This window comes from Erpetoichthys calabaricus, chromosome 4 (genome assembly GCF_900747795.2).
Source record: "Erpetoichthys calabaricus chromosome 4, fErpCal1.3, whole genome shotgun sequence".
NCBI classification, from domain to species: domain Eukaryota; kingdom Metazoa; phylum Chordata; class Cladistia; order Polypteriformes; family Polypteridae; genus Erpetoichthys; species Erpetoichthys calabaricus.
In genome coordinates this window covers 277,766,019-277,838,107 of record NC_041397.2, presented here as the reverse complement: position 1 = coordinate 277,838,107, position 72,089 = coordinate 277,766,019, and the positions used below count along the sequence as shown (strand labels likewise).

At 39.6% G+C, this 72,089-nt stretch overlaps 1 long non-coding RNA gene across 1 annotated transcript; it reads left to right on the top strand.

The window, feature by feature from the left end:
* Nucleotides 1–43,576: 43,576 nt before the first annotated feature.
* On the top strand, nt 43,577–71,195 carry LOC127527700 (uncharacterized). Its single transcript, XR_007934863.1, has 2 exons — nt 43,577–43,745; nt 71,140–71,195. It is a non-coding gene; the product is annotated as an uncharacterized LOC127527700 (long non-coding RNA).
* Nucleotides 71,196–72,089: the final 894 nt, after the last annotated feature.

Here is a 72,089-nt window from a genome sequence, read left to right as displayed (position 1 = left end):
CAGTTAGCAAAGTTCACTATTTGGTCATAGAAATTTTGCTTCTGAACTTTTGTTAACATTTTGTAGTATTAGGTTAAGGTAGTACATTGTTACAGATGATAGTTTTGACATAGATTTCATATTCTTGCCAAGTGAAACAGCGGTTATTGGCGTAAAAGAGAAGCAAAAAAGAGAAATTGCATTGATCTCTATCCCAACCCCCAACCCACTCCCCCATTCCCAATTGTGCCCAAGCGGATGAGGCAAACTACACTTCGCGAAGTCCCAGTCCTCTAACACGCCAAGAGACACAGTATATCTAGAGTGAATTGAACTCCCCAGCAGCAGTGTAGAGAAGGTGGAAAACTGAGATATCTTGTGAAGATATAATCCAAATATACTAAACTGTGTATATGAACCTGCACTGGAACATTTTGTACTGTTTTTGTGTTTTGTTGTATGATACATCTGCCATCCAGACAACTGGCTCACAAAGATCCACAAGTCGGGCCTTCCTAGCAGATTTAAACCCTGAACATACAAAGCATGACATCATCAACAACAACAACATTTTTTTTCTTGTTTAGTCCTCAGTGGGCTTTAACTGGCCCTGCTTTTTGAAATCTCCCCCAGCCTTGACTGTCTAAGAAGACAAGAACAAACTTAAAAAACCTTGTAGGAACAAAATTGGAAGAATTCTTGGGAAAGGCAATTCAGACGGGTCAAAAAATCAGGTAAATACAACACACAAAACAGAATACAAGTAATCCTCTTCACAGAGCTAGATGGTCAAGCTATCATTGCCTCAGATTTTCTGACCTCTTTTGGTTCATGATATGCCAATTACAAACATTAAAGTTTTGGAGTAGAAGATTAACCTCTTCAACCTCTGTGGCAAACCTAACCACCTGTGGAGGAACATTGCAGACCTGTATGGGAAGAGTAACATACTGTAGTTCCCACTCAGTAGCATCTCTGATGGGTGTGAAATTTATCATACTAGAGGAGCACTGCAGCAAAAAGAACCCAGAAACCCTAAGGTTTCAAAAACAGGCATAGAAGTTCGGAACGGCAGGAAGTAGAAAGTCCACAACAAGCTGGAGTTGGTTGGAAGAAAAATAAGTCACAATATTAATTAATAAAATGGGGGGCTTTATTAACATTGATAGACCCAGAATTCTTCTTGAATTCTGAATGCTTTCCTGCCTTCAGCTTAAAATATTTAAAGATTTTACAACTTACCTATATCCATCCCCCTAATGTCATACATGGCTATAGGCCAGCAGAAAATCACAGAACATGAAATAATAAACAAAAGTAGGATATAAATTATAAATCTTTATAACTCCACAGATAAATGATTAATTAGTTAGTCCTTGTCTGTCTTTCACAGTCCCATACCCTGAATCAGTGTTGGTGTAAACAGGATGTTAGCCTGCCTCCTACAGATATATTTTTGATATGGTTAACATTTCCAATAGATGTTCAGCAATGTGGATAAACAAACTAACCCACTTAATAAAAATATAAAACACAGCTTAATATTAGTAGACATAGAGGGGGCTTTGAGAAATTCATAGGTAGGTAAGGCACATAAATTTCTAATCATAAAAAGTAGTACTAGGGTGTTGTACTGTGTTAGCCATTATGAATGTAGAGAAAAGTCGAGCAAAATGACACCTTTTATTGGCCAACTAAAAAGATTACAATATGCAAGCTTTCAAGGCAACTCAGGCCCCATCTTCAGGGGCTTGCATATTGTAATCTTTTTAGTTAGCCAATAAATCATAGAAAGATTACACATAAAGATACAGACTTGTAAAACAGACAGGAAAACAAGGTGGTTTGAAATATAAATGATGCCTGGAAATATTTATCAATTAATTCATTATTATACTATGGCCAATTGACAGCAGAGTTCTTTTTTACAGAGTTAAGCTTTAAAGCCAGCAGAGAAAAATATTGAATGGATGCATTTAATTATAAAGATCGACACGGATTGTTTTACACCATTTATATCTTTAATATTTCATTTAGAGAACCTATGGTTCCAACCCTATTCCAAAGGAAACAATTATCCACAAGAAAACAAAAATGGACTGTCTGAATGATTACACCTTCCCATGGGCTCACCACCTATGGGAGGGGCCAAGGAGGTCGGGTGCAGTGTGAGTTGGGTGGTGGCCGAAGGCAGGGACCTTGGCGGTCCGATCCTCGGCTACAGAAGCTGGCTCTTGGGACGTGGAATGTCACCTCTCTGAAGGGTAAGGAGCCTGAGCTAGTGCGCGAAGTTGAGAGGTTCCGGCTAGATATAGTCGGACTCACCTCGACGCACAGCTTGGACTCTGGAACCAATCTCCTTGAGAGGGGCTGGACTCTGTACCACTCTGGAGTTGCCTCCTGTGAGAGGCGCTGAGCGGGTGTGGGTATACTTATTGCCCCCCGACTTGGAGCCTGTACATTGGGGTTTACCCCGGTGGACGAGAGGGTAGCCTCCCTTCGCCTTCGGGTGGGGGGACGGGTCCTAACTGTTGTTTGTGCGTATGCACCGAACAGCAGTTCGGAGTACCCACCCTTTTTGGAGTCCCTGGAGGGGGTGCTGGAGGGCATACCTTCTGGGGACTCCCTCGTTTTGCTGGGAGACTTCAATGCTCACGTGGGCAATGACAGTGAGACCTGGAAGGGCGTGATTGGGAGGAATGGCCTCCCCGATCTGAACCCGAGCGGTGTTTTGTTATTGGACTTTTGTGCTCGTCACGGATTGTCCATAACGATCACCATGTTCAAGCATAGGGGTGTTCATATGTGCACTTGGCACCAGGACACCCTAGGCCTCAGTTCGATGATCGACTTTGTGGTCGTGTCGTCGAAATTGTGGCCACATGTCTTGGACACTCGGATGAAGAGAGGGGCGGAGCTGTCAACTGATCACCACCTGGTGGTGAGTTGGCTTCGATGGTAGGGGAGGATGCCGGTCAGGCGTGGTAGGCCCAAACGTGTTGTGAGGGTCTGCTGGGAACGTCTGGCAGAGCCCCCTGTCAGAAGTAGCTTCAACTCCCACCTCCGGCAGAACTTCGACCACATCCCGAGGGAGGTGGGGGACATTGAGTCCGAATGGGCCATGTTCCGTGCCTCCATTGTTGAGGCAGCTGACCAGAGCTGTGGCCGTAAGGTGGTCGGTGCCTGTCGTGGCGGCAATCCCCGAACCCGTTGGTGGACACCGCCGGTGAAGGATGCCGTCAAGCTGAAGAAGGAGTCCTACAGGACCCTTTTGTCCTGTGGGACCCTGGAAGCAGCTGATAGGTACCGGCAGGCCAAGCGGAATGCGGCTTTGGTGGTTGCTGAGGCAAAAACTCGGGCGTGGGAGGAGTTTGGGGAGGCCATAGAGAACGACTTTCGGACGGCTTCGAGGAGATTCTGGTCCACCATCCGGCGTCTCAGGAAGGGGAAGCAGTGCAGTGTCAACACTGTATATGGTGGGGATGGTGCGCTGCTGACCTCGACTCGGGACGTTGTGGGTCGGTGGGGGGAGTACTTCGAAGACCTCCTCAATCCCATTAACATGCCTTCCAATGAGGAAGCAGAGCCTGGGGACTCAGGGGTGGGCTCCCCCATCTCTGGGACTGAGGTCACCGAGGTGGTCAAAAAACTCCTTGGTGGCAGGGCCCCGGGGGTGGATGAGTTACGCCCGGAGTTCCTCAAGGCTCTGGATGTTGTAGGACTGTCTTGGTTGACACGCCTCTGCAACATCACATGGACATCAGGGACAGTGCCTCTGGATTGGCAGACCGGGGTGGTGGTCCCCCTCTTTAAGAAGGGAGATCGGAGGGTGTGTTCCAGCTACAGAGGGATCACACTCCTCAGCCTCCCTGGAAAAGTCTATTCAGGGGTCCTGGAGAGGAGGGTCCGTCGGATAGTCGAGCCTCGGATTCAGGAGGAACAGTGTGGTTTTTGTCCTGGTTGCGGAACAGTGGACCAGCTCTGTACCCTTAGCAGGGTCCTGGAGGGTGCATGGGAGTTTGCCCAACCAGTCTACATGTGTTTTGTGGACTTGGAAAAGGCATTCGACCGTGTCCCTCGGGGAATCCTGTGGGGGGTACTCCGAGAGTATGGGGTACCGGCCCCCCTGATAAGGGCTGTTCGGTCCCTGTACGATCAGTGCCAGAGCTTGGTCCGCATTGCCGGCAGTAAGTCGAACCCGTTTCCAGTGAGAGTTGGACTCCGCCAGGGCTGCCCTTTGTCACCGATTCTGTTCATAACTTTTATGGACAGAATTTCTAGGTGCAGCCAGGGCGTTGAGGGGGGTCCGGTTTGGTGGGCTCAGGATTGGGTCACTGCTTTTTGCAGATGATGTTGTCCTGTTTGCTTCATCAGGCCGTGATCTTCAGCTCTCTCTGGATCGGTTCGCAGCTGAGTGTGAAGCGGCTGGGATGAGAATCAGCACCTCCAAATCCGAGACCATGGTCCTCAGCCGGAAAGGGTGGAGTGCCCTCTCAGGGTTGGTAGCGAGATCCTGCCCCAAGTGGAGGAGTTCAAGTATCTCGGGGTCTTGTTCACGAGTGAGGGAAGAATGGAGCGTGAGATTGACAGGCGGATCGGTGCGGCATCCGCAGTAATGCGGGCGCTGCATCGTTCTGTCGTGGTGAAAAAGGAGCTGAGCCGCAAGGCGAAGCTCTCAATTTACCAGTCGATCTATGTTCCTACCCTCACCTATGGTCATGAGCTATGGGTAGTGACCGAAAGAACGAGATCGCGAATACAAGCGGCTGAAATGAGTTTCCTCCGCAGGGTGTCTGGGCTTTCCCTTAAAGATAGGGTGAGAAGCTCAGTCATCCGGGAGGGGCTCAGAGTAGAGCCGCTGCTCCTCCGCATCGAGAGGAGTCAGATGAGGTGGCTCGGGCATCTGATCAGGATGCCTCCTGGACGCCTCCCTGGTGAGGTGTTCCGGGCACGTCTAACCGGGAGGAGGCCCCGGGGAAGACCCAGGACACACTGGAGGGACTATGTCTCTCGACTGGCCTGGGAACGCCTTGGGATTCTCCCGGAAGAGCTAGAAGAAGTGGCCGGGGAGAGGGAAGTCTGGGCATCTCTGCTCAAGCTGCTGCCCCCGCGACCCGACCTCGGATAAGCGGGAGACAATGGATGGATGGATGGATGAATGATTACAGACGAGTGGCATTCCCTCACCAGTGGAATGGCTAAAAGGGAATAGCACTAGAAACGTGGTGATGTGTTTATCATGTTAGCCATAACAGGAAGTATAAAATTAAGGACATTGTTTCATAGATATAAGAACATAAGCCAAGAAACAAACATAATATCCATTCTTTAAATCAGGACACACACGTAGAGTACCTGCAGAAATGAATGCTCAACACTTTCTCTGTACTTAAAATGTACAGCCCATCAGAGGCCCAGTGGCCACTGAAATTCAAAACACTTACAGACTGAGAATAAAACAGTATTTAAATGTACTTGTAAAATGCTGTGAGATAATGACTAAAAATAAAGCATGCCCATTAATCATAGCATATTTAAAAACCACCTAAGGTAGTGATTGAATCCATTATTTAGCACAGAAGGCAAATGCTTGTGTTTTGCACCAAGGAAAATGGTGAAATTATTAGGTGGTTTGTGTGACCTTTCATAATAAGTTCCACTGCCTGGCTTTTTATATGGTGCAGATTGATCAATTTCCTCTGTCAGGTTACTGTATCCCTTCAGTTTGTAGTTGCGTCATCACCATATCTCAGCTCCAATACAGTGTGAACCCTTTTTTCAAAGACAGCAGGTGCTTAATCTCACATTTACTGATTTTCTCCTGTAGCAATATCTAGAATGAAAAAATAATACAAGCTAGCTATCAGGAAAGCTAATAAACAAATAATTATAAGGCACTTGGAAACATCAAAAAATGTGAAATGTTGGTTTCTTCCTGCCATCCTACAAAGTAAAGAAATTACATGCGGGCTGCTGACGTACTTCAGACTAATCTTGAAACGAACAGTTCCTGAAACTCTTCAGCACTGCTGTTATATTGCAATGTCACCACATGTGAACATAACAGGTAATATCTCTTTGTTTTTCTGCTTCAGATCTTTTTTCCAGTAGGAAATTTACTTCTGGTTTGCTTTTACATCAAGTTGGTCCTTCTAGTAAAGTGTTGAGTACTGTCTCTTTTCTGCTAAAAACAAAATGACCATCATAAAAATACATATCACAGGTATTCAAAAGAATGGTCCATATCATTTCTAATTTTATAAAGCAACATAAATACTGTCAGTGCTACAATGGTTAGCACTATTGCCTCCCAGGTCTGTTCTGGTTTACTTCTCACATGTTGCCAGGATGAGCCACGGGCCCTCATGACTGTAAATTGGATGAAGAATGTTTGAACTTAATATCTAAGAATGAGTTTAAAAAGAAATGGAAGAACAGATAGATTCCTATTTTCTGCTAGAAGATGAAAAACAAAGATTCACTGAATTTATACTGTATTGCTTACATTTAAGATTATTTTACCAGTCAGGGAGTGAGGAAGATAGAGAAGTGTATAGGCAGGCAAACGAGGAAGCAAAGAGGGCAGTAGCAAGATCCAAGGCAATAGCTTTAGAGGGGGTGTATGAAACATTGGAGACAAAAGGGGGAGAGAGAAGGATTTTTAGAACAGTGAAGACTATGAATGAGGCTGGGAAGGATTGTAATCAGATAAAGCAGATAGATAGATAGATAGATAGATAGATAGATAGATAGATAGATAGATAGATAGATAGATAGATAGATAGATAGATAGATAGATAGATAGATAGATAGATAGATAGATAGATACTTTATTAATCCCAATGGGAAATTCACATTCTTTAGCAGCAGCATACTGATACAATAAATAATATTAAATTAAAGATTGATAATAATGCAGGTAAAAAACAGACAATAACTTTGTATAATGTTAAATGTTAACGTTTACCTCCAGTCTAATTTATCATCCAGCTGCACTCCCAGATATTTATAGGTCTGCACCATCTGCACACAGTCACCTTTGATGATCACGGGGTCCATGAGGGGTCTGGGCCTCCTAAAATCCACCACCAGCTCTTTGGTTTTGTTGGTGTTCAGTTGTAGGTGGTTTGAGTCGCACCATTTAACAAAGTCATTGATTAGGTCCTTATACTCTTCCTCCAGCCCACTCCTGATGCAACCCACGATAGCAGTGTCATCAGCGAACTTTTGCACGCGGCAGGACTCCGAGTTGTATTGGAAGTCTGATGTATATAGGCTGAACAGGACCGGAGAAAGTACAGTCCCCTGTGGCGCTCCTGTGTTGCTGACCACAATGTCAGACGTGCAGTTCCCAAGACGCACATACTGAGGTCTGTCTTTAAGATAGTCCACGATCCATGCCACTAGGTATGAATCAACTCCCATCTCTGTCAGCTTGTCCCTAAGGAGCAGAGGTTGGATTGTGTTGAAGGCGCTAGAGAAGTCTAGAAACATAATTCTTACAGCACCACTGCCTCTGTCCAAGTGGGAGAGGGATTGGTGTAGCATATAGATGATGGCATCCTCCGCTCCCACCTTCTCCTGATATGCAAACTGCAGAGGGTTAAGGGCGTGTTGAACCTGAGGCCTAAGGTGGTGAAGCAGCAGCCTCTCCATGGTCTTCATCACATGTGATGTCAGAGCAACAGGCCGGAAGTCATTCAGCTCACTAGGATGAAACATGAGCAAGGTTTGACCTTAAGTGAGCATGATATGATCAAGAATAAAGGAGAATAAAGAATTAAGCAGACACTGAAAAGAATGAAGAATGGGAAGGAAACATGACCAGATGAAATACCAGTGGAAGTATGACAGATTTTAGGTGAAGAGGGGGTAGGTGTATTATGGAATCTAATGCAGAAGATCAATGAAAAGGAGATAATACCAGAGGAGTGCAGGAACAATGTAATTGCACCCATTTATGTGGAGATATCCAGGATTATGGAAACAACAGATGGATAAAGCTGATGCCACACTCAATGAAAATCTGGGAAACAGTTATAGGAAGAAGGTCTAGGGAAGAAACCACCTTAGGGGAGCTGCAGTTTTTTTTTTTATACCAAGGAGATGAACAACTGGTGCAGTCTTTGTGTTGAGACAGCTCAAAGAAAAGCATTAAGAAAAACAGAAAAGTTTGCATTGATTTGGAGAAGGTTTATGATAGCATTCTATATGCAAAGATCTGGAGGTGCATGAGAGAAAAGGGGCACCAGCGAAATATATAAAGATTGTCCACAATTGGTACAAGAGAGTGAGGACTCAATGTTGGGGTAACAGACAAGATCCCCTTTAAAGTAGGTCTGCCACAAGGAATTTTGTTTAAATCCTTACCTCATTGATCTGGTTATGAATATGTTGACCCATTAGATAAAATTCCAATCTGCCAGTGCATGTTTTTTGCTGATGACCTTGTGTTGTGTAGCAACAACAACAATAACATTTATTTATAGAGCACATTTTCATACAAAAAAGTAGCTCAAAATGCTTTACATAATGAAGAAAAGAAAAATAAAAGACAGAGTAAGAAATTAAAATAAGACATTAGTTAACATAGAAAAAGAGTAAGGTCCAATGGCCAGGGGGGACAGAAAAAACAAAAAAAATACTCCAGACGGCTGGAGAAAAAAATAAAATCTGCAGGGGTTCCAGGCCACGAGACCGCCCAGTCCCCTCTGGGCATTCTACCTAACATAAATAAAATAGTCCTCTGTGTATTTAGGGTTCTCACGGAAGGACTTGATGATGAAAGGAGAAAGTTCAGAAGAAGTTTAAAGAATGGAGAAGGGCTTTGACAGATAAAATGATTGATAATAAATAGGAAGAAGACAGAATATTTGACTTTTAATGATGATCAGGATTCAAAGGTTAGCCTGCAGGGAGAGCTACTGAAAAGAGTGGATACATTTAAATATCCAGGATCGGTGCTCGCCCAAGATGGAATATTAGATGCTGAGATAGACCTTAGAGTGCTGTGTGAATAGAACAACTTAAAGAAGGTATCAGGAGAATTGTATTGGAAAGGTAGGTAAAGGTAGGGGTAAGGTTAAGGTATGATTTTTAAGACCACCAATGATGTATGGAGATGAGGCATGGGCAGTAAAGGGAATGCAGAAGAAGTTGGATGTGGCAGAAATTAGAATGTTGACATAGATGTGTAGAGTTACAAAAAAGGACAGAATGAGAAATGAGACAATCAGAGGTACAACAAAAGTGGGAGAGAGAGCTAAGAAAGCACAGGGAAGTATGTTGAAGTGGTATGGACATGTGATGAGGAGAGACAATGAATATGTGGGCAAAAGAGTGATGGGAATGGAAGTACAGGGGAATAGAAAGTAAGATGGATGGAAAAAGTAAAAGAAGATTTAAAGTAAAAGTGTCTGATTGGGGAGGAGGTGCAGGACCAAGCTGTGTGGGAAAGGTTGATCGGGCACATCAACACTACATGGAAGAGGGAGGAGATGAAAAGGAAGATGAAGAACAACAACTGAAAATGTGAAAGCTCTTCACAGATTGAGAAAACTGCAAAAAAAACCTAACACATAAAAACTCAAAATAATTTCAAGTATAAAGCTACCCTTTCGAGTTCCTATCCCTGCATAAGCCAGTTAATAAATGGCATATGAATATCAAGATGTGAAAATCCCTTTATTGTCACTGTACGATACAATGAAATATCATTTGGAGCAAGCCTATAGATGCCTTAGATAAAATTACATAAGAGTCGACAATAAACTAAGTAAGTATAACAAGTAAACTAAGTATAAACTATTTATCAATTACAATGTGAAAATGTTAAATTGTTAACAGCATCTGCCACCAGTTAAATGAAGTTCTGACCAACTCCAAATATGATTTGCTATTTGGGAGAGCAGAGAGCAAACTATTTCTGATCTATCCTTTTCATCCCAACAATTGTAAGTGCCAACACAACAATAGGCTTCATAGCCATAATTCCTTGCAATATTGGTAATTAAGATTAAAACTACCATATGTAACAATGTACAACCATAATTTAACATTATAGAATGACAACAAAAGTTCAGAAGCAATGTCTCTATGACCAAATAGTAAATTTTCTGAGCTGGACTGTCAAAGGCCTCACTCAAGAACTAAAGAGTAAGAAAGTATTGTCTCACCTAACAGGTCTAAATGCCAAGATAGTGTTTTTACAGGAGACCCACTTATTAAGCAAGGATCAGTTTCGGTTGCATAGAGACTGGACTGGCCAAATATTCCACTCCAGCTATACAAAGAAAACTAGAGGTGTGGGAATCTTAATTCACAGAACAATTTCATTTGTAGTATCAGATCCTGAAGGGCGATTTGTGATGGTTATGGGTAATTTATTTAATTGTAAAATGATTTTGATAAATATCTATGCACCCAGTGTGGATGATAGATATTTCATCCAAAACATATTTGCAACTTGAACACTCATAAAATTATAATGGCCGTAGACTTTGTGTTTTAAATCAGACCTGGATAGGTCTCCAAGGGTGACAACATCTACAACTGCAAAAATAATTACACAGTTTTTAATTGATAGGTTATCAGACCTATGGAGATTTCTAAATTCGTACTTAAGAGCATATTCCTTCTGCTCACCAGTACATCATTGTTACTCAAGAATTTCTATATAGATGATAATTTCTTGTCCATGATCAAATCTCGCAATTACAATGTTATCGTTATCTCCAACCATGCCCCTCTGATCATGGAGCTCACATCACTATGCTCCACATACCCATTTCACAGCTGGCATCTTAACCTCCTATCATTAACTGTATAGAACTGTATGGAATTTATATCCAAGCAAACTGATTTTTTTAGAGACAAATGCATTCTCTGAGGTTTCTGCAGGAATACTCTGGGAAACTCTGAAGGTTTTTTTAAGAGGATAAATTATCTCATATCTTTCTCACACAAATAAATCAGAAACCAAGAAGGTATCAGAATTAATCAGTGAAATTACCAGAATAGATCAAGAACATGATAGGTCTCCAAATGAGGCACTTTTTAGGAAAAGACAGGCTTTACAATCAGAACTCAACTTCATGACAACAAAAGAAACAGAACAACTCATTTTTAAATTTTGACATCATTACTATGAATATGGAGAGAAGGTTAACATGATCTTAGTGCAACAAAACCATAAGCAGGAAGTTTGCAATGCAATATCAGTAATCACCAACACAGACAGAGGTAGAATCATTGTCCATGAAAATATAATGCACACATTTAGAGACTACTATAAGTCCTTATATTCTACTCAGTTTAAAGAACACAAGACACAATCTAATGCACTTTTTGATACATTACGGATACCACAGCTAGATACTCAAGTGCAGAGGAACTGGATACATCTCTGACATTATCAGAATTACTAGATGCTTATAAACTCATTTCAGAGTGGGAAAGCATCAGGTCTCATTTAAGTTAGCTCCCCTCTTATTAGCAACATTTATAGAAGCCAGAGACAATAAAGTCTATCCATCCATCCATTATCCAACCCACTATATGCTAACTACAGGGTCACAGGGTCTGCTGGAGCCAATCCCAGCCAACACAGGATGCAAGGCAGGAAACAAACCCCGGGCAGGGGGCCAGCCCACCACAGGGCACACACACACACCAAGCACACACTAGGGACATTTTTAGGATTGCCAATGCACCTAACCTGCATGTCTTTGGACTGTGGGAGGAAACCGGAGTACCCGGAGGAAACCCACGCAGACACGGGGAGAACATGCAAACTCCACACAGGGAGGACTCCTTACTGCGAGGCAGCAGCGCTACCCACTGCTCCACCGTGCCGCCCAATAAAGTCTATCTCAAACTTTTCACCAAGCATTACTTACTGTTTTTCCTAAGAAAAATAAGGACGTACTGTATTACAATGTGCCTCATTCAGATGAATCTCACTTCTGAATAATATTAAGATACTCTCGAAAGCCTTAGATAGAAGTATTGAGAAAGTGCTTCCTTCAGTAATATCACAAGACCAAACCAGATTTATTAAAGGTAGACATTTGGCTTCCAATCTTCGATGACTATTTAATGCAAGGGTGGGCAAAGTCATTCCTGGAGGGCCGCAGTGGCCGCGGGTTTTTATTCCAACCCAGTTGCTTAATTAGAAAACAATCATTGCCAATGATTACATTTCATGGCTTGTTAGTGCTTTAACTCTGCTATGTCAAGTCATTCTCATATCCTAGATTTTTTTGTCCATTCTAAGGATATCATCCAAATACTTTGAAGTGTAAAACGGATGGGTAATTCTCAATCCTTCACTTTTTTCTCTTCTTTTTCCTTCCAAGTATTTAATTAAACCAAATAGTGCACGATAAATACACACAGGTATAAAGGGTAACAAGTAAAATGGATAACTGTTGGTTTCTTTTGTCATTTGCATCTTATTGCTAATAAGGAGCAATTAAAAACCAAGAATGCAGCTGTTTAAGACTTAAATAAGCAATAAGGGTTCATAATCTTAATGAGGGAGATAACTAAAATGAAGCAGAAGTGTTTCTAGAGCAATAAGTGTTTCTTATTAAGCAATTGGGTTGGAACAAAAACCTTCAGCCACTGTGGCCCTCCAGGAATGACTTTGCCCACCCTTGATTTAATGTAATATATTCACCCATGAAGTCTAACACTCTAGAGATCATATTAAATTTGGATGCAGAAAAAGCATTTGAATAGGAATACCTGTTCTCCACTGTATAAATTTGGGTTTGGCCTGAACTTTTGTGGATGGATCAAACTACTGTATACCAGTCCAGAAGCTTCAGTATGTATTAACAACATTCCTTCAAACTAGAACAAATATGATTTGCTGTTTACACATTTGCAAAAATAAGCGTTATCTTGACTTGATATTTTGTTTAAGTAGAATGTTTGTGGCAAAGCAGTGAGCACTGTTATCTCAACGTCTGAGGCTCCTGGATTAAAATCACATCCTGGATATTCTCTTACTGGAGTTTACACTCTGGCCCATGATCATTTGGGATTTCTAAATGTATTTGTTTTTTTCCATTTTAATAAATATTTCCTTTTTTTGTTTTTACAGATTAAAGTGATGTCAAATGCAGTGTTCCTTGAGGATCAATTTATATAAATGATCTAAATAAAATACGCTGGTGCAGTTGCTGATGACTTTAAATTAGAAGGGACTGGCAGATACCGGAGGGCTTTTCCTCCCTGGAAAAGTCTATTCAGGGGTCCTGGAGAGGAGGGTCCGTCAGATAGTCGAGCCTCGGATTCAGGAGGAACAGTGTGGTTTTCGTCCTGGTCACGGAACAGTGGACCAGCTCTACACCCTTAGCAGGGTCCTAGAGGGTGCATGGGAGTTTGCCCAACCAGTCTACATGTGTTTTGTGGACTTGGAAAAGGCATTCGACCATGTCTCTCGGGGAATCCTGTGGGGGGGTACTCCGAGAGTATGGGGTACCGGACCCCCTGATAAGGGCTGTTCGGTCCCTGTACGATCGGTGCCAGAGCTTGGTTCGCATTGCCGGCAGTAAGTCGAACCCGTTTCCAGTGAGAGTTGGACTCCGCCAGGGCTGCCCTTTGTCACAGATTCTGTTCATAACTTTTATGGACAGAATTTCTAGGCGCAGCCACGGCATTGAGGGGGTCCGGTTTGGTGGACTCAGGATTGGGTCACTGCTTTTTGCAGATAATGTTGTCCTTTTTGCTTCATCAGGCCATGATCTTCAGCTCTCTCTGGATCAGTTCGCAGCCGAGTGTGAAGCGGCTGGGATGGGAATCAGCACCTCCAAATCCGAGACCATGGTCCTCAGCCGGAAAAGGGTGGCGTGCCCTCTCAGGGTTGGTAGCGAGATCCTGCCCCAAGTGGAGGAGTTCAAGTATCTCGGGGTCTTGTTCACGAGTGAGGGAAGAATGGAGCGTGAGATCGACAGGCGGATCGATGCGGCATCCTCAGTAATGCGGGCTCTGCATCGGTCTGTCGTGGTGAAAAAGGAGCTGAGCCGTAAGGCAAAGCTCTCAATTTACCAGTCGATCTATGTTCCTACCCTCACCTATGGTCATGAGCTATGGGTAGTGACCGAAAGAACGAGATCGCGAATACAAGCGGCTGAAATGAGTTTCCTCCACAGGGTGTCTGGGCTTTCCCTTAAAGTTAGGGTGAGAAGCTCAGTCATCCGGGAGGGGCTCAGAGTAGAGCCGCTGCTCCTCCGCATTGAGAGGAGTCAGATTAGGTGGCTCGGGCATCTGATCAGGATGCCTCCTGGACGCCTCCCTGGTGAGGTGTTCCGGGCACGTCTAACCGGGAGGAGGCCCCGGGGAAGACCCAGGACATGCTGGAGGGACTACGTCTCTTGGTTGGCCTGGGAACGCCTTGGGATTCTCCCAGAAGAGCTAGAAGAAGTGGCCGGGGAGAGGGAAGTCTGGGCATCTCTGCTCAAGCTGCTGCCCCCGCGACCCGACCTCGGATAAGCGGAAGAGGATGGATGGATGGATGGATGGCAGATACACTTAGTGCCCTCAGCCAGGAAGTTCAATAAGAGATGGACCAGGATATAATTCAGAGTTGGTAAGATATGAGAAGCATGTGGAAGTAGGATATAAAATAACAGATAAAAATGCACAAAAATACAATCAATGAAAAAGACTTAGGAAACTCATCACTGTCCACAACCAGAGAGCATAGAACGCTAACAGGATGTTTGTTTACATAGCATGTTGTTTTACGTAAAAGGTGAAGTAAAGCTGTACAATGCATTACTTACTCAATTAATCTAGAACACTGTTTCTTAAACTTTTTTTGAGGTGACCCAACATTGCCCTTTTAATTGTCTTAAGGTCCCATTCGTGTCCCCCTTAGAGAATCGTGGACGAGTGTCGGGGGCGGGAAATCGACGACGATTGTCTGAGCAATGTTGTTTGCTTAATCAACCACCAGCAACCCACTGTGACCCACTTTGCAAACCACCCATATCCCATTCACATTAAATGCAACAGTAACTCGTGACCCAATGGTGGCAACATATGTTTTAACTAACCTTGATCTAGAATATTACAGTATGTGCAACTTTAGTCTCCATATTACAGTAACTAGACTTCTTATTGAAATATAGGCTACAATCTATAAGGAAAGTGTGAAGGAGCTGAAACTTTGCATTTTAAGCAAACAATGATTAAGAAGTGGCATGATAAACCATTACAACATGACTCCAAGGGATTAGGTTGATCCTGAAGGACAGGGAAGAACTGATTAAGTGGATGTGTATTATGTTCAAGTCAGCTAAGTTCAGGTGCAGAGTATGGAGGAGAGGAAAGGTCACCAGTAAGTTCTGCATTATTCTTGACAGCAGTTTGATTCCATTCACCATGGAGAAACTAGTTAAGAGCTTGGGTAAGGTGTTTGACTGCAGACTGAGGGGAACAGCATTTATCTGGACAACCAGTCATGAGTTAGAGGCCTATTCAGCAGCAGTGGATAAATCAGGCTTGCCAGGCAAATTCATGGCAAGGATTTACCAGCATTCGAACCTGCTATGGACCCTTCTAACCTATAAGGTTCCGATTTCTACAGTTGAGAGTCAGTAGATAGATAGATAGATAGATAGATAGATAGATAGATAGATAGATAGATAGATAGATAGATAGATAGATAGATAGATAGATAGATAGATAGATAGATAGATAGATAGATAGATAGATAGATAGATAGATAGATAGATAGATAGATACTTTATTAATCCCAAGGGGAAATTCACATACTCCAGCAGCAGCATACTGATACAAAAAAACAATATTAAAGAGTAATAAAAATGTAGGTAAAAACAGACAATAACTTTGAATAATGTTAACGTTTATACCGACCCCCAATGGGGTGGAAATGAAGAGTTGCATAGTGTGAGGGAGGAACGATCTCCTCAGTCTGTCAGTGGAGCAGGACATTGACAGCAGTCTGTCGCTGAAGCTGCTCCTCTGTCTGAAGATGACACTGTTTAGTGGATGCAGTGGATTCTCCATAATTGATAGGAGCCTGCTGAGCACCTGTCGCTCTGCCACGGATGTCAAACTGTCCAGCTCCATGCCTACAATAGAGCCTGCCTTCCTCATCAGTTTGTCCAGACGTGAGGCGTCCTTCTTCTTTATGCTGCCTCCCCAGCACACCACTGCGTAGAAGAGGGCGCTCGCCACAACCATCTGATAGAACATCTGCAGCATCTTATTGCAGATGTTGAAGGACGCCAGTCTTCTAAGATAAGATGTAGGTTCCTCCTGGCAAGGAGTTGTCCAAGCAGGAGAGGGGTCACTTCCATCTACTGGGCATGCTGCATCTGGCCTGCTTATAAGTGTCTGTAACAACATTGCTGAGGCCAGATATGTCCACCAGCACCAGGCAGGTTATTTTCTTGCAACTGACCAAACCCGGTGAAGATTGAAGGGCCAAATATCTAGATCTGGTGGAGAAATGTTGTAGGAAAGGGTGGCAAGCAAGGTATGAGCTCATTGAATTGAGGCGCAGAGGGTTCATTGGCCTGTCTGTCTGCAGGGTTTACTGCATGCTGGGCATCACAGGGGGCCAGCAGGAGAAGGGCCATTAGAGAAGTAAAAGAGGCAGGTGAAGTTGTGGATCAGGAGGTGGAGGATAAGGCTACCTGGACACAAGCTTGATTAACCCCGCCTGGATTGGCTGGGTGATGGCATCTGATGTTGACCTTGTTAAACCCCTGGAAACTTTGCTGATGATGTGTGCAGGTACCTTGTAAGATGTTTGTTTAAACAGAGGCCAGAGCAGAGGCCAGGTAATGCTGGTATTACAGATAGAGGATGATTAAGAGTGACAAAACATTAGAAAATCTGGCAACATACATGAGTGTCTATCATTACAATTTACTTACACTGTAATTACTCAATACTTACCAGCATAATTACAACGTAAAATGGCATTATTACTGTGTACTGTACTGTATATATAATAAAGTATCTATTTATCTCTATCTATCTACTGCAAAATGAGTTAAAACGGCAAAACAAATTTAAATCAATGACTGGTTGAGTTTATTGGAACAATACAATATGAACCTCAAATAAGAAATACAGGGTTAATGCGTTTATTTTGAAATGTCATTAACGGCTTATATGCAACATGTCATGCATATATTGTGCATGCTTATCATTGTTTGTGATTATTATTCTATAAAAAGTTGAAGCTGTAATTGTGACATCATCCTGTCACAAGATAGACCCAACTGTGATTTTGTTGTCTGGCAGAAGTTGTCATTTTAGCATCTTATTATGACACTTCAAACACTGGAGGTTTATTTGCACAAATATCTAACATTAGAAACTGTTGAAGGAAATGTGTATATTGCAGAACAATTAACAAACATTTTTAGGAACCTTGTAAACAAGACTGACTACATTTCTTACCACTTTGTGCAATATGTTAATGTAACTGCAGACTTAAAAATTACTTTTTAAAATCGTACAGGGGATAGAATGGAAAGTGGGGTCACAACCATACAGAGACCACCTAAACCTAGTATTGTTGGATAAAGTTTTTGTTTGAAGACCTCTTTAGTTTTCAAAGTGCCCTTTCATATTCATCATGTTACTTAAAGAGTACCTTCTGAGGAAATCACTGTTAACATCCTTCTATAATTTATTTCATTAATTGCTTTCACATTTTGCTAAACATACCCAGTTTGGCAGTTCAGCAGAGACATGCCTGCTCTCATGGTCCTCCATTAGGACTCACTGAATGACTAAAGATTTCCCAGTAGCTGTGTTCCATTTTCATTCTTTTAGTATGTGCAGGTTAAACCGTCAGATAAGAAGCTCAAAACAAACTAAATAACAATTTTTAAGACAGATATTAAAGGCTTCATTTTTTAAAACACAAAAGAATACTCTAAAAACAACAATTGCAGGCTTGTATAAAGCCTGTTCATTATAGAAAATAAAGTTTTTTGTTTGTTAGGCAAGCTAGTAAGTCTAAATTGGAAATGTTAGTACAAAAATGACCCTGCAGAACTGATTCATCCATTTGTGTACTGGAAAACCAAATTACTGAATACTGTTGCACTTTTCACAGCCCCCAAAGAACATCACTGCGCAATAGTGATATATAAGATGTGTTATAGTGTCATTTCTTATTTAATTTTTACTAACCTTCTAAATGGATATTTTTTGAATTTCGCCCAGGTTTTTGACCATGGAGATTATGTTTTCTGTATTTTTTTTTACTTTTCAGTTATTGAATATGTTTATAATTCATTTGCACCATTGCATTGTAATTCATGGGTGTCACCTTTTGCTTATTTGTTGCTCTGGATAAGACCCAGAATTCCATGGCATATGGTGTCATTGGAGTGACAGGATATAAGTTTGCCTCTGATGAACTTTTGTTATTGAAGTTTCAGATATTGAAACCTTCTTGTGCTTCTTGAAAGAATCTTTAACTTAGTTTTGATCTCTTAATCTATTAAATTGTGTGTTCTTCTTTTCTGACAAGCCTGCTATACTCTGACATTTTCAAAATGAACAAGTTCAGTATAACCAATCTGAATCCAAAGGGGGTGTTGTAGTTTTGACTCGTTTAAAGGTTTTGATGCTCAATTGCATCTTTTCTCCCAATCCCCTCGTCTCACACTAGTAGTTTTTTTTTTCCCTAGCAACAGAAGGTGAAGGATAAAGAAATACAAAACTATTAATTTTCAGTTATTGAATGTTCATCAGGCATGTCAAAAAATAAAGAATGTGCGATTTAAACCCTGTGTAGGCCACTTTGAACTAAGGATTGCAAGTTGAAAATGTTTAGGTAAAGTATAGGTAATCAGTTCTGCCAAATTTGAATTTCAAACTATAAAAAAATACAATAATAATATGTTTGTTGTAATTGAACATCTCTGTTGTATTGTAGTTGATCCATCATGTCAGACAATTGGATTAATAGGTAAAACTAGACTTTAAGCTACAAGCATTTGACTTAGTGTGTGGTCATGAGTATTTAATTTAATTTGTGTTTCCGCTAATTACACAAAAATGTTCATGTAAACATTTGTCATAACATCCATATATTGTATTGCAGCATATAGTGGCATGAAATAACAATCCCCAGGACCACAGTGCAGCATATACATAAAAACAGGACAAGTGGAAAATGGATAGAGAACTATACTATAAATAAATAAATAAATAATATTTAAGTGAAGATAGCATTAACTGGGACCCGAGTGCTGCCATGTAGTAGGTGACACCTCAGCCCCACACCAGTTCCGATCCCCAGCCAACCTGACCCCACTGGCTTTCCGACGGTTTTGACTCTTGTAGGGATCCCAAGGGCTTTCCCCCCATCCCCTTCATAATGCTAGCAGCCTTAATGTGGAGGGCTGCAGCATAGCTACAGCCCGCAGACATCAGAAAGGAGTCTTGTCTGCCATTTCAGAGCTGTGTGAAGTTTTTACGGTGGCTGGAGTGCCAATCCTCCCACCAACCCCCAAGTTTTCCCTACAAGTTGAAGTACCACTTGCAGGGCTGGATGCAGTTTAACATCATACCCAGGACAAAAGTACTGAGCGAGGAGTCTGAGTGTCTGGACTTGTGAGTGTTCTGGATAAAAACCAAGATCCAGGCCTTTAATGACCTCTTGGGCACAACCATCAGCATTGTGTCTGTCTGCAGAGTGTCAACCTTGTCAAGAGGTTTACTTACTTTATTTTACTTACATTCATTTCTCTGGTGACTCTTCCTATTAAGTCAGTAGATGAATTGGGAGAGCTTGGTGGGTCATGAGGTCACTGGAAAGGGGTACGTGGTGCTTCTGATATCTCAGCAAAAGGAAAAAGGTCCAAGTCTTTAGAGACCTGGTGCTCCCTGTTTTCCTATATGGTTGGGAGACATGGACACTATTAAGTGACCTGAGACGAAGTCTGGAATCCTTCGGTGCTGTGTCTCAGAGAATTCTTGGGTACCGCTGGTTTGACTTTGTGTTGAATAAGCAGTTGCTCACAGAGTCCCAAATGAGGGCCATTACCTGCATTGTGAGGGAGTGTCAGTTACGGCACTACAGCCTTGCAGGTGATCCGGCTCACAGGATCTTCATTGTTGAGGACCCAGGCCAAGGGGACTCCTAGGTAACACCTGGCTATGGCAGACAGAAGGTCATTCCAGTGGGGTGGCTGGACTTGGACTGTGAGTCTGCCTTGGGGGTTGCCAACCTGTATCCCTAGCTGTTTCATCGTGTGGGGGGTTCAGCAATGCGCTTTACCAGTGCATGCACCCCAATCTGACTTGACCTGACAGGACTTTATAACATTAATTTGAAATACATAAATAAGTAATAACAACAACTAATAATAAAAATAACAGTAATAACAATACTAACAGATGTCCTGTATTTAGTGTGATAGAAAGAGAAGACGACAATAAAGAGTTGGGGTACTAGTCTGGTCTCCCCATATAACTGGTTTTCCCAAAATTCGCAAAAAGCACACAATTATCCTCACTGCAGAATTGTCCCAAGATGTTGGAACTTCCAGTTTTGGGACCTTCTGATGGGAAGAGGCGGGTCCAGGTGGACAGACACCAGACAGGAAACTACTGCAGAACCTAACAGAACTGGTTTGGATGATAAGGTTCCTTCTGTAAGATAGAAGTGAGTGAAAGAGACTAAGGGACGGGTGGGAGCAATCCTTGACAATGTTATAGGATTAGCAGATGTAACACTTTATATACATGCCTTTAATGGACGGCAGAAAGGCCCCAATGATCTTTTCTTCTGTGGGCATTGTGTGTATTGTCCATTGTAGGACCTTATGGTCAGAGACACTGCAGTTCCCAAACCATACAGTGATGTGGCTGGTCTGAGCACCCTTGATGGTGCCCTAATAGAATGTGGTGAGAAAGGTGGGAGGTAGACTTGCCTGATCTTATACTGTATATCACCTTTGATAAAGTCATATACCAGTAATACACCATGCCCTGTTCACGATATTGTTCACATTATGAACCTATATCTCATTATTAATGCATTATTTTATTTTTTGTTTTTAAATGTCTTCATCAAAATGGATGTAACTAGGGAATCCATTCCCAGAGGGGTTTATCCATTCCCAGGAATTCAGGAATCCTGCATGTCATTCCCGGGAATCCCGGGCTCCCAGGAATGACACAGTGCACAGGCATCTCACATATGAATGGTTTTAGAACGAGCGACGCTTATTTTTAATAAAATACTTCAATATGTTGACACCAATAAAAGACTAACCTTAACTACAAGCAGTTCATGCTGTCATATAAGTACATGTATCTAGTTAGTTGCGGTAATAAGAGCGTAGAAAGCACAACGTGTTGAGCGTGCGCTCGTCCTGGCGAGAGTGCACCTTCGTGCAGAGTACGCCAGCCTCTGAGAAAGCACGCTCTGCCTCTACTGAAGTAGGCGGCACAGTCATCAGATACTGATACACTTGTTCTAAACAACGCCTGCGCTTGCCGTTGCTCTGAAACACCGCCATTTCAGCTTTTACTGATGCATCCAGTTTCTTGTCATCATTCTGTGATGGCAAGTTTCTTGGCACAGATAATGCGAATGCAACAGACTGACGCATTGCAATTTCAAGTTGCTGTTCAAAGCTGTCAACAGCACAGACGTCAATGAACTCTGCCCTGTCCCGGCATTCGTGAGCTGCAGAGTGCAGACACCTCCCAGTCCACTGTGTTCAGTCTTAGTGGGAGCCGGGAGACTGACTGCTGCTGATCTGTTGTTGACTGAAGTAATGAGCAACACACTACACCGTGGGCCAAAAAACTGTGCCAGTTAATTATTTTCAACTATAACTCTGTTATTTCTTGATCGATTTTTACACTTTTACATGCTATATATGCGAGCTTGGCCATTCCCGTTCAGCCGGGAATTACAGCAGTTTCATTCCCGGGAATGCGGGAATGGGAAATGTCTGGGAATCCCGGGCTCCCAGTAATCGGGAGCCCAGGAATGGATTCCCTAGATGTAACAGCTCAACAGCAAAAGGGGCATGTAAGAGGAATTGCAAAGCCTTATTCTTCATCTTCAATGACAAATGCCATACACTCATGAATGGAAACACAGAAATGCATAATAGTTAACATCAAATCTGTCCACCCATTTGTGAATCTCTTTGTTCAGGTAGGATATTGGGGCGCCATTCTGTCGGGGCGCACATTCACCTTCATTCATACCCAGTCAATTCAGAATTACAGAAAGTAGTATGCCTGGAGAGTAAAATGATTTGTAAGAATACAACTAGTATACAGCAGTGCAACTTGTTTTACATTGGAAACATTGAAAAATCTGGCAACCTCATCCTCTTCTAGCTAAAGGCAGCCAAGCTGAACTGCAGTAGCCTTTCAAGATAAGCACTTGTTTTAATCTAGTCTTGTGGTGAGAAAGGTCCAGGCCACCATATGCTGCTTTAAGTAAAGTCAGTAACTCTCACTTGAATGGACCCTCAGGCCGCAAGTCTCTAATCTAAGGAAGGGATTACAAATTCACAGGGAAGTGGGCCGATTGTGTTTATTCTTAGGATATTTTATGTAGGTGGTAAAAAAAATTCAGAGTGAGATCCTTTTCTGTGAAGTTAAATAAAAAAAGGTTATGTGTCTCATCCCTGGGATCTGCCTTTCGGAGAAGCTTTGCACTAGAGTGATTCTATGGGTTAAATAATTTAGAGCACTTGCAAAAAACAATGACTTCCCTTTGAGCATTTATTTTACTTCAGATCTTTGAAAATATGTTGATGTCAGTATTTATTTTGTGAAGCCTTTTTCATTGTAAGTATGTTTAGCCGTAATAGAAAATTGCATTTTAAATTGAATCAATTAGTGAAATATTTTGGAATGCATGTTTTAAAAGTATAGTGTACAATGCTGCCTCAAGGATCTAGTGTCCTAGAATCAAATCTTGTGCCCGGATGCTACCTGGGTGGGTTTTGCAAATTCTCCTCATGTTTGTCACCAAGATTCTTCCCAGATTCCAAAGATGTGTGTTAAATTAATCAGCAATTAATAATTGGCCCCAAATGGGTAAGTTGGGCCCTGTGATGGACTCTCACCATGTTCTCGATTGGTTTCTGCTACACACCCAATGCTGCTTCTTCTTCACTTGACCCTGAATTGAATTGAGCAGGTTTCATGGATCTCATTGTGATTAGCATGCTGCCACATAACTCCTGGGACCTGGATATAATTCCAACTTAGATACCATGTATATAAAATTTGTATGTTATTGATTAGTTGGTTGTTTTTTTTTTGTGTGTGCTGCAGTCCCCTCGTACATCCCCCAGTCACATAAGTTGTATTAATTGACATTGCTAAAGGCATTGTCATGCTCCCAGAACAGGCTACATTCCTGTACTGAAACAAACAGTTTCAGTAAATTAATGAATTAGTGTTGTATTCTGCCATGCTTGAATATGTGTTGTGATAAACAACAAACTGGGCTGGTCTGACAACACAGTGGCACAGCACAAGAAGGACCAGAGCAGACTTTTACTTCCTGAGGAGACTCGGGTCTTTTGCTGTCAGCAGCAAACTGCTGGAAATGTTCTACAAGTCCACAGTAGCCAGTGTGTTGTTCTACGCTGCAGTCTCCTGGGGAAGCAACTTGAGCTCAGAAGAAGCAGAATGGCTGAACAAACCTATCACGAAATCACAGAACAAACCTTGGACACACTGGAAGATAGATAGATAGATAGATAGATAGATAGATAGATAGATAGATAGATAGATAGATAGATAGATAGATAGATAGATAGATAGATAGATAGATAGATAGATAGAACTTTATTTGTTGTGAAAATGAAGATGGTGGAAAAATTGGATGCCATCATGAAGGAGATACTCTCTTGGAGCAATTTTAGCCACAGCCTCATTCTTCCACAGTGTGCTAAGAAGCGCTTCTGGGTGTCTTTTCTGCCCACTGCTATCTGGCAATTCAGTACTTCCACCTGAAATACTCATTAAGTTTATTTTTATTTATTTATTTAATTATTGATTGATTGATTATCTGTCCTGTGAGTCTGTACCCTTGTTTTTTATGTTTCTGCTAATGTTTGCATCTGAATTTCCCCATGGAATTAATAAAGTTTATGTAATCTAATCTAATCTATTATCTATATGCTATTCAATTTAAATTTAAAGTTAGGTAATGCGGTATTTGTAGTGCCTTTAAAATGGTTAGATAAGGAATCAGTTTAAAAGAGGAACTAAGAGAATATGAGAAGATCATGACTTTGAACCAGAATGTGTCTGAGATATAATGATCTTTTGGAATATTTATTAGTCCAAAAGGACCTCAGATATTTCACGATGACAGAGAAATGTTATAATTTCAAGGTCCTAGACAGGGAGATGGTCCAAAGGAAGGCACTGAGTCAAATTTACAAAGATTAACAGAACTGAACACCTAAACCAAGACACACACCAAAATCATTAACTCTCTCCTCAGTCAATACTAGATTACTTTTTGTGATCTGCACCCTATAATAATGGTTCTGAAACTATGTTACTCTTGATGTTGTCATCCCCTACAAAAATGAAATATGTCGCAATATAGCTCAGAATCTAAAACACAATTTAGTTCCAAAATATGTATTTTAAAAAATATCTGAAATATAATGAAACTTGTAATTCACTTACTATACTGTAACCAACTGTCTCTGAGGATCTCCTCATGGACTCATTTAGGTATGTGATAACCCGCCCGGGCAAGAGGGGGTGCAGTTGCTAGCAGTTTTTTTCTCTTTCTAAAATTCACTGCACAGAGAAAGTGCCCAGTGAGGGCACTTAGTCCCGACCCTTCCAGTCCACGTATCATAAGAAGCCTTGCCGCATGGAACAAGGACTCTTTGAAAAGCAGAGCTGGCTGCCAGACGGAGCTCCTCTGAATGACCCTTGTGATGGCAAAGAGCTGAATTTAAATTGCTAAATTTTGCTCAAGCTGACTGTTTATTGATGCCAGAAAGGCTTTGTTTTCAGTTGGAGTTGTATTTTAAATGAGATGACCTGACCGGTGTCCCAACTATTCTCCACCTTTTTGACCTGTCATTCCTACACCCAGCAACAAAACATATTTCCAGTTATATTGTGTGACATGTCATATACTGTGTGTCCACACCCATGTTTCACATCCATCACTCATTTATTGTGCTTATCTTTTTACCTGAAAAAAATTAGCACAGACTTCCCAGTGAATCCAATTAATGTTGAACTCACTGTAGCTCTCTAAAAATAACTGAAGTTGGTAGCTGGGTCATCATATACTCCACACTGAAAAAATTGTCCATGCTTTCATTGATTTTCAAGAAACACCTTGCTTGTTCCTCACTTTCAGTACTCAAATTAGACAGTAAATTAGAATAATTAACATTGTAAAGGGTCTCAAAGTGGACTGCAACAGATTTTATTGTATCCCATATGGGTGAACATGCACTTCCAAGCAGGAATATTAAAATGGAAGGCTGGACGAAGCATGTTAATATTTCATTCTCCCACTGTGTCTGTAGCTGGCAGCAGTGCAGAAAGCTGCTACTCATGTTAGTCAGGTCCTGCATTAATGTCTGAATCTTCAAGGCAAAATGAAAACATATAGTGCCTTTAAAATGATTCAGACCCCTTCAGAATGGGATGTACCTGAGACAAATTTCAAGAGTCATAGCAAAGTGCCTGTTTTTAAATTATTTCAGTTTTTATTTTTAATAAATTGCAAAAACTCCTAAAAACCTGTTTTTTGTTCTGGCATTCTGGGGTAGTGAGTGTTGTTTGATGAGGAGAAAAAACAAATTTAAATGTTTTTAGTACATTGCAGCAACATGACCAAGTGTATAAAAAGTGAAGGGGTCTGAAGCACCGTAAGTCTGCACAGATACCTGGGGCCGCCATGGGAGCTATAGGAACTTGCTGGAGTTTTAGAGTAGAATCTGACCTGAAGAAACTTCTTTGAAGAAGTTCAGTGACTTTGAAAATACTCCTAGGTCACACTATTAAGACCCTCGACCATTTCTCCTAGGTCTGGAGTCTGGTGGGAACCTAAAGTTGAGTGTTCACTTGACCAGAAAGTGGCCACTGGTTTGGAAGAAAGTCTCCAGAGAGAGCAGGAATTGCAGATGGACAGAGTAGAGGTCTTTGGCTACACTGGGGTCAGAGAGGGACAAATATTTGTATTGGTAGGCCCAAAGTGGCAAAAGTGTTTATTATGTTGTGTACAGTATGTAAAGGACATGCCTCGCTCCTTCTGTTGGATACTACTCTATGTAGATATTTCTGTTAATAAAACACAGCAGTTTTATTTATTTTGGACTCTTCTTATTATGGGTCTGCTCTACCCTCTTAAAGGTCGAGTCTTTTATTTGATTATACTACTTGCATATATCTGTATAAAACATTTGTTCAAGTATTTTTGACAGAAAATGTTTATATCTTCAGTATTAGTTTCTAGAGATTAATACATTTTCTACCAGGCTGAAAATTTAAATACAAAATATGTCTGGAATAAAGAGCACTGGCTGTTAAGCAAAAATTATATTAGAGAAAAATTGTAAATTCTCATGTAGTATAACAAAATACAAATGATAACTCAGCATATCTGAAGCCAGGATATTGAGGTATTAAAAAAATCCTTTTAAATACAAGTTATTTTAAATCTCCTGCTTTAGTTACAAACCAAGTACTGTACAGAGGACAGAATCTTCCCGGCTGAAACCTTATTACACACATGTACTGGGTTATTACTGGGTTTAGAACTGGTGTTGTATCATAATGCAGTTTCATTTAGGATATATCTCAATATAAAAAACACCTATGACACATCTATTGCAGGTCTGTGTATTTTTTAAGTATATGACAATATACAAACATCACAACTGCTTATTGAAACATATTGAACAGTATATTACAGTATAAATAGTATTTACACAATCATAATAAAATGTTGTAATATATGTTCTGAAATATACCTGACAGTGTTATTACTCGTATTTTAAAAGAATACAAGTATGTACTCATATTTATATTTGTATTCTTCTTCAACTTCTCCTTTCAGCTGCACCTGTTAGGGGTCACCACAGCAGAACATCTGCTTCCATATCTTCCTGTCCTCTTCATCTTGCTCTGTCACACCCACCACCTGCATGTCCTCTCTCACCGCATCCATAAACCTTACCTGGCAAAGGAGATACCATGATCACAATAATGGTAATAACTCACATATTTTGCCATATCCTTCAGTGTACTGCAAGAAATTGTAATATATATCACTGAGATATGTCATAAGATATTTTAAAATATATTAATATCAATATCAATATATTTTTAAAAAATATACTTTACATTTCATTTTTGTAATGGATGGCTAGTAACTGGTGGTATTGTCAACAAAAGTATGGTAGGAACAATACCACCAAGAAATTGTCAAATAAAATAACAGTGTAGTGAAGTAACACAAATTAAGCAAAAGTAATATGGAAAATAACTAATGAATTCCTGACACAGCAAGCTCAAAATAAAGCTGTTGATGAGGGCAATTACTAGCCTTTCCAAGCACTTCATGGCCATAATTCATATTAGTTTGACAACTTACTGGTTTTCTAAAACATCTACTAAAAGAATGACAGACAATGGCAACTAGAGGTTAATAACACTGGTTAATACAGGAGATGGCTGATCCGAAAAGTTTGCAGTGTACAGAATAAAATACTTCTCTGCTCAGCAGCTCTTCGAATGTTTGCTTTCAAATGGGCCTGGTGCATGTGATGTTTATGAAGAGCAAAACCTTCTAATTAACGTGGAAAGAAGATACACTGCTTTCAGTTTCAAGCAACATTAAAAATAGAGAATAATGTGTGGAGGAAGCCAATTAAAACAAAAGAAGCTGTTACACAATGAATTATGGCAGGTTTCATTTCAGAGAAGTATGAAGGGAGAAATGTTTTAGGAAACAAGACAGAAGAGGACCATTTTCAGCCTTTGATTGAAATGTTACTGTCAATAGAGACTCACACACTATCCAGCTTTGGTAGACACATCCACACACTAGGTATATCAACAAGCAAAATGAAATTAATTTCAACCACAGTTATGGAGCAATGAGAACATAAGGAATTTGACTAACGAGAGGTGACCATTTAATCCATTTGGTAATTTGGTTAGTTAAACGCTATGACATCACAATATATCAACCAGATACTTTTTCTGCTTTCAAAGTTTTCATCTTTCAAGGCTTTCAAGGTTTCTAATTCAACTTTGTGACTCAGTAGTTTGCTTTGTATTACACAACACTTGTGGATTTTGTCTTAAGTGTATCTTTTTGATAATTTCCTCTCCGTCCTATGTAATTTAAAACCTTCTACTGGATCAACTTTATCAAGTCTTTCTGTTTGTCTGGACAGTGGTGAGACTGACATCCGAAGATTTAACTGTGTGTTTGTTTTGTGGGACAATGAGTAGTTTATACAAATATTATTTTTAGAGATAATCATATTTGTTAAAGGGCCACCTGAGATGGAATGACAGAACCCATACAAACATGATAAACTGAATTGTCTCTTCTTGTTTATCAGTCTTAAGTTTTCATCTTCTTATTTAGAGAATAGAGGCACTGGCCTTAAGCCAATAGCGTGGTCCACTGAGCAGGTGTGATGCCACCTTACAGTAGTGATTAGTTGTTTATTACATTAGGCCAGGACATGGTGAACTAAAGCAGCTAAAAAGCATCCATTTCAACAGCATAAAAATCTTAATTGAATATTAACTTTTTGTACACTTTCCCTTCTGATGATTACTTTTTCAATAGTATTTTTCTTTTAGAATTTGACTTACTGGCTTATGATGCTCTGAATTCTAACTACACTTTCACTTTTGACCTTTTTGCATTCTTTCTTGTTATTGTTCAGGCTTGTGGGTTTTGACCTTGTCTTACTTGTCTATCCTCTTTGATCAAAATTTTTTTTTTTGTTTATTTGAGTAGCAGTGTAGTGGATTAGATTTACAGGGCAAGCAGCTAACCTGGGTAAACCCAGACAATGCCTGTAAAACTAGTGAGTGGCATAAAGGTAAAGCAGGGATATTGTCATTTAAACAAGCACAATTCAAAAACAAGGCTATGTCTTTCATCATAATTAAAAAGAAGAAAAATAAAAATGAAGAAGTAATGTAATGGTTCACCTTTGATATTGCTCCAATCCAACAGCTTAGTTCACAAACCTTGTCTAATCAGGGAGACTAAATGCAGGTAAATAGTAAAAGATTTCATTTATATAGCACACTAAAGTAACATTGTCATCTCTAGGTGGTTTGCAAATCAAGATAAATAAAACAATAAATACAAACAATAGTACTATTTAAAACTCTAAAAACGAAATAAAATTTAAAACAGAGGTAAACATTAATTATTATAGACTAGTCATTTAGCCCATAAACAATAACGGGCGCTAGAACAGTAGTGCATAAACATTAGTAGGAATAGTCTATATTAAATAGCAAGGGACTTTGACCTCATTCTTTTTGTTGGTCGCATTTTTCTTTCTTTTGTTGATGTTTACTTGCTGAGCTGACCGTTCTTCGTGGGCTGCCGCCATGTGTTGTGTGTCTTTAATTTTCTGTGACAGTAATACTGTCTTGTATGGCTCTATTCAATAAGGGCGCGCACAAAAAGGCGAGCTTCAAAAGGGCGACCTCAATTGAGCGCGGCGAATAAAGGCGTTCATAGATAATTTAGTTCAAATGGCTCTGGAATATGTGAAGAGCAACAAAGGTGCAGATCTTTATTTACGCGAGCCTTTATTCGCTGCGCCCAATTAAGGTCGCCCTTTTGAGGCTCGCCTTTTTGTGCGCACCCTTATTGAAGGATACCGTGTTGTACGTCCACTGGCTTGTACGTCCGCTGGCTTGTACGTCCGTAATATACCTTTAATTTTCTCTGGCAGTAATACAGGCGTGCGCGTCGGTAATATGCCTTTAATCTCCTCTGACAGTAATACTGGCTTGTATATGGCTGTAATATGCGTCACTGTATTGTGTACCTTTAATTTCCTCTCGCAGTAATACTGCTTTGTATTTCCGTAAAACGCCTCTAACTTTCTCTGACAGTAATATCGCGCATCGCACCGTGCCCCGCGCATGCGCACTTCACCAGAAGACACCCACACACGGACACCTGGATGCACATAGGGATTTTATATATATAGATTATTAAAAGCACATTGAAACAAATAAGTCTTTAGATTCTTCTTAAAAATAGTCTCAGAGCTTTGGACAGACTGCAGGAGATTGTTCCATAGACAGAGGCCAAAAGAAAGCTCAGTTGTCAGTTGTGTTCATTCTCGTCCATGGAACAGCCAGGAGGATAAAGGACCCGAACTAAAAGATGTGTAAGTGTGAAGTTAGTCTTGTGCCTGCAATACATTTCTAAACTAAGAAAAGGATCTTATAATCCTGTCTTTATTAGATAACCTGTACAGAGATAATAAAATTGGGGTTATATGAGTAAATGTATGAGTTTTTTGTAAAAATATGTGTGGCACTGTTTTTGGATGTACTGTAACCTCTGAATGGTTTTCCAGGGATACCAACAAACATGGAATCCTACTTTGCAACTCAACATGATGCTATTTTAGAGGAATTAAATAGATAGGACTGGTAAGCTTTGTTTGCCTGAATGGCCTGTACTCATCTAAGTTTTCCTAATTTTCAAAAGTTCTAATTATAGTAGTCAATACAAGATGTGGTGAAAGCATCTCAACAACATGTATCCATAGAAAAGTTCTAATTCTTGCTATATTATGTAAATGATAGAAGGGTGCAATATGTCTTAAGTTGTAAAATGAAAGTGTAGAATTTAATTTACATTTGTAACACAGGAAGAGACAGGAATTAAGTGGCCATGAAGGATGAAGATTGTGCTATTATTCATAAGAATCTATAGAGAAGTTACGCACCAGCTTTTACACAAGATGCCAAAGTAAAATGGACAGCAACAGGCAGTGCCAACAGTTTTGTGCAAATTCTAATCAGACATTTTCATTGATGCAAGAAAACTCAAAGAATCATTTGTTTTTACTGATATTGTAGTGCATGTCTTTTCTCTTTACTCGATGACTTTTAGTTGTAAGTTGGTGTGAAATGATCAGACTTGACACGTTTAAAAGGTTTGGGGCTGCTACCCGTATAATATCCTTTGCTGCAATGGGTTTTGAAAAGCAACACTGATGTGCATTTGATGGAGTCCAAACAAGAACTGAATCACTGTTGTAAAGATGGTGGCTTTAAATGCCAAGACCGAAAGTGATGTAAGGAACCAGATGTGATGTGTTTCCGGGTGCCGGGACCAGAAGTGACATTTTCAAGGATGAATCAGACAGGTTTTCCCGTGTTTGGTCTGCAGAGATAACAGAAGAAGGTTTAGCGCACCCTGCCACCCGCTGCCCTAGCATGGAATTACTCTAACTTGGTTCATACAGCTTCCTCCTACTCGCATGTGTGTGACACTGGTTTAATACTGGTGTCTCCCAGTTAAATCAAAGCGTACGAGTATTGAAGCTTGATTTCTGCACAATCAGAAAAAAAGCAAGATTAGCTGATTGCATCCATTGCTTTGGAGGTTGCTGAACATGATATTTTTTAATTCACTAAAAAATACAATAACATTCTTAAACTCACTTAATCTATTTTAGTGTCTTAGATGACCCAGAGACAATCATAGGAGCAATGGGCACAAGGTAGAAAACAGCTTTGAGGTCAGTCTATCGCCGGACCCACTCATGCACACATCCACTGGGGCCGCTTTGTAATTGTTAATTTACCAGACTGGCTTGTCTTTAGGGCTGTAGGAGGAAAATTAATAATAATAATAATAATTCGTTACATTTATATAGCGCTTTTCTCAGTACTCAAAGCGCTATCCACACAGGGAGGAACCGGGAAGCGAACCCACAATCTTCTAATGTAAGCAAAGGGCAGATGTTCAAACTCAATGTCTGGGCACAAGATTCAAACCTAGTGCAATGGAGACGTGATTTGGTAGCACTGCCAGCTGCTAAACCGGAGACATAACATACAAAACAAACATTGATAATATGGAGGATTCAAGATACAGTACATCATCATTATAAATCACCATCTTCAATTGATTTGTGAGTGTGAAACTGAGGCAGAAGAAAGCTTAATAATACACTGACATACAGTATTTCATGTAGAATATAACAGTCCTGGCATTTTAAATGAGTTCAGGGAAAGTGATGCACAGATGTCTTTGAGCACACAGTTGAAAGCAGTGACAGAAACGTTGTTTTAGCACATCTCTAAGAGAGACCATGTACATTGTGATACCACTTGCTAAGAAAACTTGTCTCAGCACACTCTTGGCATTCTGTGCACAAGAATTGCCTTTAGTCTATTATAGTATAGTGCTTGCAGTTTTATAGTTAGTTTCTTCTTATAAATCTTGTACAGCTTGAAACAGATAAACCATTTTAATTTCCTGTTTAGTACAGGGTGACATTCAAAACTGAGCACACTATATATTAGAAGATTGCTTCTATTAAGGCAGTGAAACTGCTGAATTTATACCCTCATTGTGTCATGTTAGTCAGTTTAATTGTTTTGATGCCTTTTCTACACCTGAACTATAGAACTGCTAGTGTGAACGGCATTCATCAATCTTACTGTTATTCCATCCTGCACTCTTATAAATGTCTTTAATTGGGCATATAAATCTCATGTTGTTATCTAGTGCATTCCATTAAATAATGAAACATTAAGCAAGTGCCAACTAACGCATCATCAAATCATCAGCAAGCTTGACGAACCACAATATGATTAAACAGGCTCTTTTTCCACAAATGTGGTGAAAATGACAGTAAAGGCTGCTTAATCTAAAAAACAGAGGTTGAGAAGAGATGTAATCAAGGCTCTTCTATTCCTGGAGGGTGTTAGTAAGGTTAAATGCATCGGTTGTTTTTCACAGGAGACAGGGTCTATAGCCAGAGGCAACACAATAAATCAGGGGAAAGACAAATGCTTTGGGTGAAAGACCTTGCATTTCGCTTTCTTTTTTAAGACCTTAAAATAACAGCAGTACACAGCTTAAACAATTTATGAAGCCATGGAGTACTTTTACTAGTAGTTTACTTCTTTTCAAGATATTATAATCCTTTTATTCACTTTATGGATCCAGTGGTTCAAATTCAAGATTGTGGTAGGCTTTTGTATATCCTAGATCAACACCTGCAAGGTAGGAACTGGTTCCTGGCAGGACTTTGGTACATAACATGGCACATGCACTTACACCAGGGAGAAACACCAGCAGAAGAACTGAGTAAATTTAGTAACAGAAAAAAGAGAAGAGCTCATTCTCATCACACCATACAGTATCTTACCAGTTCAAATTCACTAACAATAGTTTTTCCCATGATGTGAAATGAACCTCACAATTGCATTACACTTTAAGCATAAAACCACTTATGTAGCCTTATGTAACCATACATGTAGCCTGTCATGCCTGTGCATCAGAGGATCTCCTCATGGGCTTGGGTGAGGTATGGGATTACCTGCCAGAGCAAGAGGGGATGCTGTCGCTAACATTCTTTTCTTCTTCCCTCCTTGCAGCATCAAGAAACCGCCCATTAAGGGCCCTTAGCCCTGCCTCTTCCAGTTTCTGCATTATATGAAGCTGAAGGCATCATTTGCACAAAGAGCTCCAGTGATCAACCCTTATTTGATACTGTTATTTAACATGATGACCTAGTTGGTGTCCCAACTTTTCACTTGTGTGACAGCCTGTCATTCCTGCACCTGGACACAATTCATGTGGATCAAAATAGGTTTTTTGACCTGAAGATCCACCTTTCCCCACATTTTTTTACCACTGAGCCACATTTTCTTTGGCAATTTGTGAAGCTGCATTGGTGAATTGGCATTCTACGTGTTGAAGCAGGTCAAATAGGTAAAAATGTGAGGCACAATTTCTATCTAATAATATTTTCACTCACTTCAACTTAAATAATTGTACATCCCTCTCCAAGGCCAGATTAAGACCTCCAGAAGCTCCTTAACAGAGAGTTGATCATACTTTTAACAACGCACAGACACCAGATAGTTTAATGTAGTGTGGTATTTCTCACTATTCATTTCAGCACAAGACTCCATCGCTTCATTGCCCACGGGGTTGGGGAGGGTGGGTTATGTGTTCCCCTTTGGTCATTTTGACTTGTAGATACTCGAATTAAAAGGCCCCTTGCCATCACAAACCCCTGGGCACACACCTGGAGCACCCTGATAGTAGATTCACCCCCGCCCCTCTCAGATTACATTCTACAATGTCAATATCATGGGAAGTTAACTTCCTTCCACATCCAGATCCTGGCACTGCAATGAGAAACTGTTATTCCCTGCCTAACCTTTCTTTATCAAGGCCTCCTGGCCACATAAAGGAGTGGGGTCAACACTGACTGGGGTGCTGGGTCATTCCTCACAAACTTAATCAAAGGATAAGTGTCTCTGTGTCTGTCTATTTGCTATTTCTCTGTCATTTAAAAAAACATCTCCTTACAAACATTTTTAGTAATATCATTACCAATCCAATAGGTGCCGCATCACAAGCATTAACACTGCTTTTATGAATCCCTTACTAAATTACATATAACAGAGACATATCATTGCATGGTGCATTGTAAACGTTACTTAGATTTCAACCTGTCTTAAGTGGGTAGCACTGCTAGTCGCAAATTAAACAGCATTTTACATAATGATGTTGAATTCATACCACAAATAATTTACTAGAAAGGTTTTTCCTTTATCAATAGCACCTGATGACCCCGACTCTCTTGATTCACTGACTCCCAATGTCTCACTTGTGTTTCTGAATGGATGAGTAGTAATTTTCTCAAACTAAATAAAGAGAAAACAGAAATTTTAGTGATTTGGCAATAATGGATATAATGAGGTTATTAGAAAAAAACTTGATGCATTAGGATTAAAAGTCAAGATGGAGGTAAAGAATTTAGGGATAACTATTGACTCTGACCTGAATTTTAAATCACATATTAATCAGATTACTAGGACAGCATTTTTTCACTTAAGAAATATAGCAAAAGTTAGACTTCTTATAACATTGCAAGATGCTGAGAAATTACTTCACACTTTTGTTTTCAGTCGACTAGATTACTGTAACGCACTCCTCTCAGGATGACACAAAAAAGACATCAATCGATTGCAATGAGTGCAGAATGCAGCTGCTAGAATCTTAACTAGGAAAAGAAAATCCGAGCACATTTCTCCAGTTTTGATGTCACTACATTGGTTACCTGTGTCATTTAGAATTGACTTTAAAATCCTGCTTATGGTCTACAAAGCCTTAAATAATCTCACTTCATCTTATATTTTGGAATGTCTTACACCTTACACTCCAAATCGTAACCTTAGATCTTCAAATGAGTGTCTATTTACAATTCCAAGAGCTAAACTTAAAAGAAGTGGTGAGGCAGCCTTCTGCTGTTTTGCACCTAAAATCTGGAATAGTTTAACGATAGAAATTTGCCAGGCTAATACAGTGGAGCACTTTAAAACACTGCTAAAAACACATTATTTTAACATGGCTTTCTTGTAGCTTCATCTTAGTCTAATCCTGATGCTCTGTATATTCAATTAATTATCATTATTATTCATGGTATTCATATTCAAAATCCATACTAACCCCTACTTTCTCTTCTGTTCTTTTTCTGGTTTTCTGTGGTGGTGATCTGCACCACCACCCGATTAAAGCAAAGTGATGTCCCTACATTGATGGATTAAAGACCAGAAGTCCACATGACCGTCATCATCAAGTTCTTCCATGAGAACCCTGAATACAATGAGGACTGATTGAGGTCATTTATGTTAGGTAGAATGCCTAGAGGGGGCTGGGTGGTCTCATGGCCTGGAACCCCTACAGATTTTTTTTTTCTCCAGCCGTCTGGAGTTTTTTTTTTTTTGTTTTTTCTGTCCTCCCTGGCCATCGGACCTTACTTTTATTCTATGTTAATTAGTGTTCTCTTATTTTAATTCTTATTTATTTTGTCTTTTATCTCCTTCTTCATCATGTAAAGCACCTTGAGCTACATTATTTGTATGAAAATGTGCTATAGAAATAAATGTTGTTGTTTTCCTGATACTAAATATGTGGAACTAATAAAATCTGAAATGAAGATAGTTTTTCTAAATTTACTAATTATAGCATCAAGTTGCACTTATTTATGAACATACATGCATGGTGCCATAGTGGTTTGCACTCCTGCATCATGGATGAGAGCTCTATCTGTAAACCCTAACCCACGTACTGTCAGTGTCAAGTTTGCACAGTGCCCCATATTCAACTGTGTTTTCTTAGTAGTGTTCATTTTCTTCTTACATCCCAAAAATCTGCTAGTTGGGTCTTGTGGTGACTGTAAATTACCTCTGTATTAGTCACTGTGTGTACAGCTGACAGATAGATAGATAGAGAGATAGATAGATAGATAGATAGATAGATAGGACTTTATTTGTCCCCAGGAAGAAATTTGCCATTTTACAGAGGCTATTTAAATAAATAAATATGCACAAACTATAGGTTGAACACACACTAGTATGACTAAAAACAAGAAAATTAAAAAGAAAGGAAATGTCTGACTAGGCAGTGCTAGTCCCAGTGAGGCATTATACAGACATATTGCTGTTGGTATAATGGAGCTCCCATCACATTTCTTGACGCACTTCTGCTGAATAATTCATTGGCTGAAAGTGCTCAGTGTTAGTGTGCCAGAGAGAGAACTGCAGCATTGTTCATAATGGCACTCAGTTTTATTTAAAGTCTCTATTTCTCTTCAACCTCAAGGGGATCCAGAGTGTGTCCCATACCTGAGTTTGCTCTTTAAATTAGCTTGTTAATTTGGAGGACCTCTCTTGAAGTGATGTTACCAGCCCATCACATCACAGCATAGAAAAACACACTGGCCTTCACAAAGTTGTAGAAGATTTGATGGATGTCACTTCCCACAGTAAAGGAACGCAGTCTCCTAAGGTAGAAGAACCTGCTCTGCCCTTTCTAATATAGCTTCTCTTGTGTTCCGAAACCAGTCCAAATTGTCATTAATGTGAACACCCAAGTACTTGTAGGAGTGGACCACCTCTACATCCACTCCTTGAATAGTGACTGGACATTGAGGCTTTTTGGTATGATGAAAGTCAATAACCAATTCCTTGGTTTTGCTGATGTTTCATTACAGACAATTCTCTTTGCACCAAGAAGCAAACTTCCCCACCTGACTCTTATACCTCTGTCTCCTTTCCCTTATCAATACACCCTATAAGTGCAGAATCATCTCAGAATTTGTGCAAGTGACATGACATATTTATAGATAGGGGTGTAGAGAGTGAAGAGAAAAGGGAACAGGACAGGACAGAAAGGCCAATGTCACATTACATGTTTTATAGTCATTGAGTATGTCAGAGTACCTTGTCGACTGCTGTTGCTGATGTTGTCGCCGGACTATGTCACTGAAAACCGCTGCACATGTCTCATTTGACTGCGTGCCAACCTTAGAGCACAGCCGTGCTCACCCCTTTTTGTGGCAGCCAATAATGTACTGTCTGATGGAGCTGGTGCTGTACAAGGGATAACAGGTATGGCCCCCATGTTCTGTGTATGAGCATTCATTAATTGTCAGCTTTCATGCACAAAGAGCCCACCCCTATAACTAAAGACAAATTGAATCCTATTTCATTTTATCAGCACAAGTCACAGACTAGTTGGAGTGAGTTGCTGGGAGTGTAACATTATGCGGCATACCTTCATGGGAGCATGCCTCTGACTGCCCCGACCCTTTAAGGTTATGTAAATGAAAATCGCTGGAAAACACATGTGATATAAAATGGCCTTATGTGTGCACAGCAATAAATGACATCCCATCAAAGTTATGTTCCTGCCTTGATTTTGATGATTCCAGGATTCATTCCCCCATATCAATTCAATTCAAAATATAGGCACAGAAAATGCTTTTTATCCAGACTAACCTGCAAATAAAAGTTACAGTATTATGGCTTAACTTTTCTTACAAATAAAGCACAGTGTAAGCAGAATGTCAACAGGGGAGCTGTACTAGCAACCAGGTGATTTACAATCCCTGCTGGTATCTGGAAGGTTGCCAGTTCAAATCCCATTACTGCCAGAACAGCTCCTACTCTGCTGGGCCCTTCTGCAAATCCTTTAACCTGATAATTTCTCCAGGGGTGTTGTACAATGGCTGACCCTGTGCTGACCCCCCCAAAGATCATGAGAAAACATAATTTCCCCTCAGGGATTAATAGAGTATACCAAACAGTGTAATAATGTGTACTAAATATCCATCCAATATCTTATTCACAAAATGGCACCACCTAACACAGTTTTGGGCTTTAGAGTTCTCAAGGCACAGATGGGACAAGGTGGCAGTAAATATAAATGGAAGACTGGATGTACATTCTTAAAATAATACGTCTGTTAACTACAGTTGGTTGCTGCTTCACCCGGATACTTGAAGTAGTTATAGTATTTATTTTATACTCTCATTCTCCACTTAAACATTAACTTTTTAAAGTTGTGCTCACATAGCGCAGAATACAATCTGGAGTCTCATTCTGGGAAAATTAGGCAGGTGCTGCACTGCATTTTTTTCACTGCAGTTAGTTAGCTATTCAGTATGTCTCCAGCCATTGAAAAGAACCATTTTAGAAACTGTGGCTTAAAACACAAACCCTCAACTACGAGAATATGTTCAGTTTTAGAGATGACCGAGCAATGCTTGGTTAGAGTAAAGTGATTTAAAAAGTTATTCACTATTTTTGCATTTTTGGATGAAACTGTACATGTATATGTGTTTGTGTCTGGGTCTGAGTAATTTGCAATGAATATTACAATTTAATAAGCATAACGGTGAGAAGTGTTTTAATTTTAAGGCAATACTGCCCCCTTGTGGGTGTGACTGTAAATCCCAAACGGCATGGTCAATTTGGACATCAATAGTAGCATCTTCAGCATACACTAAGGATACATGAAATGCATTATTGGCTTTTGCAAAGTGAAAAAGATGTGAGACAAGGGCACCACTGTCATGGAATAAAGCAAGGGGAAGTCCTTCAGGAGGCTGGAACAAAAAATTAATGAACAGCTTGACATACTAGGGTGAAATTAAAGAGGCCACTAGCAAGCAACAGGCTCTTCACTTCTGGGGTAGCAGAATAAGACAGAGAGAAGTGGCACCCTTATGGAACAAAAGAGCATGACATGCAGGATGAGGCTAAGCAACGCAGCAAGTACTCCCTGTGAATGTGTGCCTGATCCTCTGCTTAGAGAGAGAGTGGGACTGTTAAAAGACCAGTAATCTTCTAGCCAGCTGCTAGGGAGCAACATATAGTCAGCCACACACTGTGCCAAGTGGGATTGAGTTGGACGCTTACACTACAAAGTTGGAGAGCTACCTTGGAGATTCGGCTCTTTAAAAACAATGTAAGAAGCAGGAGTGCAGTGGCATAGGGGAACACTAGAGGGAACCCTAATCTGGTGCAACTATTTTACCCAAGCTTGAAATTTATATGGAATGGAAAGCCCTGCATGTGTAGTTCTCATGGTATCTTATCACATCTAAGCACACCAGCTTGAATGGTTTTAAAAAAGTCTTGTTTTTAATACTATTAAAGATTAAATATATAAACTATATATTATTATCATTACGTTATATGTGAAACATTAACACATAGTCAACAATCTTCTTTATTTTAAGGCAATACTGACTTCTTGTGGCTATGGCAGTTATTTTCTTTCTGCACCTTAATTTTTATCTGTATTTAACAATCCAAGTGCAAAGTTTAAATTATACATACTAGCATGCAAAATTTTGGAATTGCTCTAAAATTTTCACATTTTTGACTTTTTCATCAAGGCACCATAAAATTAATTTAATGCCAGTATCTTACAACACAAGGAAAGATAATTGACTTCATTTTTTGAACAGAATAACAAGTTTCAGCTGTACTAACACAATTACAAAGGTTTCTCTAATATTCCATTAGCATTTAAATGTGATTAATTAACAATGAGTTAAGATAATTCATCATTAGGAAACCACAGTAATGGCTGCTGAAAATCTGACTTTGCAGTCATGTGAATAATAAAGTATAACTCAATCATTTCAAACAGTAATATCCATTTACAATATTATTAATGTCTTAGTTATGTAAAGTATGTATTTTCAAACCCACTTAACCCAGTTAGTATCCACAGAGTCCACAGGCTTTCCTGGCAAGGCAAGTATACCTGTCAATCAAAGAGCACACATACTGTATGTGCACAGCTATAATTATAACTGGCCAATTTAAAGTCACCAGTTAAAATAGTATGGATATCCTGGGGGAGGAGGGAAGAAAACTGCCTTACCTAGAAAATTCAGACAGATGCAACAAGAATGAGCTCGCCCCACACAGAATATAACCGAATTCTATATTCAATCTCAGGACACTTGATTAATGGAAGGCAGAAAGGTCAAAACAATCAAAAAGAAAACAGTTTAAAGAGTTGTAATAAAAAAAAAAACAATACCGGGGAAGCAAAAACAAAAGGAGTAACATGAAGGACAAATAATAATTAAGATGACCTACCCAGTCATCATCTTCAGTACACCAGGACATGCTTGTATAACTCATAATGAAAAAAAGGGACTCTGCACTAATTGTCCAACAGCTGGCATGACCCATGCACCGTTCTGGCCCAGTTGTCTAAAGATAGTATACAACTAAAGGTAGGATGCCAGGGCGTGATAGTGCACTGCAGTTAGTGCCTTACCATCACAAAGGGGTTTGACTTCACTGCCTAGCATTACTGCTGTAATGACTGCCAAAGATGGCAGCAGTATTACGTTGAATAGAATCATGAGATGGAACATAATAATAATAACGAGCAAACATCGAAACCAGGAGGATGAGGTTCAAATAAACTGTCTGGGAAGTGAGAAAAAATTGCAAATTGAGAGATGTAGCAAGAGAGTCAAAAACCAGAATATTCAAACATGAGACATTAATCAAAGCTGAAGAAAAGAAAGCAACTCGAAGCCAGAGAGATCTTTAGCAATGACACCAGGGTTTTAAGTTTTGAATTAGTCATAAACTCGGGCAGTAAAGAAATGTGTGATGTTGACCTTTATATGATTGTGATAAATACATTACGGGTCACACACTCCAGGATGTCTTGCCTAGCAGTAGCCTGACAATCTCGCGTTACAAACAGCAAAGAATGGTAGTGTTGATTCTAAAAACAAAATGATGCTTTGTGAAGACATTTTTCAAAATCAATGTCTTACAAAATGTCCTAGAATAAAAAAAACAGATCAGGTCATTACCTTATGTCATTACCTATAGTTTAACTATTAGAAAAAAATAGTTAAGGAAAGGGTACTTACTGTTTTAAAAATGTTTAAAATGTGTGGAAGTGCTACTGCGAATGTGTATCGTTGTCTCTGTGGACTTGAACTGTGTGATATGGCATGTCCAAGTCCATGCAGCACGAGCAAAGGCCTGAACAAATCCCATGACACTCGGATACATGCGCCAGCATCCTTGCAGCCATCTGTCGAACCTAGAGAAGAAAGCAATCAATTATTTTAATTTAAGTAATAGGGATTCCCAGGATGGTTTTCCCAGGATGGTTTGCAATAAACTGTAACCTGTAGCCTTTAGCCAATAGTAAGAGTGTAGTTTTTACTTCCTGTTTTGTAAGGTGTCAGTGCACGTGAGACCTCCATTACTGCTCCTCTGCTCAAGGAAGTTCATGCAAGTGCCCACAGGAAATAATGATTTAAACAAAGGATTGCCAACAGGCATGTTAGGGTGTGCCATGTGAACATTTTCACATCTGCCTTGAGAAGTGAGCAGGGGGTTGATGAGGTCAGTGATTGACTGACTAATCTTGAAGCCCATATACTGTATAAGACATATACGGCTAATAAGGGTTATCATTCAACTGAGTGAGTGACACAGGGATAGAGTTTACAGGTAAGTGTTTGTGGGAGTAGTGGATTTAGCTTGTGTATGAATTTTTTTGGCAAAAATATTTGTTTCATTATAATTTAGTTTTGAATGTCCTGTAAATACTCACCATTTTTGTCTTTCGCCTTTTTCCATCTATTTTTGATTGTATGTCACTGCAGGAGGCCTTTGTATCAAAGCCCAACTGACACATAGGATTATTTTTGTTGTATAGCACTCGGTTGATAGCTTGCTCCTTTGTGTCAGTGTTTCATCTATCCGGTTATCTTGTTCAGTCCATGATCTACAAGATATCTAAATTGTACTCTGGTGCCCCATTTCCAGAACAATGAATATGCCAGACCTGTAAATCACTTCAAAATGCTACCTCCATTATTTATTGAGGACAAGGATTTGTGATCACAAAAAAATTCTTTCAGTGGAACTCAAAGGGACTAGTGGTAAAACACATGTTTTCTGCGAGATGTCATCATGTCTTCCATTTTGCTGCCTCTGCCCACTCGTGGCTATGTAAAGTGCATGCATAAGAACTGCTTCACTCGTGAGTCTTGATTCATTTGATTCATGAACGAGTCACTACCTGAGAATCAATCAAATAATTCTCATTGGTTTGATTGGTGAATGAGTCAGCAAACGAGAATCATTCTAATGAATCATTACGAATTGCACAACTCTCTTTCACTTCCAGTTCTGTAATGTCTTATCATGTTTAATCATGATTTATGTATGGAAACAGGGCAATTACATATGACATCATTTTAAATATATAATGAATTATATATTCATATATTTATAGATAATAAATGAAATATAAATAAACAAGTAATAAAAATCATAATTTTAAATACACACAAATGTACATATACATGAAAAAATGCACAAATTACTAAATTATATATTTGTGATGTGATTGGCAGGGACCACCCTGAACAACAGTACCCCTAAAAATAAATTAATGAAAAGAATCTGCAGTGGGCTGGTGCCCTGCCCAGGGTTTGTTTCCTGCCTTGCGCCCTGTGTTGGCTGGGATTGGCTCCAGCAGACCCCCGTGGCCCTATAGTTAGGATATAGCAGGTTGGATAATGGATGGATGGATGAAAAGAACTGATTCACTTACATGGGTAGTTTGAAAGAATTGATTCAATAAATTGAATGGAAATGCCCATCACTAAGCCAAACTGGCCAATGAAATTGGAACCAAACCAAAAGTAACAAATAAGACCAAAGTTAACTGACCAATCAGATTGCTCATCGGGACAGGTCGCACATATATTAGCATTTTAATAGATAGATAGATAGATAGATAGATAGATAGATAGATAGATAGATAGATAGATAGATAGATAGATAGATATTTTCCAAGGTGTGTTATTAGCTACTCTACTTTAATTCTTTTTATTCTGTCTAAATTACATTTTTAAAAAGTGTAGTTCACAATTTCAGCTATTTATATCTGAACGAGATAACAGGGGAAAGTTGTTGAATATTGCGAAAAACGCCTACGGTATTAACATTGAAGCAGCATGACAGGCGTTCTCGGAAAGCTTATAGTTTGAAATGAAGACTTTTATTTTGATATATGAACCTTGACCTGAAAAGGGGACGGAGTTTTGTGTTGTGTTAGATTGTGACGTAGGAGTGCTCGTTTTTTTATACATGTGCTAAGTGGTACATTAATGGACCTGGTGTAGGTAAGCTTTTTATTGTTGTTTTTTGGTATCTCTGGTGCTGAGGCCAGTTGAATATATGGGCATTACAGAATCTCTGCTCAATCCTAAATTTTAAATGCGGGCGCTTTGCAATTAAAGGGTTCGGATGGTTTCAGTAAAAAGTCGGCTTGAGTAAACGCAAGTTCTGAGGAGCAGTTGGTGCCAGCTTTCAGAGCCTGGCCACCTACTTACGAAGCTGTTCACCCATGGTTTCTGCTTTATCGCCAGTTAAACCAGAAGACAAGGACGCGTTGATAGAGTTTTTGTTTCCCTCCGACCATGTTTGAAAAGAGCACTGCGAGTTAAACGGGGACGAATTTAAGCTGATGTGCAGTCTGGCGGAGTTTGAGCTGAGTGTCGGCAAGAGTCTTCGCTTTTATTAAACGGTACCCTTAAATGAAAGTGGTTGCAGTTGTTCATGTACAATTATACCATTTTGCTTTAATTCAGTCTTATTAATTGTTTTTGTCGTTTTGGTTCTTTTAAAGAGCAGTTCTTTTAAAATGCGAGGTTGACACGATCACTGTTACCTTTTTTTTTGGCGGGGGAGGGGGGCAGGTGCAAGTGACAGACATCAAGATAAAACATGCTAAATTATATATGGTATTTTATTTTTTTTTAATATGTACAAAACACGCAACATTTATTTGAATGTTTACAGTAATGTATTTAGTGTGTGTGTGTGTGTGTATATGTATGTGAGAGAGAAAGAGAGACACTACCTCTCTTTTTCTTCCGTAGTTATTCACATTTATAAAAACATTTTCTTAGTCTGTTAGGACTTTTTTGTGTTAATTAAACAAAGTACTGTATTTATACAGTGCATTTTCAGTGTCAATGTATCGGCGCTAAGAGATGTGGTCCTAATGATGTACTCCCCAGTAAATCATTTTTGTAATTTAAAAGAATTCTTCATATTTTTAGTGAATGTTCTTTTTATTCGAAATAAGCAGATATTTTTGGTTGTGAGTACTTCATTGCATTTTGGTTAAATGTGTTCAGTTGATTGTGAACAAACGCACCTTGTTTACTTGTCATTAAAAATGTGGCAATATTGTGAGTATAACATTTTAATTTATTTAGGTAAATCTTTGTAATACCATTGTTTAAAAGCAACTTACCGTTTGTATATTTTTAGATGGATATAAACATGTTTATTTATTTAGTAAATGCTAATATCTTAAAAAGAAAAAATAAGCCCCACATTTCTGTGTACAGTAATCCCTCCTCCATCGCGGGGGTTGCGTTCCAGAACCCCCCGCGAAAGGTGAAAATCCGCGAAGTAGAAACCATATGTTCATATGGTTCTTTTTATATATTTTAAGCCCTTATAAACTCTCCCACACTATTATAAACATTTCCCGCACAATTATACAGCATAAACCCTTTGTATTCTCTTAGATATTAGGTAAGATTCATTGAAATTATGTATGTAAACACAGTTTATATACAGTAAAACCTAAATATTATTTTAAAGATATCGAGCGTCTCCGATATCACATATGTTACAGCCATTACGACAGACAGGCCACCAGCAATAAATACGTACAATGCAAGAAAAATTGTATACAGTAAAATGTGTGTACAATGACACTAAACTATGTACATGTAATAAGTACTGTACGTAGATAATTAATTATGGTTACTCACCAACAATGACACGACGACTTATCCGATAATGATGAGTTTAATTTTACTACACAACAAAGGAGAGAGTTACAGCTCTTCTAAAGGAGCCTCTTCAGGCGACTGTGTAGCACCGCCGTTGTTCTTCTTCCATCACTCTTCAATCCAAATCCCTAAAGCAGATTCCATCCAGACTACTGCCTTATCACGTCCACTTGCAACTCGTTTTGCGCCCTGGTTAAAGGACACTACGGCTGTAGATCTTATATGCTTTTCCTCCTTTTTAAATAAAAAGAATCGTGGACTCATTGATGCCGTAATGGTGTCCTGCAGCGGTGTAGCTGTTCCCTTCCTTCAACATATCCAAAACTTTTACGTTTTCTGCAATCATTTGCATCTTATGTTGGCGCTTGGACACAGCCCCTGAAGCAGTAGCAGGAGCACGTTAATGCTGAATGAGTGAGATGAGACTTCCTGGTTAATGCAGCACTCCGTCGCTGAGCCAATCAGCACACAGGAACTTAACTGTGTGCTCTGATTAAGTCATCCACCAATAGCGTCCCTTGTATGAAATCAACTGGGCAAACCAACTGAGGAAGCATGTACCAGGAGTAAAAAGACCCATTGTCCGCGGAAACCGCGAAGCAGCGAAAATCCGCATTACTGTATATATTTAGATATGCTTACATATAAAATCCGCGATAGAGTGAAGCCGCGAAAGTCGAAGCGCGATATAGCGATGGATTACTGTAGTTGTTAGCTCATGCTCCCATCCTCTCCTCCTATTTTTCTAATCAAATTTTGTTTGTCACATATAATTATACATAGTACAGTATGTAGTGAAATCCTTAGTTGCTGAACTCCAAAGACACACATTAGAAGAAGTATGAAATGGCAAGAATTGGCATTTTAATAATTAAAAAGATAGTCTGTACACCTCAGACAATAAATAAGGCCAAGTCATGTCACTTGCAGAAATTCTCATGTAGTTCTGCACTTTTGACTTGTATTGATAAGGGGGATAAAACAAAGTGTAGGAGTCAGTTGGATAACTTTGTTTCTGTGTAAGAAAGGGCAGAATGGGCTCTTTTTTTCCTAGGAGACTGCATTCCTTTAATGTAGGTAGTGACATCCTTCACATTTTTTACAACTCTGTAATGGCCAGTGAGATATTTCTACCCTATGGTGTGCTGGGCTGGAAACATTACTTTGAGAGAGGCCCACAGAATAATTAAGCTAATTAAAAGGACAGTCTGAATTGGGGATTTCAGTTTGGATCCCCTGGAAATAGTAGCAAAAAGAGAGATTTAAAACATAATTGAGTGCCATTATCGACAATGATGCGCATACTCTCTATGACACACTAACACTCTGGACTTTAAGCCAAGAAATTATTCAGCAGAAGTGTGTCAAGAAACACCACTTGGGCCTCTTAATGCCATCAGCAATATGCCTGTGCAATGCCTCTCTAGTACTGTTAAGTCAGAATGTTAAGTCAGAAGTTTTCATCCTTTTTAATTGTCTTTCTTTTTAGTTGTTCTGATGTGTATTCAAATCATAGTGTGAGTGTATATCTATCTATCTTACAATGTATTGAATGAGCTTCTGTAAAAAGCCAAATTTCCTCCTTGTAACAAATAGGTCAAGCAATACACAGAACTATATATGTAGTAAATACTCAACTCTATAAATATCAATATGTGCAGTGACATCATTAAATATTTTAAAAATATATATATCAACTTAAGAGAATTGACAGTAGGGCATAATGAAGCTCTAGTCACTGTCCTAATTTAGGATATGAATGAATTAGAAAGAAGTTCTGCCTTGGTCCCTCTTCACAGGTTTTCAGACACTGATAGCGTTGTCCTGCAGCACAGAGTCATTGTTGGTATGGCTGGTATCTTTGATTTTCTTTGTCTGACATTACTTGGTATACATCTCCTGGAAGTGTGTGAGTGCACAACCATTGATGTGTTTAGCTGACCGTACCACTCTCTACAGAGCCTTGCAGTCCTGCTGTGAACCGTTTCCAAACCAGTTGGAAATAAGTCCTGTCAGGATATTTTCAGTGCCTGATTTATAAACTTTTAGTATCTGAGAGGGCAACCTAAAATCCTTGGTGTCTGAGGTGATAAAGACATTGTTATGCCATCATCACAAAGAGTTTGATGTGCTTGGATCAGGTCAGGTCCTCTGATGTGTGAATACTGAGGTATCTGACACTGTCCACCATCTCCTGTGTGGTGTTAATACTGAGGCGGTGGTAACATCTTTGTTGTTCCACCCCAGCAAAGTCTTGCTGACATTCAGGAGAAGACTGTTGTCCTGACACCACTTTCACAGACTCTCCACTCTGTCCATGTCAGCTTGCTCATTGCTGTTAAAGATCAGGCCTACCATAGCTGCATCATCAGTAAATCTGACAATGTTTGTGTCACTTGCAGCCATGAAGTCATATGTATACCAGAGGTCTCAGAACACAGCCTTGTAAAGTCCCTTTGTTAAGAGTGAGGGATGATGAAATGTGGCCACTGACTCAAACCACCAGGGATCTTCCTGTAAAGAAGTTAAAAACCCAGATGCACAGTGAAGTTTAGACACAAGTCTCTGAGCTTGGTGAAGAGCTTAGAGGGGTTTATTGTGTTAAATGCTAATTTAGGTATTAATGTGACTCACTACTCTTAATGTGTGTTTTTTTATATATATCCTGGGCTGTAGTCTGTGTGAAGTTTGCACATTCTATATGTGTTTGCATGGGTTTTGTCTAAGGCATTTTGATTTTCCTCCTGCATCCCAAAAATGTGTGTGATAGGTTAATTGATGTCTCTAAATTGCATTTACAAGTGTGAGTGACTGTGTCATGCTATATACTGTACATGGACAAATAGCCCAGGGTTGTTTTATTTCTTGTGCCCAGTTTTGCCAGAAAATGCACTGCCCCTCCCAAGAGTCTGAATTGGATTCAGCAGGTTTGACAATGTTCTGTAATTAGAGATCTTTCTCAGCAGATTCAGATAGCAGCAGCTTTGTAGACCATGTGGCCTGAAATGTTGTGTTTTCATTAGTGTTTTGTACATGTTGTGTTATAGTTTAGTCATTTTGTGATAATGTATGCTTTTTTTCTTTGTCTGCAAGCCCCACTGGTGTGAAAACCTGCAGTAACAATATTAAACATGGCAGAATGACACAGCAGGTACAAGTTTCCTAATTAAATCAGTGGTAATAAATAATAGTAATACATACAGTAGCCCACAAAAGCTTGGGCACCCTTGCTGTACTGTATGCAGTATTGTCAAAAATAAAAATAATCATATTTAATTGCCCAAATGTACCAGGAAGAACAAATGACATTCGGACAATATAAGCAACTGATCTATGTATAGTCAGCAACTGTGTTTCAGTAGTGCAATGTGAGGTTCTTGCATATTGGAGGCTTGTTCACATGTAAGGGAAATGACTCTGTGAGTTTGTACAGCATATGTTGTTGACAAAATTACATGGACCTCTGATTCTGCCCACACTGGGTGCAGCAGTCCTGTTGGAATTATACTGTATATAGAGAATCCATCTGGTTGTACAAATATGACTGGTATGTCATAAGTGTAAAAGTACAGCAGTTTCAGCATGCATTTTTATTTTCAGTTTTTCCTCTTTTTTGTTTTTTAAGAAACTGGTGGAAATAGGTTTCAATACGTCCTTGTGTTAATTCAACTTGAACTTTCTTTCTGATAGGAAGTAGATAAAGTAAAACATCTCAAAGCTTTCACAATCTCTACCCCACAGAGTTTCTTATCACTATGCTATTATTCATTCATTATTATTCAAGGGTGGTCACGTTTTCTGACAACATCAACCTGGTTGGTCTTATTGACAGATTATAAATTTGATAGATACTTTATTAATCCCAAGGGGAAATTCACATACTCCAGCAGCAGCATACTGATACAAAAAAAACAATACTAAATTAAAGAGTGATAAAAATGCAGGTAAAAACTAGACAATAACTTTGAATAATGTTAACGTTTACCCCCCCCCCCCCCCCCCCCCCCCCCCCCCCCCCCCCCCCCCCCCGTGTGAAATTGAACAGTCGCATATTTTGGGGGAGGAACGATCTCCTCAGTCTGTCAATGGAGCAGGACAGTGACAGCAGTCTGTCGCTGAAGCTGCTCTTCTGTCTGGAGATGACACTGTTTAGTGGATGCAGTGGATTTTTCGTAATTGATAGGAGCCTGCTAAGTGCCCGTCGCTCTGCCACAGATGTCAAGCTGTCCAGCTCCATGCAAACAATAGAGCCTGCCTTCCTCACCAGTTTGTCCTGGCGTGAGGCGTCCTTCTTCTTAATGCTGCCTGCATGCACAAGAGTGGCAAATGAGAGGGCAGCCTTGAGCTACTTAAAAAATGGACATCCCACATCACATGACCCTACTAAATTTTTATTCACCAACAGATGCCCCACGGCCGCTGGACCCCACAACCATGCCCAACACCCAGTCTATGCAATCATTGAATAGAGTAGGAGCAAGAACACACCCCGGTGAACCCCAGATTCAACTGGGAAACACGCACAAGTTTTGTCTCCACTCTGCACAGCACTCCCAGTACCAGTGAACAGGTTGGCCATGGTATCCAGCAACAGCAGGGGGGATCCTGTGAAATCTCATGATGTCCCACAGGGCATCTTGATCAACTGAGTTGAACGCTTTATGAAAAATGACAATGGCTGCAAAGAAACTCTGCCCATATTTCCGTTTGCTCTCCATGAGAACCCTCCGTGCCAGGAGGTAGTTGATGGTAGATTTGGGCATAAAATGAGAGAGCTTCAGTTGCTGGTAGGTGAGCAAATGATCACGGATCATATTGATAACCCTAGCAAGAACCTTCCCTGGCACGGAGAGCGTTGATATCCCCTGCAATCCAGGCGATCCCCTTTACCTTTCCAGATAGGGACCGTAAGTCCTGTTTTCCAGCAGGAAAGGTCCAGCGTCCTAGCCAGAGGAGCAGCTTTGGACAGCTGCTCAAAGTAACCAGCCCAGCAGGTCACAATTGCAGCATCATCTGTAAGGACAGTTCCAAAACCTGCCCTGACTGTGACTCTCCAAGCAACAGATCCAGATGTGCGTAATGCACACACCTGCTGTCTGAGTCCTCAAGACTGATCAATATTTTTTACAGAATAGAAACTGAATTTATGAAAAAATAAAGCAGATCTCATAGGGCACATAATATCCTGGGAGTGCTTATTTATCATCATCATCATCTGCTTGTGGCCTGCTGTGCCCTGTGATCTGTCTCCTCAGAACATTCTGAGATGCCATGAACAGTCCTCTTTACACCTTCTGTGGTTCATTGCCTACTAGGTTAGTCAGTCGGATAGTGTTCGATATTTGAGACTTTCTGTCTGCTTTTACACAGCAGGTAAAAAAGGTAGTTTTATATATTTTTTATTTTTTAGATCTGATCATTTGTTTGACTTAACCTATGCATGACAATGCATGAGGTTGAGGCCAGTTTTAACACAAGCAAAAATCTGCAAAGACCAACCTGTACAAAATGAGAAGAGAGATCTTTTGTTGATATCATCAGTGTTAGTAGAAATATCTTCTAGACCAAAAACAAAACTAAGTAAATACATTTTTGGCTGCACACAGAAGCCACCACCAGACTGAAATTTAAATACGCTGTCTTTCTATCACTGTTGCAATCTCCTTTTCAGTTACTGTTTATCGATCATAAGTTGTTGATACTGATGAGTACTTTTAAATTGTGTAGAAATTACCATGCATGAAATATGGATGTCAGTTTTAACTTGTCACAGGCTATTTCCTTGGTGTATTCAGAGGCATTATTTGGCAGTCTTGGAAGACCTTGTGCGATACTGGAACCTGTGTCCGAGGAAGAGAATTTGCAAAATAGTTGTAAAATGCATGGATAGTTAACTGAAATTGTTTACCTGCATGACTGTGTAACTAGATTGCTGATCCAAGCCACACCTCTCACTCATTGTGTGGTCCTAATCAATTGACTTCTGCTTCTGTTATAGTACCTGCAACCAAATGTACAATAACCCAAAGCAATTAATCTGTGTTTTTACACAAAGTGGTGGCCCTGAGGCTAAGGATCTGCGCTGGTATCCCGAAGGATGCCGGTTCGAATCCCCGTCACTGCCAAAAGAGATCCTACTCTGCTGGGCCCTTGAGCAAGGCCCTTAACCTGTAATTGCTCCAGGGGTGCTGTACAATGGCTGACCCTACGCTCTGACCCCAAGAGGTATGTGAAAACTAACAAATTTCTAATACAAGAAATTGTATAAGGCGAAATAAAGAACAAAAAAAAAGCCACTTGAGTGTCCTTCCTTCATGGGTTTTTAAGTTGCTTCAGCATAAAAAAAAATCTCAAATTATCATTTTATGAGTTGTAATCTTGAAGAGAAATACACTGAATTTCATAAAATTGCATTACAGATAACAAAATCAATCTGATTAGTAGTAGTATTGTACATTTAGCCATGTTGGCATTTTTGTTGTTTTGGTTTTTTTTTTTTCTTTTTATCGGTGCAGTCCTCTGACTCACCAGTTGATGGAGTCCTTTTCTTCATTTTGAGTAATGAACGTTTAAGAAGACTGTTGATAGGAAAATGTTTGCAGTACAATGATGACTACTGTGTAATAGCATACTTTTTTAGTTTCAGAATTTCTGCAAAAGTATAAATAAATGAATTTACAGTTTAGAACTAGACTGCACCTTTTGCTAGGAAGTAATAAGGGTGACAGCCTTTCAAATAGCACTACACAGAACATATGCAAACTATTATGTTAAAGTTAGTTATCTTTCTGTCTACATCTTCAATTATTATATTAGGATGCCCCCTTCGCTTGTCCTGATTAACTGATAGAAATGTAAAGAAGAACAAGCTTAACCCCACAAAGGAGAGAGAATTTAAGTTCTATATTAAAGTATTCCCTCAAATACTAAGATACTGTACTATGATGTGTAGTGAATAAAAAGCACAGCAACTATCCTTTATTAGCTTAACAGCAAATGTGTGTAAGGCAGAAATGGGCACAGGTAATGGCTGCTTAACCAACATAGTAGGAGTCATGTTAGTAGTTGATCCGACATTATTGAAAAATATATTTCCTGTAGCATCTGAATTGGCAAATGAGGAAGTATTAAATTCAGTGTGTGAAAGGCATAAACCGGCATGTCCAGGGCTCTACTATTGGGCCGAGAATGGCAAAATTTAGGACTTGGTGCACAAAGCCAATAGTAATCACAAGTGGCCGAATCCCTTTTCAGTATTAACTTTAGCATGTGAAGTGATAATTGCTTCCTTTGTTTTATTTGATAACAAGACTGTGTTTTTGGCTATGAAATGCTAGGAAGAGAGCTCTCAATGCTGACAACCTACCCAAATGACCTGCTATTGTACAGTCATATGGAAAAGTTTGGGAACCCCTCTCCGCCTGAATAATAATTTGCTCTACTTTCAACAAAAAAGATAACAGTGGTATGTCTTTCATTTCCTAGGAACATCTGAGTACTGGGGTGTTTTCCGAACAAAGATTTTTAGTGAAGCAGTATTTAGTTGTATGAAATTAAATCAAATGTGAAAAACTGGCTGTGCAAAAATTTGGGTCCCCTTGTAATTTTGCTGATTTAAGTGCATGTAACTGCTCAATACTGATTACTTGCAACACCAAATTGGTTGGATTAGCTCATTAAGCCTTGAACTTCATAGACAGGCGTGTCCAATCATAAGAAAATGTATTTAAGGTGGTCAATTGCAAGTTGTGCTTCCCTTTGACTCTCCTCTGAAGAGTGACAGCATGGGATCCTCAAAGCAACTCTCAAAAGATCTGAAAACAAAGATTGTTCAGTCTCATGGTTTAGGGGAAGGCTACAAAAAGCTATCTCAGATGTTTAAACTGTCAGTTTCAACTGTAAGGAATGTAATCAGGAAATGGAAGGCCATAGGCACATTTGTTGTTAAACCCAGGTCTGGCAGGCCAAGAAAAATACAGGAGTGGCATATGCGCAGGATTGTAAGAATGGTTACAGACAAACCACAGATCACCTTCAAAGAACTGCAAGAACATCTTGCTGCTGATGGTGTATCTGTACATCGTTTTACAATTCAGTGCAATTTACACAAATAACATCTGTATGGCAGGGTGATGAGAGAGAAGCCCTTTCTGCACTCACGCCACAAACAGATCGCTTGTTGTAAGCAAATGCTCATTTAGATGAGCCAGATTCATTTTGGAACAAAGTGCTTTGGACTGATGAGACAAAAATTGAGTTATTTGGTCATAACAAAAAGTGCTTTGCATGGCAGAAGAAGAACACCGCATTCCAAGAAAAACACCTGCTACCTATTGTTAAATTTGGTGGAGGTTCCATCATACTGTGGGGCTATATGGCTAGTTCAGGGACTGGGGCCCTTGTTAAAGTCAAAGGTCGGATGAACTCAACCCAATATCAACAAATTCTTCAACTTTGTGACTGATGCTTGAACATTATCCTGAAGTTATGCAGGGGTTGGATATTCCAACAAGACAATGACCCAAAACACAGTTTGAAATCTACAAAGGCATTCATGCAGAGTGAGAAGTACAATGTTCTGGAATGGCCATCACAGTCCCCTGACAAGAATATCATCAAAAATCTATGGGATGATTTGAAGAAGCCAGTCCATGCTTGGCATCCATCAAATTGAACTGAACTGGAGAGATTTTGTATGGAAGAACGGTCAAAAATACCTCCATCCAGAATAAAGACACTCATCAAAGGCTATAGGAGGCGTCTAGAGGCTGTTATATTTGCAAAAGGAGGCTCAACTAAGTATTGATGTAATATCTCTGTTGGGGTCCTCAAATATACGCACCTGTCTAATTTTGTTATGATGCATATTGCATATTTTCTGTTAATCCAATAAACTTAATGTCACTGCTGAAATACTACTGTTTCCATAAGGCATGTCATATATTAAAAGAAAGTTGCTACTTTGAAAGCTCAGCCAATGATAAACAAAAATCCAAAGAATTTAAGAGGGGTTCCCAAAAGTTTTTCATATGACTGTAGATGGACTTAACTATATAACTGCTTCACTTCAGATACAGTATTGAGGCCCAACCAGTGAATTGTCACAAACCCTTCTTGTCAAAAAAAAAAAGGCTTGTGATGAAAAAGGGCAGATTTCCCCTTAAAGCAGTGGTGGTTAAAATTGTTTCAGTTAATATTTGAAAGACCTCAACACCAGGAATATAGGGATTATAGGTGTTCTTTAATTCATCTTTTGAACAAAGCACAGGTTAGAACTGAATAGAATCCTTTTTGCTGCAAAGGTTCCAATATCTTGTTGTGCATATTTGTAATATGTATCATTCCTCTTCATATAGCTGTGGAGGTGGGAGAATTCATGGGACCTTTGTTTAAAATTCAGCAATGTTTCTGGAGAAAGGTTTGCTTTTATAAAAAACTAGCTGTCCCCTGTGCCTCTGTCCATGTTGTAGTGAAACAGGACAAAGTTTAAAAATCAATAAACTAACAGGTATTGCTAGCTAAGCGGAGGCAAGGTACACTCCAAAACGTGGCCAGAGGTAGACCGAGTCAAACAGAGGCTGATGCATGAGTGAGGAGGGCCCCGCCCAGCTCCCCACTCCTGATGTCACGCTTCCCCCTCCCCACGACCCGCAGCCTCTATCTTTTGATTAGTGTGAATAAATCACTCCTGCAACCGAACTGTGATACTTATCGCGATGAGAGAAGTCACAAAATCAACCAAAATGTTCAAGCAAATTCTAGAAAAAAACCTGATCTAAATCCATTAAGTAGTGCTCTCGTGAAAAGCAGACAGACAGACAGAAGGACATTGCATTATATGGTGTAAGTAATCATTTGGTTATACAACACAACTTATTTTGCTTTTACAAATGGTGACCGTGTAGTTCGTAAGCTGTAACTTTGGAAACTGCAGTAGGGTGTAAATTAAATATCTACTTTATGTGGTATCTGGCCCATGGGGCATTGTGTGGTTTTATGGGTGAATGTTTGTTGCAATTAATTATAGTGAATCACATTCAGTCCAAGTTCTTTCAGAGTCCATGGATTGGCAGGAGTACTGCATTTCTAAGCTCAGCTGATATCACACTGTTGAGAATACATTAATCTGATTTGGTTTTGTGATGACCATGTTATGTTTTATAAAGAATAGATTTTCAGTCTTTTAGGTTCCTTTTTAAGGCTTTTTTATTTTCTAGACGTTAAGTGTTCAATAGCCAGTATGTAAAGTTGGAATTGAAACTCATCCAGACAAAACATTTAGCTTTAAGTAAGCACAAAATTAATATTAAACTGTTCTTCGACAGAATAGGTTCCAGTTAGAAGCAAAGGAATTATTTTGCCAGTGCAGCAGTTTGACAAGGATTAGTGTGCAATATAAAAGTAGCCTAAAGACTTGCTTCTTATTCTCTATATATATTATGTTAATGGAGGAGTGGTGATCAAGAACCCTTGTGATTTTCTGGTACTATCTTCACTTGCGCCTATGTATGAATACTCTACCATCTAGTAGCTTCTTATTGTAAAAGTGTGTGTGTGAACTAAAGTTGGATCAGTAATAAACTTTTGACTTTGGTATCTATACCAGCTTTTGGACCTCAGTGCTGGTACCAAAATGGTTTGGAAACAAATTACAGATAACTTTAAAAGCTCCTGTCTTATTCCAGCCTCCCTGGCGTGCTGTGTCAATGAGTTACACTATGCACCACTTCCTTCTAGATAGCCGCAAAGTACTAATTGTGTTAAAGCAGTGGGGGGTTGGTTGTCAGGTATGGAATGTTTTTCATAAGTATAGTAGAGACTGTTGATGGGAGGTTGTTTGTGAAGGTTTTGATTGAGAGGAAAGCTGATGATTCCTCTCTGAAATGCTGGTAAGATACCATTTTTAAAATTTGAGTTTTTTGGTACTTTTCCTGTACCACGCACCCCTACTATGAACACACACAAAATCTGTCTTTGTAAGGTTTGTAGCTGGGAGCATCAAACTATGATTCTGGAGGTTTCCAGTGGTTCCAAGTTTTCTGTCTTATTTTCTTCATTAGTACACAATTACTGCTGCTAATTGGGCACACTTTTTCATCTTAATTATATTTGACTTCCTTTTTAAGACTCAACCCTTAATTGCTTCATTTCTTTTTGACAAGTTACCAATGAGAAGAAGCACAGATTGCCTTTTTATTACCAACTGAATCTACATCCACACTACTTCATTTTCACTTAAAATCCACACATCAACCCTGGCACTAAAACATGGCGTACAGACAAAACTGGAAATGTGCATAGACACAAAAACATTCAGATGTATAAAACTGTGTGAACGGCAAGTTCCCCGCATTTCCCCTTTGTAAATCCCAATGAACATGAAATTTAATGCACATGCATGCACCTACAGCCCCACCCCAACTCCTTCCAGAATTTCACATATTTGAATATGCAAATCAATATCAATAGCCCCCTTTCCGTTCAATGTTTTGTAAAAGACAGTGGCAAAAGCACAAGGTAAAAAAGAATTTCAGTAAAAGCAAAGTGGAGGCATGGAAAAACATAGTATTTGTTGGCTTAAGCAATGGTATAAGCAACAAAAGGAAGTTGATGGAATAACACAGCGTGGTGGAGACACTTGAAAGTTCAAGTTTAGATAGTTGCACAGTGCCCAAAATAAAAAATAAAAACTGGCTATGCACACTCCTCTTCCTCTGAGACTGCTAAGCATCTATCTGGCTGTGTGCTGACTGATGCATTCTGGAGTCACAAAATGCAGTAGTGGATGCTGTAAGAGATGTGGCCAATGAACGAAGGAATATAATGGCCGTACTATGTGATACTGACCACAAATAAATTAGTTTAAAAATGAATGCTGCATCTGATTACCTGTTTTTACAATTTGCTAATTACATTCAAATGAAGTTGTAATGCTGTCCGATTTGGCCGATCATTTGGTGGGTCAGGGACATCATACCGCATGTATTCCGGCACAGGCAAGCCACAGTTTTGTCCTCCATTATACAACACGCTACATGCTTGCACAATATGACTTGCTTTCTTTAATAGAGTGGAAATGGTTTCTGTTTACATAACCAGATTCATTCTCTGAAGGTGCCTTTATAGTGCAGTGCCATGCTATACAACAGATAGATTCTCTGCTCTTTACATGGCTCTTTGAGGCGAGTCACTATCCTTTTAAAGGACTGCTTGCCTTTTGCCACACTGGTTGGGAAAAAGCACCTACAACTGTGTGGAGTTACCATTTTTATAGGTTCTCCTGCTATAGATGAGGTAATGCCAGCTCATTGTTTTGGTGATTCACCCCTGGCTGACATAACTTGTCCACCACCATAGCAATAGCAATGTGCATGCATTTGACCGCTCCGATTTACATTTGGAAAACCAGACATTGCTGCAAATTGCTCTTTCATGTTTGCCAGTTCAGCCACAGTATAAGGAAATCTTATTTATCTGGATGACAAGCGAATAATTCCATCCCATACAACTGGCGTGGCATGATTCTGTGATGTTTTTGAAGTACCCGATTGATATGCAAGTTCATGTTGAAAAGCACCTGTGGCTAAAAACACAAGGGTGGACAGAACTTACAACAGGTAGAGCACAATTCCTCAAAAGCCTGTGCTGGTTCAGCACACAGCTGAAATTGAAATCGACTTAGAAGCCAAACATCATCATCTATAAATGTATGTTCTTTTCTAATTCTTCCATTTTCGATGTCTATGAGCTTTGCAGCTTTGGTAGTTGGAATATTTTGGCCATTCTGTGTGCCATTATATTGTTACAGAGTGATTACAATCAAGTGCCTTAAATTTGTAAATTATATTAAATTCATTTCAGTGTATTTGATAAAGTAGTAGTCATGGATGTGAATATGAAAAAGTAAGGTAAACAACACAGAAACAGTAGCACTGCTTTGACGGTGGGTGCTGCCAGTTTGCAAAACCGAGCAGAAACTTGCATATGCAAGTTAGGAGGCTGCCATGAAAATTTGTCAAGTTTAGTTTTTATACATCTCAAAATGACCATGAAAATGGGCGTATGCAACATTTTTGTGCATATGCACCATTTATACATGAGGCCACTGGTGATTGTTTCATTCTTATCATTTTGCTCTTTCTTTCCTGATTGGATCCTGCTCATTACAGTGTCTCTTTCCCTGATTGAGCAGCCTTTTCAGAAGAAAACCGTATTCCCACATGGCAGTTATAGAGGAGTCTCTTACCTGTAGGCAGCTAAATTGTGTTTTGTACATATTAAATTTTGCATGCACCAATGGCACATTTACCGGTTTCTATAGCTTTGTGACAAATTCTGTGGGCCATGGCATTACCATTCCTTTAAGGACTGATGTGCGAAAGCTCAGTGTAGGCAGATACTGTAACTAACTACATCATGTGTTTTCAGTTGTTGTAGTCTGGATGGAGATACTTTAGTAAACAATGTGAAAGTGTTATTGTGAATAGATATAGTTTTCATTTAAAAACAGCATTTTTAAAAGCAGTCTTAGTAGTGTGGATGTCAAACATAGGTATTCATGCAATAAGCTCTCCTCCTCCTCAAATCATCCAGCAAATAGTACTGTAGTTTTTTTTTTGTTTTGTTTTTTTTTTACCTACAGGGCATTCAGCTATTAACTACCATACAGAATCTCATCACCCATGACCAAGGCTTTGTTTTGTAAGCACACACACTACTTATCAGTTTTAGTACCCATTCATTGTTACTGACTGTCCATAGCTCAGTTACTTGTACTGCTTGACTGTTAGTTATTATGTCTGATTTTGATATGTTGAATGTTTATAATTTATTTTTAAATTGGCACTGTTGTGTATTTGATATTTATTCCCTATTTTATTGGTTTATTTAGTAATTTGTTCTTTTTGAGTAGTGCATGGTTTCTGCATATTTCTGACCCAGTAAGATTAGAAATAAATACTGAGCAAATTTACATTTTTACCCTTTTTATGTGTTTTATCATGTATGTTTCAATAAATATTTGTTGTTAGAAAGTTGAGAAAAGCCAAGCAAAATGACACCTTTTATTGGCTAACTAGAAAGATTACAATATGCAAGCTTTCGAGGCAACTCAGGCCCCTTCTTCAGGCAAGATGTATTGAAAGACTCTGGAATACCGATTATGTTCTGGTTCACAAAAGATTTGGAAGATGTTGATATTTTGTTTGCAAAAACAATACTAGAAATGTGTAATGTGGCAAAGTGCACACATATGCCATAGAATAAAATACTGTGTTTCAATAACAGCTGTAATTGTCTTCTAGGATTTAAGACAAAAAACTCCTAGCATTGGGTTGGGACTAATTTTGTTTCTGAATTGATCAGATTATGCCCTGAGACATAAGCTACCTGGATATTTTCTAAAAGTTACAATTGTATTTCAATAAATTAGAATAAATTGGAATATCATTGAAAAGTTAATTTATTTCAGTAATTAAATTAAAAAATGAAACTCTCATATTTTATATAGATTCATTACACACAGAGTAATTCAAGATGGCGGCGACTGGTGTGGCTGGCCATCTGCTCGTCTCGCTAATCTATGTTTTAACTTCGTTTTTATGTATTAGTTTATCTCCACAGCCACTGTCCTACGATCGTGATTCTTTACTTAACATTTTTTCTTGCTTGCTTTCCTCTCAATTTTCATCTCCTGATGGGATATTATGTGAACATCCACCTTTGTTTTATTCATCTCCTGATTACTTCACCTGGATGCCGCTGTTCACCTGTATCAGTGAGCTCAATGCCTCTCCAAGACGCAAACGCACCTGCCACAACTGTGGAAGAAGAGCCGGTATTGCTGTTAAGCAACGCCGACTCAAATCCCAGAGCTTGGATTCCCGATGCATGCGAGTCGTCTATGACCCATCTTCTCCTGCACAGGACTCCATCCCTGGTCCATGGCCGCTGGATACCAGATTTAATTTCTCCCATCACAAGGTGGCATCACTCTTTCTCAGTGTGCTCTCGGGGAGTAAATGCTGCTAATCTTCGCACGCTCACTGTGCTCGCCTCGCAGCAAGCTTTTCTACTTTTATCAAGGCTGCTCTCTTGAACAGGAGATCAGTGTCTAATAAAACTTTTATTCTGGAAGACTTTATTATCTCAAATAAACTGGATTTCTTTTTCATCACTGAGACCTGGATTGTAAGTGGTGACTCAAGTTTTACTGACTTGGTACCATCAGGTTATTCATTTTTAAACTCTCCTCGGCCGACTCGTCATGGTGGGGGCATTGCCACCGTTTTTAAAAGTATGTTCTTGTGTCAGAGCCTTACAAGGGGTCTGTTTAGTAGCTTCACACTGCAACTTTTCTTTGTTGTTTGCTGTGGTTTATAGACCTCCTGTAATTAATGATAGCTTCATTTCTGAATTCTCTGATCTCCTGGCTGATATTACCGTCTCCCATGCAGGGCTCGCAAAATCAGTAGCCCAACGTCCCGGGGCTATTGTGTCTTCCAGTCGGGCTGCCAAAATCTATCTCAGCCCTGCCCGTCGGGCTATCAAGGGAAGGAAAAATACATGTCAGTGCTTTTGCATTCTTTTGCAAATGTAGCTGGGTAATTATGTCATTTTCGGGCATCGATGAGCCACTATCAATATGTGAAATATTGAAATCGCGTTTGAATTCGCGCATATTTTTTACTTTCACATCGCGCGAACTGTGTATAGAGAGCGGCAGTACTGATTGGTCAGTGACGGATTAATTGCGCACCAATTCCTCTGACATCATCTTATCACACATTAGCTTACTATTCAAACGTGACAAGTGAAATCTCCCGCAGCAAGCTTAAACATGTGATAGAGGTTGATTGCACAGAGAATGTAAAAAATCGCTGACCGTTATGTGTGTGCGTGTGTAAAAATAGATGGGTTTACGCAGGTATTTTAGTTCTGCTGAGCCAAATAAGACAAGTAAGGGTGAAGAAGGGACAGCCAAAGAAAAGCCTACCACAAAGCGGAAAAGTTATCACAAATCAGAGTATGAGGCAAAAAGAAAGCGCAGCTTTTTGGTTTCATGGACAAAAGAATTTCTGTGGCTGGAATATGACGAGCTAAATAACAATGTTCTGCCGGGTGTGTCGTGAGTTTCCCTCGATTTCTGACTCGACAAGCGCCTTTGTTATTGGGACCAGTAATTTTAGGAAAGACCCCATCAAAACCCATGAGAAATCTCTGCATCACAAGAAATGCATTGGTGCTCAGTCTGCAGCATCTTTCCTAGAACAAACACCAATTGCAAAAAATATACTAAAAATAAACCAAGCACAACAAGAAGTCCTGAAAAAGCTGTTTAGAACAGAGTACTATGTTGCAAAGAGTGAACTACCATTGGCAAAATTTAGCAGTCTTTGCAAACTTCAAAAAGCAAATGGCCTAGATCTTGGTTCCACTTACCTCAATGACCATGCTTGCAGAGAGTTTATTGGAGCAATAGCACAAACTTCAAGAGACCAGATCGAAAAGGAAATTCAAGAAAGCAGGTTTTTATCCATTCTTGCAGATGGCAGTACAGACACTGGTATAATAGAACAGGAGTTGGTTCATGTCCGGTACAGTGGGGCAAAAAAGTATTTAGTCAGCCACCAATTGTGCAAGTTCTCCCACTTAAAAAGATGAGAGAGACCTGTAATTTTCATCATAGGTATACCTCAACTATGAGAGACAAAATGAGAAAAAAAAATCCAGAAAATCACATTGCAAATAAATTCTTTAAAAATCAGACAAATTATGGTGGAAAATAAGTATTTGGTCACCTACAAACAAGCAAGAATTCTGTCTATCACAGACCTGTAACTTCTTCTGTAAGAGGCTCCTCTGTCCTCCACTCGTTACCTGTATTAATGGCACCTGTTTGAACTCATTATCAATATAAAAGACACCTGTCCACAACCTCAAACACTCACACTCTAAACTCCACTATGGCCAAGACCAAAGAGCTGTCAAAGGACACCAGAAACAAAATTGTAGACCTGCACCAGGTTGGGAAGACTGAATCTGCAACAGGTAAGCAGCTTGGTGTGAAGAAATCAACTGTGGGAGCAATTATTAGAAAATGGAAGACATACAAGACCACTGATAATCTCCCTCGATCTGGGGCTCCACGTAAGATCTCACCCCGTGGGGTCAAAATGATCACAGGAACGGTGAGCAAAAATCCCAGAACCACTAGTGAATGACCTGCAGAGAGCTGGGACCAAAGTAACAAAGGCTACCATCAGTAACACGCTACGCCGCCAGGGACTCAAATCCTGCAGTGCCAGACGTGTCCCTCTGCTTAAGCCAGTACATGTACAGGCCCGTCTGAAGTTTGCTAGAGAGCATTTGGATGATCCAGAAGAAGAATGAAACCAAAATAGAACTTTTTGGTAAAAACTGTACTCGTCGTGTTTGGAGGAGAAAGAATGCTGAGTTGCATCCAAAGAACACCATACCTACTGTAAAGCATGGGGGTGGAAACATCACGCTTTGGGGCTGTTTTTCTGCAAAGGAACCAGGACGACTGATCAGTGTAAAGGAAAGAATGAATGGGGCCATGTATCGTCAGATTTTGAGTGAAAACCTCTTTCTATCAGCAACAGCATTGAAGATGAAACGTGGCTGGGTCTTTCAGCATGACAATGATCCCAAACGCACCGCCCGGGTAACGAAGGAGTAGCTTCGTATGAAGCATTTCAAGGTCCTGGAATGGCCTAGCCAGTCTCCAGATCTCAACCCCATAGAAAATCTTTGGAGGGAGTTGAAAGTCTGTGTTGCCCAGCGACAGCCCCAAAACATCACTACTCTAGAGGAGATTTGCATGGAGGAATGGGCCAAAATACCAGCAACAGTGTGTGAAAACCTTGTGAAGACTTACAGAAAATGTTTGACCTCTGTCATTGCCAACAAAGGGTATATAACAAAGTATTGAGATGAACTTTTGTTATTGACCAGATACTTTTTTTTCCACCATAATCTGCAAATAAATTATTCAAAAATCAGACAATGTGATTTTCTGGATTTTTTTTCCTCATTTTGTCTCTCATAGTTGAGGTATACCTATGATGAAAATTACAGGCCTCTCTCATCTTTTTAAGTGGGAGAACTTGCACAATTGGTGGCTGACTAAATACTTTTTTGCACCACTGTATGTGAGAGATAATGGTGACCTATCCACATACATGATCAAATGTCAGCCAGTCAAGAGTGCAAATGCTGCAGGTATTTTAGAGGCTATTGATGAAGCAGTGAACACCATGAGTATCAGAGAAGACACGTGGAAAAAGAAAGTAGTGTGTGCAAATTTTTGATGGTGCTGCAGTGATGATGGGTGAGAAAACGGGAGTAGCTGGGAGACTAAAACAGAGGATACCCCACATCATAACAATCCACCATGTGGCACACAAATTAGAGCTAGTTGTGCTGGATAGCGTGAAAGGCTGTGAGTACCTGGTGAAATTTGAAGATACACTGAAAGCCATGTTTAAGATGTACTACTATTCCCCAAAGAAGCGAAGAGAACTGACAGAAATAAGTGAACTGTTAAATGAGAAATTGGCACATTTCAGTGGCCTGAAGAGCACACGGTGGCTTCCAAGCCGGCTGAGATGTCTGAAGGCTGTGGAAAAAAATGACACTCCCACTGTTGTTCATATGGAGAACATGGCAGGAGGAAGTGATGTCAAGTCCGAGGATGCAGCCAAGGCTAAGGGGGTGGTGCAGGAGATGAAGACTGAGAAATTTGTTCGCTTCCTGCATTTCATGTTGGACTACAGTACCATCTTATCCAAGTGCTGTACTGATTTTCAGCATGATAACCTAAACATCACACGAACAAATCCGTTAGTTGAGAGCACCACATCATGCTTACTCAGCCTAAAAACAAAACCAGGAGAATACCAGAAAACCTTGGACACAAAGTTCACAGCGAACGAGGATGGTAGCATTTGCTACTGTGGAACTCTACTCACAAAAAGTCAGCGACCTGCTAGAAGAGGTGAGGGCACAGACAAAGACACCTTTGGTGCAGAGATTCAGAAGATTATTGACAACACAGTCAAGTACATGGACAACAGATTTAAAAATCTGTGTGAAAAGCCTCTCTCGTTTCCAGGTTTTTGACCCTTCCACTCTTCCCTACCCCAGAGAAGAGCTGGCAAATTATGGGGATGAAGAGGTGGATTATCTTGTCACACATTTTGCCAGTTTGCTAGATGAGGAAGAGAAAGAGAAAATTCCACAAGAATGGATGGATCTAAAAATGTGGCTTGCAGAACACCGGGGTAGCAAGGTAGATGATTGCTTGTACAGAGATCTCCTCTCTGAGAATCCAGAACACCTCTCTCATATCTTGTTGCTGGTGAAATCAATGCTGACACTTAGTCCAACAGCCATCTGTGAGAGAGGAGTTTCTTGCATGAACCGAGTGAAGACAACACATCGTACCTCTCTACACCCTGAAACACTGAATGACTGCATGCAACTCTCCATTAATGGGGAAATAGTTGAATCTTTTTGCCCTGACAAGTCAATTCGTTTCTGGATGTTTTCTGGAAAAGGTTCAAGACACCTGGATCATAAAACCCCGACAAGAACAAAGAGCAGTGAAATGGAGGCTGATGCACAGGAAGAGAAAGCTGATGAAGGAGATGCTATGCCCTCAACGTTGAGTGGCATTTTCTCATCCGTGACTTCAGTGGAAATTTCAGATTCAGAATCTGACACAGACTGATTCATGTTCTACACAGTTCTTACAAGTTCATAGAAATTTCTGTTCAATTAGAACCAAATATTTGAGTTGATGATTGTAATTTTTTATACAGTTGTTGTAATTTGTGTTTTAACAATTTTTTGATTGATGTTTTGTTTCCTTTACAATATTATACATTAAAAATAATCTCTTTTTTTATTCGGGCTACTTCAGTTTTTGGTAGCCCAAAATAAATTTTAAGAGTGCCTGCCCGAAGGGCTACCAGGGAATTTGAAATTTTGCGAGCCCTGCCATGACAAAGTATTTATTGTTGGTGATTTTAACATACACATTTGTTGTCAATTGAAACCTTTGGTTAATGACTTTTTATCACTGTTGGACTCATTTGGTTTTATCCAGCATATTCATACGGCAACTCACTCTCTTGGTCACACACGTGATATTTCAGTTAATAATATTGATTTATGTGATATTTCTTTTACTGATCATTGATTTATGTGATATTTCTTTTACTGATCACTTTTCTATAATGCTAGATTTGAATATTACTGTTGATGTTCCTACTACTGGTTGTGCTCCACACTGTTCTCGCTTTTTAAATTCTTCTATTATATCTGATTTTTAAAACCATATTCTCTAGTCTTGATGTACGTGTTCAGTCATGTTCAATATGATGGAATCGATGATTCTGTTTTAGAATTTAATTCTTCTTTTAAAACAGTTTTAGACTCAATTGCACTGCTCAAGATACACTGTAATAAGGGACGACCTGCCCCCTGGCTAAATGAAACTACGTGACCACTACGCCGCGCCTGTCGAACTGCGGAATGGCGTTGGAAAAAAGATTGTTTCTAAACAAATTTTTAGGACTTCTCTATTCAACTTCCAGGTTGCAGTTAAGAAAGCTAAACATGATTTCTTCGCTGATTTAGTATCCCGTCATTCTAAGAATCCTAGGGTCTTATTTAATTCAATTAATGTGGCCATTCACTCTCATTTTATAATGGGATTAAATAGTACTGTTCTTTCATGTGAGCAGTTTCTTTCATTTGTCAGTAAAATTGATACAATCCGCTATGGTATTGTTCCAACAGGCTATGAACTTCCTACTGTTAATCATGGCATTGTCTTGGAATCTTTTAATCTTGTCTCACTTTCACAGTTAAAAAGTACTATTGACACCCTTAAACTTACTCTCAGTCCTCTTGATATTGTACCATCACGCCTCTTAGTGGAAGCCTTTGATGTTTTGGGTCCATCTTTACTAGCCATTTTTAAACCTGCCACGGTGCGTCCCTGTCTAAAAAAGACAGAATTAGATCCTGGAGTTTTAGCCAATTTTCGACCGATTTCCCAATTGCCATTTCTGGCTAAAATATCAAAGAATTATAAATAATCAAATTGGTTGATCACCTTAATTCCAATAATTTGAGATCTACCAATCTGGCTTTAGGCGTTATCATGGTGTTGAGACGGCCCTCCTGAAAGTATTCAGTGACATCTCTATTATTACTGACTCAGGTGGCGCTGCAGTCCTTGTCCTCCTTGACCTGTCCGCTGCCTTTGACACTATTGACCATCAGATATTGCTGTTGCGGCTTGAACATCTTGTTGGGCTTATAGGGGCTGCTCTTAACTGGTTCAGGTCATATCTAATTGGTAGACACTTTTCAGTGACTTCGAATTCCTCTTTTTCATCTACTGCTCCTCTTAAATGTGGTGTTCCTCAGGGATCCATTTTGGGTCCTATTTTATTCTCTATATACCTTCACCTTGTTGGAGCTACTTTTAGGAAATTTAACATTTTCTTTTCACTGTTATGCTGATGATACACAGGTTTATATTCCTGTCTGCAACTCTGCAATGAATCAACTGCACAACTGTCTTTTTGAACTAAGAACATGGTTGGCTAATAATTTGCTTTATCTGAATCAAAATAAAACGGAGGTGCTTATAGTGAGTCTATCAGCTTAAACCCAAATTGGACTTGGACTTCTTGGCTTCTTTCTCTGTCTTTTGCAAACCTCAAGTCCACAATCTTGGTGTTATTTTTGACAGTAACCTCTCTTTTGAGAAACAGATTAATTCTGTAGTCAAGAGTTGCTTTTTCCAGCTTCATCTTTTAGGTAAGATCAAGCCTTTTTTATCTTCTAGGGATCTTGAGAAAGCTACTCATGCTTTTATCTTTTCTCACCTTGATTACTACAACTCTCGCTGTATTCTGGGATTAGCAAATCCCTGATGCACAGGTTAAAATTGGTCCAGAATGCTGCCACTCGGTTTCTGGTTGGGGCAAGAAAGTCTGATTTCTGTTTCTCCAATATTAGCTTCCTTGCACTGGCTGCCTGTCAGTTTTTGAATTGATTTTAAAATCTTGTTGCTAGTTTATAAATCTTTACAAGGTCTTGTTCCTGCCTATTTATCTGAATTGTGTGCTTTACACCAGCCATCTAGAGTGCTTAGGTCTTCTGGTCAGTTGTCTCTTGTTGTCCCTCGTACCAAGTGTAAAACTAAGGGGGACAGGGCTTTTGCAGCTGCTGCTCCTCTCCTGTGGAACGCTTTACCTCATTACATAAAAGAGTCATCTAGAATTGAAATATTCAAACAAGATTAATACAAACATATCTATTCACTTGCTTTCCGTGACCTTCAGTAATACTGATGGTTTTCTCATTGTGATTATGTAATCTTACTTCTATTTATTATTTTTTATTTATGTTCATTTATTTTATTTCTATTTGTTATTTATGTTAATTGTATGTTTTTTTTCTTCTTTTATTGTAAAGCACTTTGGCCACAGCATACCTATGTTGTTTTAAATGTGCTATATAAATAAATCGACATATATTTCAAGCGTTTATTTCTTTTCATTTTGCTGATTATGGCTTATAGCTAATGAAAACCCAAAATTCAGTATCTCAGAAAATTTGAATATTCTGAAAAAGTTCAATATTGTAGACTTGTGGTGTCACACACCACTCTGCTAATTAACCCAAAACTCCTGCAAAGTTGTCCTGAGCCTTTAAATGGTCTCGCAGTCTGGTTCAGTAGGCCACACAATGAAGGTAAGCCACAAAAGGTCATTGCTAAAGAAGGTGGCTGTTCAAAGTTCTGTATCCCAGCATATTAATGGAAAGTTGAGTGGAAAGAAAAAGTGTGGCAGAAAATGGTGCACAGGCAACAGGGATAACTGCAGCCTTGAGAGGATTGTGAAGCACAGCCCATTCAAGAATTTGGGGGATATTCACAAGGAGTGGATGGCGGCTGGAGTCATTGGTTCAAGAGCCGCCACAAACAGACGTTTCCGGAACATGGGCTACCACTGTCGCATTCCTTGTGTCAAGCCACTCCTGAACCAGAGACAATGTCAGAATAGTTTTACCTGGGCTTAGGAGAAAACGGACTGAACTATTGCTCAGTGGCCCAAAGTCCTCTTTTCAGATGAAAGTAAATTTTGTATATCATTTGGAAATCAAGGTCCCAGAGTTTGGAGGAAGAGTGGAGAGGCACAGAATCCAAGTTGCTTAAGGTCCAGAGTGAGGTTTCCACAGTCGGTGATGATTTGGGGAGCCATGTCTTCTGCTGGTGTTGGTCCACTGTGTTTTATCAAGTACAAAGTCAGTGCAGCTATCTACCAGGAAATCGTAGAGCACTTCATGCTTCCCTCTGCTGACAATCTTTATGGAGATGCTGATTTAATTTTCCAGCAGGACTGGGCACCTGCCTACACTGCCAAATGTACCAGCACAGTGGAACCTCGGTTCACGACCATAATTTGTTCCAAAACTCTGGTCGTAACCCGATTTGGTCGTGAACCGAAGTAATTTCCCCCATAGGATTGTATGTAAATACAATTAATCCGTTTCATACCATACGAACTGTATGTAAATATATATATATATATATATATATTTTAAGTTTTTTTTTAAGCACAAATATAGTTAATTAAACCATAGAATGCACAGTAAACTAAATGTAAAAACCTTGAATAACACTGAGAAAACCTTGAACAACAGAGAAAACTAACACTGCAATAGTTTGCGCTATAGCGCTACCAGCCGCTGGCTAAAAACACTTTTTTTTTTTTTCTTTTTTCTTTCTTTCTAATGAGTTTTAAGCACAGGGAAAAAAAATGAACATTTGAAAAAAATCCATAATTTAATAAACCACCAAGAAAGGTGACAATGCAACAATGCACGCTACGAACCGATCACTGTAAACAGAAGTGAAAACAAAATCAAGCCCGGTGCATTCTTTAACTGCCTTCTTTACCTTATGCGTCCAGCTCTCTCTCTCTCGCGCTGCCTGTGTGTGTGTGTGTCTCTCTCTCTCTCTCTCTCTCTCTCTCTCTCTCTCTCTCTCTCTCTCTCTCTCTGCGCCTGTGTGTGTGTGTCTGTGTGTGTGTGTGTCTCTCGTGTGTGTGTCGCGCTCTCTCACTCGCTGCACAGGAAATGCACAGGGAGAGACTGAACACATACAAACCGAAAGGGAAACTGGCTTGTTCGTATACCGAGTGTGTGGTTGTGAACAGATGCAAAAGTTTGGCCAACTTTTTAGTTGTAAACCGATTTGTGCGTGTTCCGAGACGTTCGTGAACCGAGGTTCCACTGTACTTGGTTTAATAAGCATGGTATCACTGTGCTTGATTGGCCAGCAAACTCGCCTGACCTAATCGACAAGAGGAAGATGAAAGGCACCATACCCAACAATGCAGATGAGCTGAAGGATGCTATCAAAGCATCCTGGGGTTCCATAACACCTCAGCAGTGCCACAGGCTGATTTGTCTCCATGCCACACTGCACTGGTGCAGTAATTTATGCAAAAGGAGCCCCGACCAAATTATTGAGTGCATACATAGACATACTTTTCAGTAGGCCAACATTTCTATATTAAAAATCCATCCATCCATCCATTTTCCAACCCGCTGAATCCGAACACAGGGTCACGGTCTCTGCTGGAGCCAATCCCAGCCAACACAAGGCACAAGGCAGGGAACCAATCCCGGGCAGGGTGCCAACCCACCGCAGGACACACACACACCCACACACCAAGCACACACTAGGGCCAATGTAGAATCGCCAATCCACGTAACCTGCATGTCATTGGACTGTGGGAGGAAACCCACGCAGACACGGGGAGAACATGCAAACTCCACGCAGGGAGGACCCGGGAAGTGAACCCAGGTCCCCAGGTCTCCCAACTGCGAGGCAGCAGCGCTACCCACTGCGCCACCGTGCTGCCCTATATTAAAAATATTTTTTTTTATTAATCTTATGTAATATTCTAATTTTCTGAGATCCTGCATTTTGAGTTTCCATTACTGTAAGCCATAATCAGCAAAATGAAAATAAACAAACGCTTGAAATATCACTCTGTGTGTAATGAATCTATATAATATGAGTTTCACTTTTTGAATCGAATTACTGAAATTAACTTTTCAATGATATTCTAATTTTATTGAGATGCACATGTATGTTAAGTTTCTTAAGTAATGGAATTACATATTTCCTTTTGAGTGATGTACAATATTTTCAAAGTGAAAAACTGGACTGCTGCTGAAATTTTGTAATTGTCAAGGACTTTCATAGCCAACTTTTCTTTATGCATGGCAGAGGTGAGCAGGTACAAAATAACTTTTAAACAGAGACCAATAAACTCGTAATTCATCAAGTCTGAATTTGTTTTGTTTCTGCCTTCACATTACCATTAAGGGGTGTCTATAAGAATAACCACAGATTTACACATCCTTTCAGCAAGTAATGTCTCTTGAGCACATACATATTGAAAGCAAAGTTAAATCTCTGCTGGATTTTCTTTACTTTGGCAGGCATTCAAACCATATTCTTATACACTGTAACAATATCTTTTGTGTATGAAATACGTTTTCATTTTTAAATCATTTGTGTAACCAGGAACCTACGCAGTATCTAAATTTATCTTATTTTAAAATCTGTTCCTTGCTTTATTTATAGATTGGATATTTTCAGAGAGTAAGAATTGGAGACAAAAGAGTACGAGAGGAAGTAAATGGTATGTGTTTAACATTTAATAATGCTTTTTTTAATTGAATTTTATAGTACTATTTTGTGGTGGTGGTGTTATAGCAGTGATAAATTCCTTATAATATCAGAATATTTTAGTGTTTTTGTTTGTAACATTTTTTAGTTTTAACATGTTTTTATGTAAATAAAATGTATGTGTTCATCCATTTTCAAACCTTCACAATCCAGTTCAGTACCACAGGGGCTAGAGTCTGTATTGGCAGCAATGGGATAAACAGGAAGTACACTGGAAAACATTTTCGTAATATCTTCACGCCTAGTCACATCCAGTTTAGAATTAGCATTAGTCTTTAGACAGACATGCATGTCTTTGGGGATATTGGAGGAGAACCTATACAGACACAGGAATTCTTACCCAGGATACTGAATTTATGACATAGCATTTTTTTTTTTTTTTTTTTTAAGGTTTAGATAATTTTTTCTAACAAGTTACTATATAGTATAGACAAAGCAGCTCCTAAAAAATCCTGGTACTGACACCACTGTGTGACCCTGAGGAAGTCACTTCACCTGCCTGTTCTGCAAGAAACAAAAGTAATGTAACAAATTGTACCTCAGATGTTGGAAGTTGCTGGAATAAAGGCATAAGTAAAATAGATAAATATGTATTATACACATAGGAACTATTCATTTATTTTCAGTTAAGTCATCTGCAGCAAACCTTTATAAATGAGGGTTTCTCCTTTTTAGATAGTGCAAACTGTTTCTTCTTCTTTGAGGTTTTCTCTTGGAGAGCTTTTTTCATTTCATTGAAAATTAAAGCAGCAGCTGCCAAAACATGTAGCTTTCTTATTAATTTTTCAACATTGTGTAAAATAACTTTATAAAGTAACATAAAAGGTTTAAATACTGGTTATCCT